This window comes from Mustela putorius, unplaced genomic scaffold (assembly GCF_011764305.1).
Source record: "Mustela putorius furo isolate JIRA1106 unplaced genomic scaffold, ASM1176430v1.1 tig00003846_pilon_pilon_pilon, whole genome shotgun sequence".
Taxonomy (NCBI): domain Eukaryota; kingdom Metazoa; phylum Chordata; class Mammalia; order Carnivora; family Mustelidae; genus Mustela; species Mustela putorius.
Window position 1 is genome coordinate 18,471,527 of NW_025421999.1, and position 72,089 is coordinate 18,543,615.

At 40.8% G+C, this 72,089-nt stretch overlaps 1 protein-coding gene and 1 pseudogene across 8 annotated transcripts; one reads left to right on the forward strand and one right to left on the reverse strand.

Annotated features, from left to right (window-relative positions):
• Positions 1–1,616: 1,616 nt before the first annotated feature.
• CUNH8orf89 (chromosome unknown C8orf89 homolog) lies at positions 1,617–23,973 on the forward strand. 8 transcript variants are annotated; one of them, XM_004762359.3, is made up of 7 exons: positions 1,877–2,171; positions 13,870–14,036; positions 15,639–15,786; positions 17,952–18,047; positions 19,010–19,065; positions 21,441–21,476; positions 23,672–23,973. In XM_004762359.3, the coding sequence occupies exons 2-7, from the start codon at positions 13,910–13,912 to the stop codon at positions 23,818–23,820; spliced, it is 612 nt and encodes a 203-aa protein (XP_004762416.1). In that variant the 5' UTR covers positions 1,877–2,171; positions 13,870–13,909; the 3' UTR covers positions 23,821–23,973. The 8 variants fall into 8 exon arrangements, 7 of the variants coding, with proteins under 7 accessions (XP_044919132.1, XP_044919129.1, XP_004762416.1 ...); XM_004762358.3 differs by having other exon boundaries at positions 1,878–2,171; positions 13,873–14,036; XM_013061379.2 differs by having other exon boundaries at positions 2,036–2,154; positions 13,873–14,036.
• LOC123387199 lies at positions 10,194–10,370 on the reverse strand (annotated as a pseudogene).
• Positions 23,974–72,089: the final 48,116 nt, after the last annotated feature.

Sequence of the window (72,089 nt, forward strand, 5' to 3'; positions counted from 1 at the left end):
GTTGCTTTCATACAGATGTCTCCCTTGCTTGGTTAAAACTTTTTAAGGCCAGCTTTTTAATCCTTTCAACTTAGTACTTGATACACAGTAATAGGCACTAAGGACTTGTTTCCTGTTGCTGTTGTAACAAATTACAAACTTGAGGGACTTAAAGCAGAATAGGGAGTGCCTGGTGCTTTGCAGTCCTTTTGCTTTATTGACTGAATTCAACCTCTTGAAAGCAATAGGAATTTAAAGTTTTAATTTTTCCAGTTGCAGGCACATTGTCCTTGGTGAATGGTCAGAGGAGTTGGGGGCTGCACTGTGGGTTCATGGAGATTAAATACATGTATGTATGTATGTATACACGCACATATGTTACTGTAAAGGACTCAAAGAGGAGTTTTATTATGTAGGGATCAGTTATGTGAAAATAGAACAGCATGTTAGGGGAGTACAGGAAATTGTTCATGCTGGTGCAGATTGGGAAATTTCACAAAAGGAGGTAGAATTTGGACAACTGGTGATAGAACAGCAGGAGTCAAGAGTTGGGAGGCAGTGTCAGTGGCAGATGTGACAGCCAAGAGGATATGACAGCAGACCATTTAATAATAAACAATCATGTATTGACTGCTAGTGTACACTTTATATAATTCTTGGTCCCTTTTCCACTTTGAGGGCAATCCTAGAACCGATTAGTTGGGGGGATGGGTCCCAGGCCTTTCTCTTTAAATTCTTTGCGTCATTTTAATGTGCAGCCTATTCCATTAGGTAAGTATACCACTATCCCCATTTTTTAGGTGAGGGGTTAACTTTCCTTCCCCCAGGATCACACAAGTAAGTGGTGGGATAAGTTTTTTTTTTTTTTAATTTACAGACAGAGATCACAAGTAGGCAGAGAGGCAGGCAGAGATAGAGGAGGAAGCAGGCTCCCTGCGGAGCAGAGAGCCTGATGTGGGGCTCCATCCCAGGACTCTGGGGTCATGACCTGAACCGAAGGCAGAGGCTTTAACCCACTGAGCCACCCAGGTGCCCCAGTGGTGGGATAAGTATTGGGTTCCAGATCGGATTAGAGTTTTCTTAACCAGAGGAACTAGGAAATGTGAGTGTGGAACTTAATGAACACAGAAAAGTGGTGTGTTTGAAAGCAGCTTCAGTTTTGAAAAATCTGAAACCATCTATTACTAGGGCTGAACTTGCAGCCCTATTTGGGGTCATGAAATGGAGCTAGAGGGTTTAATTCAGCAAAAGTATATGCTAAGGTCCTATCACGCAAGTCAGGGTGCTAGGCTTCCTTACTGGGGAGGGGACGGACACGCACCTAAGCTTTCACCAAAGAACCTAGACAAAGGACACATAGAACATGGAATTTCGGGCGGGCATATTGAGGGAACTCTGGGATGACTAGGTCACTTAACCTGAGATTGAGATAGCAGGTATTGCTGGGCTGTTTGAAAGTTCCACAGTACTCTGGAGAGCCTGGTTAGTTTGAATCTTAAAAATGCAACCTGGAGAACTGAACGTAACTTTGCCTAACTGCCCACTACCCACTGTACAGGCGCCTGGCGCAAATTTTGTGCCTCTCTGAACTTGGGCCGTGTCTGACTCCTATCTGTACACCCAGCCTCAATCAGCTCCTTCCCAACCTGCACTCCGCCCTCCTCCACCACCTGCCGTAGCAGTGCCCTTGCAGGTGCCCCTACTATAGTGGTGGCACCTATAGTAGTTGCTGAGTGTGTCCTAAGCAGCCTTCTAGCCGCCCAGGGGCCTTCCTGGCTGGGCACCCTAATCGTCAGTCCCTGCTGGGAGAAGACCGCAGCTGGTGACCGAGAGCGTAAGGCGGCCCGGAAGCTCCTGGCGCCTGGCAACCGGCGCGCGTCGGGCGGGCGGGGCTGCGGCAACCGGTGCGGCTCGCCGGACCGGGCGGGGCTGAGTGGCGGGCGAGCCGCGCTCCGTAAGCGGAGCGTCGCCGGGCTGCGGAGAGCCGAGCATGTTCGCTCCGAGAGCGGAGTCCGCACGAGCGCTGGGCCGCCCTCCCTGCCCCGCTGCCGCGGCCAGGCCAAGCGGGGCGGAGGTCTCCCGCGTTGTCCCCTGCCCCCGTTGACCCCGCTGCGGGAGCCTCAGAGGGCACCACCGCCACGGCCCAAGCATTCGAAGAAGCCCCTCTCCTCCAAGGTGGAGCTGCGGGGACAGTGAGTGCGGGTAGTCTCCGGAGGACCCCCGGTTTAGCAGGAGCGGAGGGGAGGGATGGAGTGGGGTGGGGATCTTGCAGGGCAGGGCTGAAGGGAAGGTGGGGACCAGAAGTCAGCTGGTCAGGCCCCCTTCCGGGCAGGGGAAGCTAGCCCAGGGAGGCACATGAATCACTCCAAGGTTTCTCTCGATACACTTTAAGGGGAGTTGGCGGGCAAGGAGTGGCTGAGGACGGGGCCAAAGCTACTCGGCGGGGTAGGGTGAAGCAGAGAGATGGAACTGAAAACGGGACATGAGGACTTCCTGCCAGAGTATGTTTCAGCACTCCTCAAGCTCTGTACAGGCTAGTTCGAGCATCCCTGCGTCAGGTGGACACGCCCTTATAGGCTATCCCTCCAGCCTGCCCAGGGTTCAAACTAAAGGGCGGTGTGGGGAAGGGATTGTTTCTCTTCTTCCTTTGGCTGCTGCTGTACCTCACTCTTGAACCCAGCCATGTGGGGCAGGACTTGGGACACTGACTGTGTTAATTAGCTCTGGCTCCGTTTTCATGCCAATTTTGCTTTGTGCCATTTCTGATTTACCTATAGTTTGTGTGTTTATTACTTTTTTCATGAGGGATTACACATACTAGAACAGATTTGTGTCTGTTCTATTGTATGGGTCATTCTACGTTTACAACCTTTGGGGGGCCATAGACGTAAAAACTGGAGCCTCTGTCTAGAGAAATGCAACTTTGCAACCATTTTCAAGGTATTGTACTCTCTGAAGCACAAAAATCCCCGCTTGTCCATCTTCATTGACTTTTTATCTACATTGTTAATGGTGGGCATAAATCCTCTGTTACAGTGGCATCTCTTCAAAAATACTAATGACATTTCTTACATTTTTAAAATTACATTATTAACACATTTAGTAGTTCTCATTCATACAGAAGAATACACAGAAGTAAAGGCCCTCTCTTTACCTTTTTCTCCTTTCTTTCTAACACTTCTTAGAGTTAACTTAGTGTTTATCCTTCTACTCTTTTTTCATTTTTTTGTTTGTTTGTTGGTTGGTTTGGATCATCATAAGAATCATATCTGGATTCTTTCTAGAAATTGTCTTTTTCACTTAAAAAGATATGACAAATAACTTCATAGCGGTTTACTTAGGTCTGCATTGATAGGGTAGTTGCATCATATGAATGTGTGATCATATGGTACAGACATATTGTAATTTATGTAACCATTCCTCGTTAAGATCGGTTCCAGTTTTTCCTTATTGCAAACAATGCAACGATGAACATTCTTACACATGGAGAGTAGTTCTGTAAAATGATTTCCCTGAAGTAGAATTGCTGGGTCACATGTATGTATGTTAAAAAGTTTTGGTGGAATCTTGCTTTCTGAAACATCTTTATTGATTGACATTTCCATCAACAGACTGTGTTATAAAAAATTTGTGTTTATTATTATTTAAAAACAGCTAAAACAATAGCTTCCACTCATTGAGTGTTTATTACATGTCCAGCACCATGCTGAACATTCTACGTGTATTGAAATTTAATCCTCACTAACCCTCTGAGAAGGGGGCGCTATTATTTTCTTCATGACCCTGTGGTTATGCAGCTATTGCAGGGCAGAATCAATGTTAGAATCCGGGCTCCTTTTACTCGGATGAATAAAATGTGTTCTTTGTTGGGTGGAAATTTCTGGTCAGGAATTGACTGAGAATTGTGTTTTATCGGGTTCTTTGAGAATTAAATGAGATTGCACTTTTAGTGTTGCTGTGTTGTTAATTGTTCCTTCCATTTCGAGCTTCTGTAGAATTGGACATGGTCCAGTACTTCCTATGATTCTGGTTCCTCTGTATTCTCTGCCTCTCCAGTCACCTCCCAGCCTCTTCTTTCTCTTCCTGCTTTGTGGACCTTTTAGGGAAATCTGGCTTTCTTCTGCCTCTCAAGTCTTCTTTGGCAACTTTAATCCAGTCTCAATTCTCACTAGTGAATAGGTGACTCTTAAAATTTCTTCTCCCAACTGAAGCTACAGTCCCCAACTCCTACAGCCTAGACCCAGATTCTATAGCTCCACCTGGATGTCTGCCACTCATTTTACTTAAAACCAAGCTCTTGCTCTCCCTCAGCAGACTAGCAATTTCTCTTTGAATGTAATTCATCATTCTCTTAGTCACCCTAGTTCACAGTCTCAGTCATCTTTGACTCTTTTTTTTTTCTTTGCTGAACCTCCTGTTGTATTCCCACTGTTGCTACTCTAATTTAAGCATTCTGGACTATTATTATTATAGTGGACTCTTAACTGGTTCCAGTCTCTGCCAGATTAATCTTAAAGCATACCTGAATGTGCCACACCTCTCTTCAGAATCCGTCAGTGCCTTCCCATTGCTCACAGAAGTGCAAAGCACTTGGGCTAGCATTCAGATTTGTCTGTGATCTCATCTCCAACTGTCGTTTCCTTCTCTTTCACAGAGCCCTTATCTGAATCCTGCTCCATTCTCCGAGGCATCTTTCACATCTGTATTTTCCTGGAATGCCTATACCTGCATTTTCTAGCCTCTTCCAAGTCTTTTTTGAACTTCCATTTGAAAATGACATCTGCCTTTTTTAAACTGTCCTGATGGGAGACATCGCTCCCTCCTCGGGCTGTAATGTCATACGTTGCCTTATATTACAGTTGTGTGAGAGGCTGCTGTTTTTCCTTTTGCACTGGAAATTCTGTAAAGCCAGAATCTCTATTCTTCTTCATAGCTGTCATGCACATGGCATATTGCTTTGCACACAGTACATGCTTTAGTGAATGTATTTGAATAAGTGAGCTAATAGCACACTTGGGAATAAAAAGTTGCATGTATTACTCTGTTGCTAGCTGTAATGACAAATGGACCTCAACATCTTAGTGACTTAACGGATAAGTTTCTTTCTTGCTCACATAACAATTCCAAAGCAGATAGTCCTGGTCAGCAGGAAGCTTTCTTCCAATTGGTTGTAAGACCATGCTCTGCCATTCATTAGCACTTCCCTATTATCTCACCTGTGGCAAGGAGAAGGTGCAGAGAAAGCAGACCTGCTTTTTAAAGGCTTCTTGCAGAATGTGTTACACATTCCGCTCACTCATGTTCCAGTCACAGGGAGGTAGGCACTTCTTAGGAACAATTCTATTCTCTGGAGGAGCAAGAGTGTAAGTAAGCATTCAGGCTATTGACCAGCGCAGTCAATTTCTACTTCTGAAAACCTGTGGGACTTAGCTTGAACATCCCTTGCTAAAAAACAAAAGCAAAACTCCTACTTCTCCCATCTGGCTAGGTTTGCAAACGCTCTGTTGTACCACAGAATTGAAACGTACCTTTACCACTAATATTTATTGTAATGAACTATAATTGTTTGCTTACTTTAACATACTATATACTTTTGCATCTTCATCATTTTTGTATTTCAGCTCCTAGCACAATGACTGGCATTTTGGGTAAATAAATAGCTTTCTCAATGAATCTGCAACTTGTCTTTATGTTCACTTGAAAACTATTTTGCTTTAAACAAAGCTAAAAATAAAGATAATCTTACCAGTGCTCTTTGATGTTTGGGTTATTTTCAGCCTTTTTTTTCTTTTCTATTATAAAAAATACAGGATTTGACTTCCTTGTTTTTGTATGTATCCATGGTCATTCCTTTAGGATAAATCCCTGGCTCAAAAGTATATAAAATTACTAATCTTATATTATATTATATCATATATAACATTATATAAATTATTTTATTATTTTTTGGCTCAAAAGCATATAAAATTATTAGGACATATATACTGCTAGATTGCTTTCTGCACATAATATACTGATACGTAAGCTGAAAACTTATGAGAGTGCCTCTTTTCCTTGAACCTCATCTTGTGTTGTCTAGTATTAAAGAAAGACCCTTGCCATTTTGATTGGCAAAAGTCATAGCTCATTATATTATTTTGCTTTTATTTGAAAACTAGTAAGGATGAACTTCTATTGATCATTTGTATTTTTTTCTGGAAGGAACTATCCTGTAACAAATTCATTTTCTATAGGGTTTATTATCTTTCTTATTTTTAAGTATCTTTATATATAAAAGGAATTAAGAGCATCAGTCTTTTATGTCCTTATTTGAAAAGTTATGGGAACTTCTGGGTCATGTGGCAGAAGGACCTGACACAGATGGGACCTTATTCTAATTTGGAATATTTCAAATGCTGGGTAAAATATAATAAGATAATTTATGGAAATGTAGCTGAGCTAGGGACCAAGAGAAGGAAATCCCCAGGTGCCAGCAATGAAGGAACACTCACATAGGAAGCCACTGTTGAGCATCTGCCGAAAGCTGGAAATCACAAAGGAGTACTGTTCCAGTTACTATGACTGCATTACAAATTTCTCCAAAACTTAGTCGTGGAAAACAACCATTTATTGTACTCTATGGGTCAGGAATTCGGACAGTGCACAGCAGGGACAGCTTGGCTCTGCTTCACGATGTCTGGGTTCTCAGATGGAAGAATCAAAAGCTTGGGGCTAGAATCACCTGCAGGCTCATTCATCCCCATGTCTGGTGGTTGATGCTCACTGTGGGCTGAGTCCTTAGCTGTGAATGTCAACTGGAACCTTTATATGATGTCTTCCTCACAAAATGGTGGCTGGATTTCAAAGGTGAGATCCCAAGAGGGAGCCAGTGGAAATTGTTTTACACTCTAGCCTTGGAAATCACACAGTATCACTTCTATGGTACTATATTTATGCAGGAAGTTAGTTTCAGGGAGAGGGAATACAGACTTCATCTCTTGAAGGAGGAGTATCAACATCACATTGAAGGAAGAACGTGTAGGAATGAGTATGTATTAGTGTATCCTTCTTTGAAAAATACAACCTGCTACAGACACTAAGGTGATAATAGAAAAATATGCCCCCATTGACCCGAGGAGGCTGCAGGGAAGCCTACCATCCATTTGGACTATGGCAGGAAAAGAGTTAGCTATTAACACACAGACTGTGCAAAGCTTCATACCCATACAGCTCAAGTCTGGGGTCTGAATTCACATGACTACATTCTTCGCTACATACCACCACCCAAGAACTGACATATTCACTACTCTGGCACCTCTGAAACCCAGGACCAAAATGTCTATACTACCCAACCCATATAATGGAAAAGTCTGTACGCAACGTTTCCAGAGCTCAGGGAGTGCTGGACTCCCATAGGTAGCAATCTCTCTAAAGATGAGCTCACAGTCAAAGTTTACAAACTACATAAGGAAATGAAACAAGGAAGGAGACTTGGCAGATGCAGCCAGTGGGAGATGTATACCGCAAAACTGAATAGAACATCATGGGAAAATATTTACATTTGTACTGTGCAAGGAGATGAAGGACATGGAAAGCATAAGGCAAGAAGAGGTCAGTATGAAGAAAAACAGAAGAGTTCTAGGGGTGCACCTTTACCCTGAAGGGAAAAGAGGAAGAGGCATTGAGTCAAGCTGCATCTCTCTCATACCCAGCCATTAGCTGATTCTTGGCCTAGGGTGGTAATCATGATAATTATGATAATAATAGCAGCCATCATTTGTCTCTGTGTATAAAGCTACCTTACTGCTGTCTGAACTAAAGATTCTGGTTTGAGAATTAAAGCAACATATTAGGCATTTAGCTAGATGCTTGTCTTAAATCACCTTCAGACTTCCTAATAACTCTGTAAGGCAGAACTTATTAGCTCCCTACATGGAGAGACTTGAGACACTGAAAGGTTAACAAGAAAATAAATATTTTGACCCATCCAGGAATGGGTGAACAGGAATGGGGAAGTAACAAAGGGATCTGGGATATATAGGTGGATGCGATATATCATAGGTGCCATTGCTCCTATATTTCTTCATTTTTCAACTCATAGCCTGGGGGTTCTTAATATAGGGACTGCTTCCATGTAATTCTTCCTGTGAATTGCATATTTAAACACAAACTGGAAAATTAACTGCTTATGAATTTTAGGAAGTGGGAAGTCCCCTATGTCCAAATGGAAACTTTGCCTACAGTTTTTTAAAAATTGTTTTTCTTAGTATTTTACATGCTTAGTCTTAATTTTGTTAGAGGTCAATTTTAATATTTCTTTAATCACTTTCCTTTGTCCATTTCTCCTTTCCACTAAAAGAAGAGAATTTGATAAAATTAATACTCTTGTTGTTGTTGTTCCTTGTTGTATAATGTTAGACGCAAACCATTTAATAACCCTTCCAGACCTCAGTTGTTTTAAAAATTCAGAGATCAGTTCTCTTACAGGCCTGCAAACCAGCAATTTCTGTTGTGCTCAGGCATGAAAACAACATTGATCTCCTTGTCCATCTCCATCAGAGCTCATGGGTAACCAGGTGCATTGTCAATGAGGGGTCATATTTTGAAAGGAATCTTTTCCCTGAGTAGGTCTCAACAGTGGGCTTAAAATATTCAGTAAACCATGTTATAAACAGACATCTGTCATCCAGACTTTGTTGTTTCACTTACAGAGCACAGGCAGAATAGATTTAACATAAATCTGAAGGGCTTTAGGATTTGCGGGATGGTCAATGAGCATTGGCTTCCAATGAAAGTCGCCAGCTGCATTAGGCCCTGACAAGAGTCAGCCTGTCCTTTGAAGCTTTGAAGCCAAGCATTGACTTCTCCTCTCTAGCTATGACAATCTTAGATCCATCTTCTTCCAACAGAAGACCATTTCATTTCCATTGAAAATATGTTGTTTATTTATTTTTATTTTTTTGTAAATGAAACATATTTTTTTCCCCAAGATTTTATTTATTCATTTGGCAAAGAGAGACAGCACAAGCAGGGGGAGTGGCAGACAGAGGGAGAGAAAGATGCAGGGCTTGATCCCAGAATCCTGAGATCATGACCTGAGCTGAAGGCAGACACTTAACCAACTGAGCCACCCAGGTGTCCCAAAATCTGTTGTTTAGTGTAGCCACCCTCATTAATTATCTTAGCTGGATCTTCTGGAGAACTTGCTGCTTCACCTTGCACTTTGATGTTACGGTTTTGGCTTTTTTTCCTTAGTGCTCATGATCCAGCCTCTGTGAGCTTTAAGCTTTTTCTTCTGCAATTTCCTCATGTCCCTCAGCCTTCATAGAATTGATGAGAATCAAAGCCATGCCCTATATTTGGCTTAAGGGACTGTTGTGGCTGGTTTGATCTTCTATCCAGACCACTCAGACTTTCTCCATGTCAGCAGTAAGACTGTTTCACTTTCTTACCATTTGTGTGTTCACTGGAGTAGCACTTTTAATTTTCTTCAAGAACTTTCCCTTGCATTTAAACTTGGCTAACTGTTTGACACACAAGGACTAGCTTTCAACCTGTCTCAGCGTTTGCCTTCCTTAATAAACTGTGATCATTTCTAGTGAGAGACATGTGACTCTTTTTTTTCACTTGAACAATTAGAGGCCATTGTAGGGTTATTAATTGGCCTAATTTCAGTATTGTTGTGTCTCAGGGAATAAAGAGGCCCGGGGAGAGGGAGCGAGATGGAGGAACAGCTGGTCAGTGGAGCAGTGAGAACACACACAACACTTACTGATTAAGTTCGCTGTCTTATATGGGCACGCTTCGTTGCACTTCAAAATAGTTGGAATAGTAACATCACAGATTACTGATCACAGATCACCATGACAAATATAATGACAATGAAAAAGTTTGAAATACTGCAAGAATTAGCAAAACGTGACAGATGTGAAATGGGAAAATATTGTCAGAAAAATGGCACCGAGAGACTTGCTTCATGAAGGGTTGGAGCAACCTTCAAATTTGACAAAACAAAACAAAATAAAAGGAAAACCCAATGACAACAAAACAATTTTCTGTGAAGTGCAATGAAGTGAAGCACAATAAAACAAGGTATGCCTGTATATGTGTATATTATACATATTTAATATATTTCAATTCACTGCAGTTAATATTTTTATTAATGTTTATAACTCTCATTATTGGTCAGTTTGGAGCCTTTTTAAGTTGATGACTACCATGGCTATAGTCTTCACTGACAGATTACAATGACAAAATGTTCTAGGCTGATTTTGTACATTTCCTTCCACAGACCTGGAATCAGCTATTTTTGGTTGGTTTTTGTGTTTTGCTTTTTTCTTTTCTTTTTCAATTAGCAATAATTGCACCTCAGAGAAACCTCATTGGCTACAATACTGCCACTGTGCAAAGCTTCTTTTTCTTTTTTATTTTAAATCACACCTTATTTATTAGGTTTAGTAAAGAGATCTAGAAAATGCTTTTTTTTGGTGTCTTTTTTTAGATGAAAGTCTTATACTTCCAATTTGTACTTAGGACTTCAAGGTCTTTGCTTTGTTTACTCTTTATTGATGTGAAATCTGTATCTTTCTATCTATATATCTATATATATAAAATCCAAAATACCTTCTCCCATTCCATAAGCTGCCTTTTAGTTTTGTTGACTGTTCCCTTCACTGAATAAAAGATTTTTTTATCTTGATGTGGTCCCAATAGTCATTTTTGCTTTTATTTTCCTTGTCTCTGGTGATGTGTCTAGTAAGCTAGAAGTAGAATTACTAGTCTTGTAAGAAGTTGAAGAAGAGCTAATACCTATTCTTCTCAAACTATTCCAAAAAAAAAAACAGAAATGGAAGGAAAACTCCTTCTGCAAAGTCAGCACTTACTTTGATTCCAAAACCAGACAAAAACCCCACTAAAAAGGAGAACCACAGACCAATATTCCTGATGAACATGGATGCAAAAATTAAAGATACGAGCAAATTGGATCCAATAATACATTAAAAGAATTATTCACCACAATCAAGTGAGATTATTCCTGGACTGCAGGGGTGGTTCAATATTCACAAATCAGTCAACATGATAACCACATTAATAAAAGAAAAGATAAGAACCACATGATCCTCTTAACAGATGCAGAAAAAGCATATGAAAAATATAGCATCCATTCTTGATAAAAGCCCTCAACAAAGTGTAAAGATAGATGGAACATCTGTACCTCAACAATGAAGCAGCAGAAAAAGAAATCAAGGAATTGAGCCCATTTGTAATTGCACCCAAAACAATAAGATACCTAGGAATAAACCTAATCAAAGAGGTAAAAGATCTGTCCTCTGAAAAAGAGAACACTGATGAAAGAAAATGAAGAGGACATAAAGATATGGAAAAACATTCCATGTTCATGGATTGGAAGAACAAACATTGTCAAAATGTTTATACTACCCAAAAGAATCTACACATTTAATGCACTCCTTGTCAAATACCACCAGCATTTTTTGCAGAACTGGAAAAAACAATCCTAAAATTTGTGTGGAGCCACAAAGATTCCAAATACAATCTTGAAAAGAAAAGAAAAGAAAAAAGAAAAGCTGGAGGCATCATGATTCCAGATTTCAAGCCATATTACAAAACTGTAGTCATCAAGACAGTATGGTACTGGCACAAATACAGATGCATAAATCAATGGAACAGAATAGAAAACCCAGTAATAGATCCACAACTCTATGGTCAACCAATCTTCAATAAAGCAGGAAAGAATATCTGGTGGAAAAAAGTCTCTTCAACAAACGGTGTTGGGAAAACTGGAGAGCAACATGCCGTTGAAACTGGACCACTTCCTTACAGCATACACAGAAATAAATTCAAAATAGATGAAAGACCTAAGTGTGAGACAGGAAACCTCAAAATCCTAGAGGAGAACACAGGCAGTAACTTCTTTGGCCTTGGCCAGAGCATCTTTTCATATACATATTGGCCATTTGTATGTCTCTGGAGAAATGTCTACTCAAGTCCTTAAACCTATTTCTAAACCATATTATTAGGGTTTTTTGTTTTGTTCTGTTCTGTTGTTTTGTTTTTTTGCTTTGGGATTATATATTTTGGATATTAACCCCTTATCAGATATATGATTTGCAAATATTTTTCCCAGACTAGAGGTTTCCTTTTCACTCTACTGATAGTTTTCTTTGCTGTGCAGAAGCTTTTTAGTTTGATGCAGGTCCTACTTGTTATTTTTGCTTTTGTTTCCTGTGCTTTTGGCATCATATCCATAAAATAATTGCAAGACCAATGTCATGAACCCTATGTTTTCTTATAGGAGTTTTACAGTTTTAAGTCTTAGGTTTAAGTCTTTAATCCATTTTGAGTTGATTTTTGTGTATGGTGTAAGATAGGGCTCAGTTTCATTCTTTCACATGTGGATATCTAGTTTTTCCAATGCTGTTTGTTAAAAGAGACTATCCTTCCCCTCTTGTGTACTCCTTGGCATCCTTGTCAAAGACCGGTTGACTGTGTATATGTTGATTTATTTCTGGATTCTATTCTTCCAGTGGCTTATAGTCTGTTTTTATACTATTATCATATTGTTTTGGTTACCTTAGCTTAGTGATATATTTTGAAATTAGCAAGTTTGATGCCTCCAGCTTTGATATTCTTTTTCAAGATTGTTTTGGCTATCTGGGGTCCTTTGTGAGTCCATATGAATTTTTTAATGTTTTTAACTGTTTCTGTATAAAGATGCCATTGGGATTTCAATTGTATTGATCTGCAGTTCATTTTTGGTAGTATGGTTATCTTAACAAAATTAAGTTTTCTGATTTGTTGAACATAGAATGTCTTTCCACTGTGTCTTCTTTAATTTTTCATCAGTGTTTTTCAGTGTATAATTTGTTCATTTTTTAGCTAAGTTTATTCCTAAGTATTTTCTTCTTTTTGATACTATTGTAATTGGACTGTTTTCCTAATTTCCTTTTCAGATAGTTTATTGAGTGTATAAAAGTACAAGTGATTTTTTTGGTGGAGTCTGTAGGATTTTCTACATATTTAAGATTATGACATCTGTGAACAGGGACAGTTTTACTGTTGCTTTTCCAGTCCGAATTCCATTTCTTTCCTCATTGCTCTGGCTAGGACTTAGAGTTGAATAGAAGTGGTGAGAGTGGTCATCCTTGCCTTATTCCTTATCTTAGAGGAAAACATTTTGATTCTTCACCATTGATTATGAAGTTAACTGTGGACTTTACATGCCTTTATTATGTTGAGATAATTTCTCTCTATTCCTAGTTTGTTGAGAGGTTTTAATCTCTTTGTCTTTGTCTTTTATCTCTTTGTCTTTATCTCTTTGTCTTTGTTGAGACTGTTGAATTTTATCAAATGCCTTTTCTGTATCCATTGAGATGATCATGTGACTTTTTAATCCTTTATTCTTTTAAAGTGGTATATCACATTAATTTTTCTGTGTTGAACCATCCTTGCCTCCCAGAGATAAGTCCCACTTGGTCATTGTATATAACGGTAATATATTCGAGAGAATCCTAAACATTTTATTGTCTTGTGCCCCATAACTTGCTGTTGAACTTCAAAATTTTTTATATTGCTAAATATCTGTGCCCTGGGACTTGAAAGAACTTATTAAAATATTTAAAAGAAAAAACTTTTACTACCAATTTTAGCCATATTATTAAAGGCCACTTACTTTAAAAATCACAGGATTATATATTTACATGTTATAAGTGAACTTTCCATGTAAGTCTATGTTAATATTTAATCTGCATGATGGAAAACAAATCAGAAAAAATACTTATCTCTAAAATATGTTTTTTTGTGGGGTTTTTTTTTTGGTTGTGTTTTTTTGTTTTGTTTTTTTTGTTTGTTTGTTTGTTTGTTTTTTTTGTATTTTGTGTCCTGAATTTGAAGCAGAATCTCACTTTCATCAGCACTGTTGGAAGAAGAAAAAATGCCAGTCCTGTCTCCGGAAATCAAATTTGATACTTCCAATGTTACCAGAAATTCCTTTGACAGTTGTTTTCTTTTTGAGAGTAGTTGGAGGAAAGCAGTTTTAGAAACACAAAAGATGAAGAAAGGTAAGTTTATTTTTACAATTATTTTACTGAAGAAAGTATAGAAATAGTGGCTTAAACTAACACATATATTTTTTTAAGCAGTCAGGAGACATCTTATAATTTTTGTAACATTTATGGAAGGATAATATCCTAAGTTTATGGAAAATAAAAATGGAAGCAAATTAAAATTAATTTATTTAATATAATTCTGTAACTCATGATGGAAACAAATTTTAAGGAACTACTTCTCTTGGCATCAGTGCAGTACTACCTCTGCTGGGTCATATTACTTTTCACAAATTTTGTTTGTTTTTAAGCATCTTGAGTTGATTTTTATGTTTTAAGAAACCCAAATCTTTAACAGCATCTTTTTGTATTCATAATTTTAACCAGAACTTTATTTTTTGTGTGAGTTATGTGGAAAGTATTTTATATTCTACCCTTGCTCAGTAAAGACTAATTTGAGGAATTTTGACATGTGTATGAATATAATAATAGTTTAATTTCAGTTTATACTTCAAATTTCAAATTCTAATTGTATTTCTTGTTTATCCCAAATTCTGCCTTCAGCTTTATAAATAAAGATGTAATTCTTGAGAAGAGTAAAATCCAAACTCCCCAACCCATGTCATCACTCCTGGTTTTGAGTGTGTTGCTCTATTTTTCCAACTTTTCCACTGTATTCCCATTAAAGATACTCAGAAAACATAAGTTTATCTGTCCTTTTACCCCTAAATTTAATGGCTGTAAAGAGAATTTGTATGTTTTTTGATCAGGAGAAACTTTTTTTCCAGAAGAAGAAAAATCAAAGGTAGCAAAATAGCATTTGGAGGATTTAATATAACTCCAGTCCCATTAAATACTATTCTTATTACTATGCTAGACTTCATTTTGTTTTGTTTTTAAAATATTTGACAATCTCTTTTATGTGACGTCAGTAGAAGAAGAAACCTTGATGCTTCAATGTTAGTGTTTTGCAGAGAGAAAATTACCATTTTTTAAAGATTTCATTTATTTACTTATTTCACACAGAGAGAGAACAAGCGGGGGGAGCAACAGAGGGAGAAGGAGAGAGGGAGAGGCAGACTCTCCATTGAGCAGGGAGCCCGATGTGGGGCTCTATCCCAGGACCTTGGGATCATGACCTTGAGCTGACAGCAGACACTTAACCACTGAGCCATGCAGGCGCCCCTGAAAAAATTAAAATCAATGCCTGAAAAAAAATTCTTTTATGTCTCATTGTTAACTAAATAATCATGTATTTATACCTCTTATTTACATAAAAGCAAGAAGGTAGAAAGGTTTAAAGTAGCAGATAATATTGTACTCTTAAAAATGCTTTTAAACTCTATTTCAATGTGAATATCTCTAATATTCTGGAAATTCTAATTATATAAAATAATGAGGGCAGAAGACAGGGACAACTGTAGGAGCTCTGTGAACCTGCCCTTTTTCCTTATTCTACTTCTTGGGAAAGATACTAGATAAAGGACAGTAGCTTTATTTTCTCTCCTTAATGACTGATTGAGTATATTGCAGTATGCATTTTAGTATGTAGTAAAAGAAGTTATATACATTTCATCAAGAAATAATACCATTAATTATGATACCATTTTTAATTAGAATACACCTTTGGTCTAGAAGAGTTCAAAGAATGTGTCAAGATGCCGTATTTACCAGGACTGCAGAGTTGCCCAAAAAGTGTAAGTTCAACTCCACTGGAAGTTCGTCAGAGACTGCGGCAGGCTGACCCCGAGATGTGTCCAGTCAGGTAGACCATTGCTATTCAGTTCTCTTGCGTTCCGCTTGCATCTGTAATAATAACTGCTAAATGGAGAGGTTTTCCTGCCTAGTGAGTGGAAGTCTTTCTTGCCCACTGATATTTGTTTCATAAAGGATCTCTTGTTTTAGTCTAGGTAGCAATTTTAGTCAGTTTGACAAGTAAGCCATTTTCTCAGTTTTCAAGGGACATTGCCCGAAAGGACTTAAGGACTTCCTTTTAAAAATATCTGTTGCTCTAGTGTAGATTTCCCATGAGAATATCGGAATTTTTAGTAATAAAATTAAATGAAGTCTCTGCAATGTTAACAGGTTTCTTTGATGAATATAGTACCTCGGGTTTCGTCTCTAGTTTGAGTGACGTCATGCGAGGGCAGGTTCTAAATGAGATGACAGCCTGAAGAAGACCAGCGCTGACGAGTGGACAAGGGGGCGTCAGCCAGAAAAGTCCCACTCACTTTGAATATTGGCATTTAAAGCCACTATCATAATTATCTTCGTTTTTATAAGTTAGGCTGGCTGGCATACCATTAAAAGAAATCCCCTTTCTCCAAAGGGATCTAGAAATTAGTAAGACAGTCTCATATTCGATTTGGTGGCTGCTTTGGTTTATTTATTTATTCATCAGGTATCTATTGAATATCTAGGACTTACTCAGTTTGGCAGCCTAAAAAAAAAAAAAAAAAAGATGCTGTGTTTATAGTAGTCTGAGTTGCTACTTTCCTTAGGGGAAATTTTGTATTTTCATATTTCCTGAGCTTTAAAGTCAGCCAGTTACACACAGCACACAAATATAGGAGTTTTAGAATATATTTTTCCATGGTGTTGTTCTTGTTAATTAATTAAAATAAGTTTTGATCATATGAAATGACACTAAAAATGAAAAGTTATGCATAATTTACTAAATTATGAAAATGCATAAGAACTTTGCAGAAAATTTGGAACAAAAAAAGATAAACAGTATTTTGATAATTTATCCATTGTAACATAACGACTTTTCTTGTTAGGTGTTTGCTCTCTTCTTTTCTTCTTCATTTTTGTGGACTTTTGTTTTCTCTATGATCTTAGTGTACTTATGATTTTTTATTTTGCCTTTTTAACTTATTATTACACATACTCATTTTTTCATGTCACTGCATGATCTTCAAAGAGTCTTTACTGGCTACATTGTATCTCATTAATGGATCCATAGTTTGTTTAATCATTCCCTATCATTTTTTAAAAATTTTATTTATTTCTTTGAGAGGGAGAGAGATCACAAGTAGGTAGAGAGGCAGGCAGAGAGAGAGGGGGAAGCAGGCTCTTGGCCAAGCAGAGAGCCCGACGCAGGCCTCGATTCCAGGACCCTGAGATCATGACCCAAGCCAACGGCAGAGGCCCAAACCACTGAGCCACCCAGGTGCCCCCAAACTATTCCCTATCATTTTAAATATTATCTGAGGACAGATTTCCAAGCTGTAAAAATATGAAAAGCAAAATTACTCTTTCTTCCACAAGATTATAATGAAATAAGGCAGAATCAGCAATGGTGGAAGAGAGCAAGTGAGTTGCTAGTGGAATAAATGGTAACCGGTAAATAGGAGGGATGGATGTCAGGGATGTAGAAAGAACAGAGACAGCTGGAAACACAGTATAAAACCTACTTAAGAACAGAGACTTTCCATCCTTACTGAGACCCCCATGTCCCCAACCCTTACCTGACCCTTGTCATTCTCATTGGGAGTCTCAGGACCCTTTGAGGAGGGTGTAGGGCTAAGTCTGGCAGTACACGTGTCTCAGTATAGAGCAGTCTTGTTACACTTCTTTCGGTGCACATGCTCATCTGTAAGAAATTGGAAACCCAGAAAGCTCCCTCTGAATTAGCCCAACTACCAAAGTCTTCCTTTGGCTTCCTACTGTTTTCATTCTGTTTCATTTTTCTTTCATTTGCAATTTGGCTGTTTGTGAAATGATTCCTCGCCATTTTACACTGACTTGAGTGTGAATTTGCCTAACCAAGGAAGGATAATTTGAATACATTAAATTCATGTTATGACAAGTGCTGTTCGTATACAAAGTGGAAGAGTGGTGGCTATGTGCCATAATGTTTATGAAGTGCTTGGCCAACATAAATGTTAGTTCTTTTCTCTGTCTTTGAAACAAGTGTCTTTATTTTAGCCAGTCTAGTGAGAACATGTCGAGTTGCATGCAAGTGCTTTCTTCTCCTCTGCATATTGCACAGTGCCCCGTGAACGAAAAACCGTGGCATAGCAGGGAAGTAACACATTTTTGTTTGTCTTGTGTACAACCCTTTCCCACCTTTTTTCCTTCCATATGTGAACATTTGTTTTTAAAATGCTGATTTTTTTTTAATTTTTAAAGATTTTGTATCTATTTATTTGACAGAGAGAGAGCACAAGCATGGGGAGTGGCAGGGAAAGGGAGAGGGAGAAACAGGCTCCCCACAAAGCAGAGGGAATTCAATGTGGGGCTGGATTCCAGGAACCTGGGATCATGACCTGAGCTGAAAATAGACACTGAACCAACTGAGCCACCCAGGCACCCCTCAAATTTCTTTAATTATAATCATACACTTTAAATGACTCTCAAGGCACACTCTGGTAATGTAACTGATAGTAGTAATCCTAGAGGTGAAGGGCATTTAAAAGTTTTGGCTGACTTCTAAAGTTTAATATAGTTACAGGAAATTTGCAGTTCTTATGGATTATCTCACCTACGGCAGGTTCGGTGGTGACATACTTCCTCTAATAACCCACTTGTTATGTAGGTCTCTTCCCAGTAGGAACAAAAGTTAATTAAGATAAAATACAGATTGTGGTGATTAACAAATAAAAGGTACACAAATAAGCAATAGTTAGTATCAGCCTGTCTACATCCCTTTTTAATTTAATCTTGATTCCCTTCCTCTTAGCATTCCCTGAATTATACCTGGAGAAAGTTAAGATAAAGATAAATATGGGGGAAATTAGGCATTACACTTATCTCCAGGTAAAATTTATTAGCAAAACCTAAGATGTTGAGTTGTTCCTATCTGCTTCTGATTGGATCAGTCATGGTGGAATGAGTTCACTTTCTTTAATGTTTATTTACTTTCCATGTGATGTCCTTCGCGAAGTGAGTTTTGCTGAAGGCAGCTTCTTGTCTCTTATTGTATTTTATAATTAATCTCTCCTGGATTTACATAAAGGTGATTTTATGATAATATGTAATTTTAGGATAAGGAAGATTAAGGAGGCCCGCACTGTGGTACCACTTCAGGAGAAAACAAAGGGTAAGTTGGCACATTTTCTTCTCCTGCCACATGTCTTATTAGGTTGTCTCATACTTACTCTTTTTAACTTCCTTTCTTTCCCCTGGTTTAATTGCTTTGTTCTTTTTAATGCTTCTTTAAGCTTTGTTTATCTTATAAACATAGTGGATGTTTATATACATATCTTTATTATCTCAGGACCTTGGGATAGGCCCTCATCATCTCTCATGTGGGCCATTGCCTGGTCTGCATGCTAGTCTTGCTTTGAGTTTCTGACCTTTGAAATTTTTCAAAGCTGTGGCAGCTTGATGCTGAGATGCTGAGTATAGCTTAGGACGGAGCTTGATGGTGCCACTCTCACTGGTCAGGACACATGCTACCTCTATAATGGCTCACTGAAAAACAAACACTGAACACTATTTTCAGCTTTTACCTTTCTAAAATCAAAGTGAAAAAACTCTATTGGATCTCTTGGCAGTTAGCAAAGACAGGTGCTATTGTAGATCTTTCATAGAAGCAAAATGGCTTAACATGAACTTTTGAAAAGCTGGGATACCTGTATTATATAGCAGTAAAAAAGGAAATCTGCTGTCTGTGACAATATGGTTAAACCCACAGCCCATTATGCTTAGTGAAATAAGCCAGACAGAGAAAGACAAAAGCTTCATGGAACTTTGTTCCTAATGGACTCAATCACTTATATGCAAAATCTTAAAAAAATAAAAATAAAAAATAAAAATAAAGTCAAACATACAGAATAGAATGGTGGTTACCACAGTTTTAAGTGGGGCAAATGGGGAGATGATGGTACAAAATTACAGTTCTAAGATAAATAAGTTCTGGGGATCCAATGTACAGCATGGTGACTATAGTTAATAATAGTAAATTATATACTGAAATCTGCTAAGAGAGCAAGTGTCACTTACTTATCCCAAGACAAGTGTCTTGTCTTCCCAGATGAGAACCAGTTACTTTCCCAGAAAAAGTAACTATGTGAGGTGATAGATGTGTTAATTAACTTAATTGCAGTATATATGTATATCAGGTCATCTTGTTGTAAACCATAAATATACACAATTTTTATTTGTGAAATTTACTGCAATAAAGTTGGGGAGAAATGGAAAGCAACAGATGAAAGGATTTGTAAAATGAAAGATCATTAGAAAATACCCAATTAAAGTGGAGGAAGAAAAAAGATAATATATATAGAAGACAGTGTGCAAGTCATTATGTGACAAGATAAACCTTCTTTACACATGCATAATTCTAATTCCAGAATGAAAAGGTTAGGACAGAAACAATATTTACATACTGACTGATAAGTTCCCAATTTTGATGAAAAATAAAAAACCAAGGATTCAAGAAGTTCTGTGAGTCCTCAGCAGGATAGAAACAAAGAAAACCACAGCTAGGCACATCATAATAAAAAGACTAAGTTAAAAACAAAACAAAACAAAACAAAACACAAAACAAGAAAACAGAGAAGATATGTTACCTTCAAAGGTGCTCTGGTAAGATATACAACTGACTTTTTAAATGTAGACAATGGAAGCAAGAAGACAGTAGAATAGCATTTTCAAGGGTTAAAAGAGATAACTGCCAACTTGAATTGGATACCCAGTGAAAATACCCTTAAAATTAAAGGTGAAACAAATACATTTTCATTCAAATAGAAGTTGAGAGAATTTATTGTCTGCAGAACTTCACTAAAAAATATTAAGGAAGAAGTGATACGAAAAGGAAGTACAACTGCTAAAGAATGAGAAGCAGTCGCAGTAGTATTATGAAGTATAAAATCTATGTAGAGATAAAATACTTGACAATAATAGCACAGAGGTAGGATGGGGCCTATGTGGAGTTAAAATGTTGTAAGATACTCCCATTATCTGAAAAATGGTAGAATAACTAATTTAAAGTAGATTGTAATGTGTCAAAGAGACACATGATAATCTGTATGATAACCAGTAAAAGAATAATAAAATAATACAAGTAACAAGCTAATATAGAGGGGAAATATAAAATGAGAAAATACTTGATCATTTCAAAAGAGGACAAGAAAGGAGGAAAAAAGAAACATAAAGCGTATAGGACAGATAGAAAATAATTAGCAAGATTAAAGATTCAAAATTAAACAAAACAACAATTACATTATATGTAAACAGACTAAATATTTCAATGAAAAAAACAAAGTATCAGACTGAGAAAAATATATGTTGCTTGCAAGAGGCATACCTTAAATTTAAGGGCAAGAAAGATCAAAAGTGTGAAGTGGGAAAAATACTAATCATGCAAACATTATTTTAAAAAAAGATTGTGTAGGTACACTAACATCAAACAAAATAGACAACAAAGCAAGAATTATTACTTTAATATTGATTCAACCATTTTAATTTTAGGATTTTTAAGGCATTCTAATTCTTCAATCAACTTTGGTAAGTTATATTTTCTAAAATTTTTTGCATTTTGTCTAAGTTTTCAGATATATTGGCATAAAGTTGAGTTTTTGTTTAATCTGTACTTCTATCCCTCTTCCTTCTTTTTGAAGTTTTTTATTTCCATGTAATTCCATGTAATCAGTCTTTTCACTTATTTTTTAAAGGTTTTGTTTATTTGTCAGAGAAACAGAGAGAGACAGCATAAGCAAGGGTAGGGGCAGAGGGAAAGGGAGAAGCAGACTCCCTGCTGAGCAGGGAACCTGACATGGGATTCAGTCCCAGGACCCTGAGACCATGACCTGAGCCGAAGGAAGATGCTCAACCAATTGAGCTACCCAGCCATCCCCCACCCCCGTTTTTTTTTTTTTAAGATTTTATTTTTAAGTAATCTCTACACCCAGTTACCCAATGTGGGGCTTGTACTCACAACCCTGAGATCAAGAGTCACACACTCTACGTGTCCCTCTTCTTTTAATGTTATTTATTTGTGCTTTCTGTGTTTTATTCTTGATTAATCTCACCAGAGACTGTTGTTTATCATTCTCTTCAATGAAGAACTCATCTTCTAAAAAATATTTCTTAATGTAAATTTGTTTTCTATTTCACTGATTTCTTCTCTTTCCTATATTATTTTTCTTCTCCTATGTATTTTGGTTGTATTATTTTCCTAAAGTGTATCTTATACCTGAAATTTTAATTTTCAAAGCTTCTTTTCTAACATAGAAATTTGAGGTATAAACCTGTCTATGTATAACTTCTGCTGTATCACACAAGTTTTGTAATATTTTCTTTATAATTTAGTTATGAATATTTTAATGCTTATTTTGATTTCTTTTTTGACTGATGAGTAATCTAGAATGTGTTGTTTAAATTTGAGAGTTTTAAATTTATCTTATTGTTAACAACTTCCAACTTAATTGCATTGGTTTGTATGAAATTTTGAAAAATTTTGAAGTTTTTTGACATTTGCTTAATACCTAGAATCCAGTTTATTTGTAGCCAGAGAGTTTTTCTGTCAGGTTCATTATACCACTAACAACAGGTATCCCAATCATATTCTTCCCCTCCAACCTCCCTCTTTCTCTGAACTTCCTACTTATGTTATATACTCAAGTAACAAAACAAACGAAAAATAACCACAGTAGAGAATTTTAGATAGATTTTTTGACACTTCACCATTTGAAATTAAATAATATTTTAAACAGTTTGAATCAGTATATTATTTTCAAAGTTTTATATGTTTTGAAATAGAAGTATTTATTCGTCTTTACATATTTAGGGCAATATGTAGTGATTGCATGGTAAGTTTGAATTTGATGAATCTGAATTCAAATCCTTTGCCCTTGGGCAAGTTTTTTAATGCCATTAAATCTTCTTTTTATATCGTGACCCAAGATAGTATTAGTTGCCTACTTCATAGTGTTGTGTAGCTGGAATAAATGTAAGTACTTGACACAAAGAGATCATTTGATATATCTCTTCTTATTATTACTACCACTCCATAATAGAAACTTGAGTAATGCTGTTCAGTTAATGAATGATTCATTTTCCTTTACAATTTTACTATTTTACTAAACTTAGCATTTATGAGAAATGGTATATTTGGAGAAAATAACTTGATGAGCATGCAAGGTATAAAACAAGTTAATTATTTATGGAGACTGTATCTTTTGCTTTGGAATAAATTTCACAGCCATCCCATGTTTTAAAAAGTATGTTATAGACTCAGATTGAATTTTATATAATTAAATACAAACAGCATAGTTTTTTAGCTACATTTAAAAAAATATTTATTTATTTGAGGGAGATCATGACAGGGGGGAGAACCAGAGAGGGAGAGGGAGAGAGAATCTCAAGCAGACCCACTCCCACACCCTGCTGAGTAGAGCCCTATGCAGGGGTCAATCCCTTGACCCTGAGATCATGATCTGAACCAAATCAATAGTCAGACGCCCAACTGACTGAGCCACCCAGGCATCCCTAGTTAAATAGTTTTGAGATGACTTGATATCACGTTACTTTAGAAAGTAAATACTTTCTATTTTTACTTCAACGAATGTGATATATCAAGAACTAGCAGTGTTTAATGGTCATTTGAGGAAGAGAGATTTTGTTTGCCCTCTATTTTAGAGAATATCGTTTAGAAAATATTATGTGCTTAACTTTAATAGATGATTTATTTTTCTTCACAGGTTCTGGCTTCAGTGATCCTATTGCTGGAGCATCATCTCAATACTTACAGAGACTTTCCAAAATGGCCATATTGGAGTATGATACCATTCGTCAAGAAACTACTAGAAAATCCAAAAAGAGCAAGAAACGAGACCTGCGAGACTGCTGATAAGTATCACATCACATGCAATGCTTTCTTCACTGATGTCTAAGGTTTATATATATTTTCCTTTCTTTTTCTTTTTTTGATATGTGGTATGATGTGCAATGATTTACATAAAAATGGAAATGTAAATAAGAAATAAATATTTTATGTAATATACAGAATCATTTGCTTTTCATTAACAGCCACAAAAAGACATTTAAGTTATGGTTTGGGGGGACATGACATGAAAGAAATTACATTCCATGAATTTTATATACATTGACTATATCCTTTGATTCAATTTGATACATGTGTTTTGAGTGCCTGTCTGTACAGTGAATGACATTGCTAGCTGCTGCAGAAGATTCAAGACAGAGTGAATCATTATTGGGATTAAGGATGCCCAATACGAATCCCTCCTTTTCCCTGCTTGAGTTTGAAAACAGTTGTAAGAGAAGGATTCAAGCAGATGAAAATATTAGCTTTGTTTGCTGCTAAAACCTGGAAGGAAAATCCCGTCTTAGATATGTGGCAACAGTGGGGCTCCTAATCCTGAACTTCAGAATTGGACAAATGTACACATTCAAGCATTATTGACAAGCTCACCCACCACATCAGGGCTTTTTCTGCCAAGTAGGGCAAGGCATTTCCACTGTGTGGACAGGCTGAACCCTGAGGGGAGAGATGGAGACTTGCTCCATCTCTAGGGAGGAGGAAGGAAGGTCTAGGTCAAGAGAAAAACCCTACCTTCAGAAAGCCTTGAGGAGTGGGGGATACACATCCATTATACATGTCCCTCAGATATGGGAAGAAATCAAGGATACCAATGACTGATCCAGTGAAGAGTCAGATACAGGCCATAAGAGAAAAGAACTACAAAATGTTACAGAGCTTCAAAATCAGGGCAGTAACATCCAGTGGGGTGGTCAGAGAAAGCTTCACAGAAGGTAACAGTGTTTGAAATGAACTTTAAAGACAGGCAAGATGGAGGGAGAGAGCATTTCTAGAAAGATGGAATAACATAAGCAAAGATATGCTTTGCATTTGGGAATGATACATTTGATGGGGACACTAGGTAGTATAGGGGAAGTGTCATCAATTCACATGGTTATAGGCACCCAGCCAGGACCAGATCGAGAGGTAGAGCACCAATCAGATAGAGGCTGTGGTGAACCAGGGCTTGTTTCTCCATTTAAGAGGCCACTCCCGCCTAGCTTTGTGCCATGTGGCAATGTGTAAATGTGAGCCACTAAGTGAAATAAGCAACTAATTCCATATGTATAAAAGTATCTGTAGGTCGAAGAAAATTACACGGGCAAACTAGATCTGCCTTTGTGGGGCCATTCATTTATGCATTCTCAGGGTCAAAAGAATTGAGGGTGATACAGCTCAAAAGATAACCTGGTGACACCTAGTAGGAAACCTCAGATGCCAAGCCTGAGTTTGTATTTGCTCTGTTTCACAATGGCAGATTTTGAGAATGAAAGCAAATTATTGCATTTGTGATTTAGGAAGGTTCATGCACGTTATAACCTGAAGGCCAGGTTAGAATGGAAGAGGGCTGGAGGTAGGGAAAGCATTTAGGATGTTGGTTAAAACTTGAGGTGAGACTTTGTCAGTAGAAAGGTAGAAACGGGAATGGGAAGGAGAGACTAGATAATTAAGATGTTGTGGCAAAGGACTTCAAATTAACCGGTTAGCATAGGGTATCAGGAGAGAAAGAGCCAAAACCAGTTCATTTCTAATTTTAGACATAAGATTCTCTGAAGGAGTTGCTATTTGGAAGGAATAAAATGATGAATGCAACTTTGGGTATAGTCCATTTAGGGTGCCATCAGGACGGAGATGCCAAATAAGTAGTTGGAAGCAGTCTGCAGCTCTGGAAAAAGATACTGATGGGAACTAGATCTTGGAGAAACATTTGCCTAGCAAAGCCCATGGTTCTCCTAATTAAAAAAAAAAAAAAAAAACATAAGAGAAGAGAGCCCAGATTTTCCTAAGGGATGGAAGGAAATAGGAAGAAGACAAAAACAGATGTGGGAGAACGAACATGTTCCATGTTCTTGAATGCTTTATATTAATGTGTAAAATACATTATGAATATGTATGTGTTTGTATACATTATTACAGTGCATTCATTCCTGGAAGATAGCCAAGTAAACGTAAGTGGATGTTTGTGCTTATCTCTGAATTTCAATTGAAAATGGCTTAGATATTATTACCTGTACTACTTCTGTCTGCTGATCAACTACTCAAAGTGTGGTCAGTAATTTGAGAAATGGGAAACAGGAGAAAAGCTACTCTCAAACAAAAATTTGATGAACCCTTCTAAACATCTTTGATTATCAAATGGATTTCATTTATTCAGCTCCTAGTATGTACTCTTAACATTTTATATTACTTTGTAAGCATTAGGAAAACCCTAAAGAGTAGGTATGTGACATTTTTGCTGTTTTATAAATGAAGTAAATAAAGGGTTTTTATTTTGCACTGGGTCTGTAGCTAGAAAACAGGAGAGCTAGAGATCTAACCTACTAGGATTCAAAGCTCATATACATAAACTTAATAGAATTATAATTTTTTTAAAAACTTAAATTTATGTGATACATCATGATTTAGTTACTTAAAATTTATGTGATACATCATGATTTAGTTACTTAAAATTTAGAGGAAGACAGTCTTTGCCCAGAGAGGAATATCTCCCGGTCTTCAGTTGAGTTTCTAAATTATGACACTAAAACATCCTGTAGCATTTATACTAGTGGAGTGAAAATCTCTGCCTCCTTCTCCCCCACGAAAAAGTTCAACCCAAGTCAATGCAAGAAACGAGTGGAATGTTTATTTCTTTCTAATAAAGCAAGATATGAGATCTACTGACAATAATTAATCACTTTTTAAGCCTTGGATTAAATTTAATTTAACTTATGTTTTTCATTAAATTTTCAAAAAGTTAAAAGTTCCCCCAGGCTCTACTTCCTTATATTGCACATACTCTTTTTGTTCCTCATGAACAGGATTTATTCAGTACTGAGAAGGCTCAACCACCCCCCTAATGAGAAAAACCCAAGGTTGCAGAGATAAGTATGAGATGCCAACTTCTGATATCGTAGCTACCATGGATGTTAAATTTATGTTTGAGTTGAAGACAATCTTGCAAGAAATGACCTTTTTGCATTTGTGATTTGGAAAGTCCTCCAGTGAAAGAGATATTAATCATAGTCTTGGAAAACTGTATCTTCTAGTAAATATTTAAGATAGGAAGATGGAGTCTTGATTTTAGGGTGAGAAAACAGTTCTTTACAAAGAATAATTGCTTCAGCGAAGGACAAATCATTAGCCAATGACAATTTCAAAGAAATTCCCTAAAAAAACCCAGACCTACTGTCTTTTCTCTAATTCTATGCTTTTCTATTAAGCAACCCTCTAATAGGTAGTTTAAAATCCTGAGTAAATATAGTCCCCCAAAAGTTGGTGCCTTCTTTGGATGATATATCTTAAATCTAGGATTGTGTATGTTAATTAACGTACTGTAATTCTGATTCCTCTGTGAATCTGGTTGGTGTGAGCTGGTATACAGATCCTGATTATTCTGGTCAAATTAGTGAATTGAGGATTTGCGTTTTTCTGTTTGTTCTGTTTTGGTTTTTTACTAGAAAAATCACTTCAGTATTTTTGGAAGAATAATTTTCATTTTCAGGAATTTCAACAGTGCAGAAGAAGAAAATTCAAAAAGTACCTCAAATCTCACCAGTCATAAATAAAATCAGGTGTATGTCTTTCTCTGTATATTTGCAGATGATATAGAACTACTTTTATTGTAATGGGAGCATTCTATGCATGCTATATCAAAGTTAGTCAACTTAATTTTACTCCAGTATAAGAAATAAACAAATGCAAGTGAAGACATGCATAAAATCCAATTATTATTAATTTTAAAATATTTTATTAATCTATATTTAGATCTACCTTTAGATTTATCTCTGAATCTAGATCTAAACCTTTTTTCCCCTGTGCCCAGCACATAGTGTGAACTGAGAACCATCTTAATCATTTTATGAGAAAGAACATCAGCACTAGAGGTCAGTTGGTGATGAGATGGTTCAAACGAAAGACACTAGACTCTCTAGTCACAGAGGGAGAGAGGACCAACTAATTGAATTTCTGAGGAGTGGGGAGCAAGTAGGAGATCCAGACAGGTGAGTGGCAAACTGTGTTTAGGACTTGACAGAAGGAAATTTGGTCTAGTCTGGCCGGGACTGTTGTCAAAGACTAGCAGCATGGAGCCACTATTTGTTGGTCTTTAGTCAGGAACTCATTGTCTCAGGACAGGTTCTTAGGAAACAGATACCGTGATGGAGATAATGTGCCCAAGAAGTTCACTGGGGAGTGCTGTCAGGAACAGCAGGTGGAATAAAGGGCAGAGGAGTTAAATAGCAATGCAGTGTCATTGAAATCTTTAGCCAATCTCGCATGGAGCGCTGGAGCTGGAAAGGCCCTTCAGTGTTGTACAACCCTGGCAAGGAGATTTCACTTTATAAACCTCATCCCTTTCCTCACTGATCAGTCATTGGCTCACTGGAGGTGGACCATGTTTGACGAAGGGTTTGACCCTGGGCAAGGTGGCTCTCTTCTGCTGAGGAAAATTCCTGAAGAGGCACAAAAGCCATGAGCACTGTCAGCTATGAACACCACCAACACCACCCCCCCAACAGGAGAGTGAGTACCACAGTCCTAAAAGAGAGATCTCATTGGCAGAGTCCAATATCCCTTTCCCCAGAGACAACCAAAATATCAGGTGGGGGATGAAGATGAACACCTAAGGAGAAGGGAGAAGATGACTTTACCACACACTGGTAAGGATTCTACTAGGAGAATCTACTAGGAGAATGTTCAAATGACTAGACTCCCTGGTCAATGTCAAGGAAGTAGATAAGATCACGAAGTACCCACAGATAACCAACAGTGGAAGGCTGTTGCCACCCTTATGGCTGAAGAGCTAAGGGAGGAAAATAGTATACCTGGGCCCAGTGGGAACTGAGCTGTAGAAGAACAACAGTCTGGCAGGAACCATAGTCATGAGGGATGCCAGAAGGTGTACCAAGGGAGCAGGTAAGTCCCTGACCTCTTTTTACTACCACTTTCCACCTTCTGCCAGTGCCTCCCATCAGTCAAACCCAGCTGAAAGTCATTTGGCAATGGAGCCTACGTGAGGCATTCCACAGGAGTCAGGGTGACAGAGAGCAGATTTGGGGTAAGATCAGGGTGACAGCAGATTTGGAGTAAGCAAATGGGGAACAACCAGCAAAGACCACAAGTTACAAATAGTCCATGGATTACAACCAGGAATGAATGTTGAGATGCTGCTCCACTCTGCCTTCCAAACTTTCCTATTGGACAAGACTGAGGCTGACCTAGAGTCTGGGAGTGAGACTGGGTTTTGGCTGGGTTCTTGATGTGAGGACTGGATCTAAAGCATGGGAACAGGGTTGAACAAAGGATGGTGAAAGGATAGTGGGGCTGAGGGAAGGATATGGAGAGTAACGTGAAGCCCAAGAAATCAACAAACTCCACAGAATTCAGAGGCCATTTGACCTTGTCTCCACTCCCACCAAGCCCTCTTGTTTTTGTTTGGTCTCCAACTAAAGTCTCCAAAACAGGAATCAGATGGAGGACCTTCCAGGTGCATTTGAAAAGTGACCTTGGGGAGGGAAGCTTGAATATACCATGTACCCTGAAAAATCTAAGATGTAGGAAGGGGAAGAGGAGACTGAAAAGCTTTTTAAGTGTAGGAGTTGGACTGGATTGGGAGGGGGCTCAGGTGTGCAGCTGTAGTCCATCTTTATTAAAATACTTACCAGCATCTCATAAAGAATGCATAAGAAGTCCAAATAATGCCAGCAAGTATTTGTTCCTTTTCCTGCACAGCAGCTTGAATCAGGCATCTGGGAATCTCTCCCTCCTTGGTCTTCTCCTCTTTGTTTTTAATCCTTCCACCCCCCCACCCCCATCTTGGCTCCCTCTTTAGTGGGAGGTCAAGGCTCTGGAGATGACTTTTCCTGAGAAGATGAGAAGATGGTGGCTTATAAACAGTCTTCTTTAGAGGTAGACTTGGTCTTTTAGATTTGTCATGGCGGAACACCTATAAGACAAACACACACCCCTCCTGGTAAATATGGTCACTCCCATAACACTGCTTTGATGTGTTATTCAGGTTAGTGTCTCTTCCCACCAGGAGTGAGACTAGGAAAGAAGGAAGGACGGGTGAGGGTGATGAAAGCCCTGTTCTTCCACGCTCAGAATAGTAATAATAACTATTATTCTAGCAGCTAATTATTGAGCAGAGGCTTATATATTGTGTGGTTGCTCTATACTGGGTACATATTAGATGCTGTGGTGGATTAAATGGTGTCTGCCCCCTCCCTCCTAAAGGTAGTCCGCGTTCTCATCCCTGGAAGCTGTGAATAGGAACTTATTTGGGAAAAGCGTCTTTGCCATTCAGTCAAGGATTTTGAGATGAGATTATCCTAGATTATCCAGGTGGACCCTAAAAGAGAGACATAGGAAAAGAGGGTGAGACCATGTGAAAATAGTAGCATAGACTGGAATTTTCTGCCCACAAGGTGAGAATGGCCTGGAACTCCTGGAAACTAGAAGAAGCAAGGAGGGGATTCTCTCCTAGGGCCTTTGGAAGGAGAGTGGCCCTCCAACACCTTGATTTTAATTTTCTGGCCTCTGAACTCTAAAAGGATAAATTCTTGCTGTTTTTTTTATTTTAAAAATTTTTTCATTTATTTATTTGACAGAAAGAGAGAGACCACGAGAGAGGGAACACAAGCACAGGGAGTTGCAAGAGGGAGAAGCAGGCTTCCTGCAGAGCAGGGAGCCTGATGTGGGGCTTGATCCCAGGACTCTGGGATCATGACCTGAGCTGAAGGCAGACACTTAATGACTGAGCCACCCAGGCGTCCCAAATTTTCGTTGTTTTAAGTCACCCAGTTTGTGGAAATTTGTTTCAGTGGCCCTAGAAGTCTGAATAAATGCTTTACATGCATCATTTCTATCCCCACTATCACTGCCAAAGTGAAAGTATTGTTTTCTCATTTTATAGATGAAGAAATAGTGAGTTAGTAACATATCCACATTCTCACTGCTCATAAATTGCAGACCTAGGGTTTGAACCTAGGCTCACCTGTCCCAAGTCCCTGCACTCTCCATCGTATTACATCCTCTTTGAATATTATCGTTAATGTCCTACCAGTTTAAAAAGTGCTCTTCTATATTCCTGACTTATGGGCAGGTCCTTGCTTCCTCCACTCAGGCTCACTCATGAACAACATGTAATTGATGGGCCATTTGTGTTGATCACGGATACAAATTTGATTATCACTAATTCCCCTTCCTTACCCCATTTAGGGCCTGAAGCTTCAAGGGAGGGAAATATAGTTTCCCCATCTTGGAAAATAAATAGATATATTGTAGAATCTGAAGTAATAATTTAAAATTTTAGTAATAACTGGCTTCTGTACAGTGACTTATGGATTACAAAGCCCTTTCACTCATACAATTCTATTAGAGCTTTGGAAGATAATGGTTATAGTGGGACATTACATATGGATGAATTCATGGATGAGGACAACGGAGGGTTTCCCAAGCCAATGCCTCCCTGACTGCCACACGGTTACTGAGAGGCAGCTCCCAATAGTATGCAGTCTTCAGGAACACTTTATAAATCTCCTCTAGGCCCATCATAGATTCATATAATGAGTTGTCTAATCTTAAGTCCTTAACATTTATTTAGTTTTTCTATCTGTATTTTTCTCTTTTAAATATAAAAAGGGAGGTGTTGCCCGGCTGGCTCAGTCAGTAGAGCATGTGACTCTCAATATCAGGGTTTTAAGTTTAAGCTCCATGTGGCGTGTAGAGATTACTTAAAAATGAAATCTTACTACACTGTGGGAGGAGGGGAACTAAGAGGACAGCATCGTTGGAGGACCCTAGGCTCATCTAGTCCCACAAAGACAACTAGATAACTATCAGAACATTATAAACACACCAGAAATCAACCTGAAGACCGATGGAACAAACTTCACAACTAAAGCGAGACAAGAGGCCCCATTGAAGAAGGTAGAAAGTGCAGAGATGTGGTTTGGGGAAGAAGTGTATCATGGGTGCTGTGGTGGGGAGGGAGCCCTGGTCATGGAGAAAGACAAGAGAGAGGAATGCACAGGAATATGTACAAGAAGAACACTTCCCCAAAGCCATTGGCTAGGAAAATGAGAGGTACTGATTTTCATGAGTTCTTGTAGCCAGCAGGGTTTAAAGATTGGAGATTTAAAGGTCAGAGGGCTTGGCGGGGATAGAGACCTGGGGCCACTGCCCTAATCCTGGAGAGAAGTTAGGCAGGCAAGCAACCCTGGGATAGATGGTGCAGAGACAGTGGCCTGAAGAATGCTTGGGGCACACAGTGGGGAGATTATTCTCACTTCTTGGAGCATGTCCCTGAGAGGTAGTGTTTGCAGAGACACCTCTCCAGGGACGAAGGAGCCAGCAGATGTAATTTCTCTCCCCTGCCCCTCAGCGTAAACATAGAGCCACCTGTGGGAAGCAGCACAGCACTGACATTGGCTGCCTAAACTGCTCACGCCACGTACCACAGCCCTGTGCTCTGATGGGACAGCACTTCTCAGTCAAGTTTGCCTCAGTCCCAGCAGGTCAGGCCTCTTTCCCAGAAGACCAGCAGAAACCCCTTTCTGGTTTCCTGACCAGAAAGGTCTCAGTTCTGGTAGTAGTATCAGATCCCATTTAACAAGCAGACCAGAGCACCTCTAATTAAAACTTGCCACCTTCTTGCCAGGACCAAACACTGCCCACTGCCGGCAAGGAGAGCCTCTGCAGATGACTGGCCTGAAGGACAGAACAGTCAAAACACAGTAGCAGAGTGCATGCTACACACCAGAGAGGGCCAGGCTCTGGACACATGACCTCCTTCATAAAGCCATGACTTTCAGGAGCAGGAAGCATAATGGACTTTTCTAACACAGAGAAGAAGGCAGAGACTTAGACATAATGCTGAGTTGGAGGAATTCAGCAGAAATGAAAGAACAAAATAAGGTCACAGACAGAGATCTAAGTGAAACAGATACAAGTAATGTGCCTGATGGAGAATTTAAAGCAATGATCATAAGGATACTCACTGGGCTTGAGAAAAAAATGGAAGACTTCAGGGAAGCCCTTACTGCAGAGATAAAGGATTTAAAAAACAATCAGAAATGAAAAATATAGTAACTGAGATTCAAAACAGGCTTGATGTAATGAACACAAGAATGGAAGAAGCAGAGGAACAAACAAGTGATATAGAAGATAAAATAATGGAAAAGAATGAAACTGAACAAAAGAGAAAAAAGAATTACACAACATGAGAATAGACTTAGGGAGCTCACTGACTTTATCAAACATAATAACATTTGTATTATAGGAGTCCTAGAAGAAGAGAGAGAAAAGGGGGCAAAAAATTTATTTGAGGAAATTATAAGGGAAAATTTCCCTAATCTGGGGAAAAAAGCAGACATCCAGATCTAGGAGGCACAGAGAGCTCCCATCAAAATCAGCAAAAGCAGGCCAACACCAAAACATATTGTAACTTAATTTTTGAAATATAGCAAGAAAAAAAAATCTTAGAAGCAGCAAGGCAAAAGGAGTCCCTAACTGAAAAGGAAAGACCCTTAAGTTTAGCAGCAGATCTCTCCATAGAAACTTGGCAAGCCAGAAGAGAATGACATGATATATTCAACTTGCTGAACAGGAAAAATCTGTAGCCAAGAATACTTTATCCAGCAATGCTATCACTCAGACTAGAAGTAGAGAGGAGAAGCAGAAAGAGAGATAAAGATTTTCCCAGACAAACAAAAACCTGAAGGAGTTCGTGACCACTAAGCCAGCCCAGCAAGAAATAATAAAGGGGACCCTGAGTGGAAAGGAAAGACCAAAAGTGACAAAGACTAGAAAGGAACAGAGAAAATCTCCAGAAACAATGACAAATCAAGTAGTAAAATGGCACTAAATACATACTTATCAATAATTACTCTGAAGGTAAAGGGGCTAAACACTTCACTCAAAAGACAGATGTGTCAGAACATATATATATATTTTAAAAGGCCCGTCTATATCTTGCCAGCAAGAGACTAATTTTAGACCTAAAGACACCTGCAGATTGAAAATGAGGGAATGGAGCATCATTTATCATGGAAATTAATGACAAAAGAAAGCTGGAGTAGCAAGACTTATATTGGACAAACTAGACTTTAAGCCAAAGACTGTAACAGGAGATGAAGCAGGGCACTATATCATAATAAAGGGGATAATCCAACAAGAAGATCTAACAATTGTAAATATTCAGGCCCCCAACATAGGAGAACACAAATAAAACAATAATAAACATAAAGGAAATCATTGATAATAATACAGGAAGAGTAGGAGAATTTAATACCGCATTTCCATCAACGGACAGATCATCTAAGCAGAAAATCAACAATGAAACAATGGCTTTGAATGGCACACTGGACCAGACCGGCTTCACAGATATATTCAGAATATTATCCTAGGCCACCTTGGTAGCTCAGTCAGTTAAGCATCTGCCTTTGGCTCAGGTCATGATCCCAGGGTCCTCCCACAACCTTCTTCTCCCTCTCCCTCTGCTGCTTCCCCTGCTTGTGCTCTCTTTTTCTCTCTCAAATAAGTAAATAAAATCTTTAAAAAAAAAAAAAGGAACATTCTCCTAAAGTACCAGAATGTACATTCTTTTCAAGTGCACATGGGACATTTTCCAGAATACATCACAACTAGGTCACAAATCAGGCCCCAACGAGTACAAAAGAATTGAGATCATACCATGCATATTTGCTGACCACAACACTATGCAGCTTGAAGTTAACCACAAGAAAAAATTTGGAAAGATCACAAATACATGGAGGTTAAACAACATCCTACTAAACAATGAATGGGTCAACTAGGAAATCAGAGAAGAGATTAAAAAAAAAATACATGCAAACAAAAGAAAATGAAAACAATGGTCTGAAACCTTTGGGATGCAGCTAAAGTGGTCTTAAGACAGAAGGATATAGCAATACCTGCCTACCTCAAGAAGCAAGAAAAATATCAAATAAACAACCTAACTTTACACCTAAAGGGGTTCGAAAAAGAAAAACATGAAACCTAAAGCCTACAGAAGGGAAATAATAAAGTTTAGAGCAGAAATAAATGATATAGAAAGTAAAAAAAATAAATAGTCAATGAAACCAGGAGCTGGTTCTTCGAAAACAATTAATAAAATGGATAAATCTCTTGCCAGACTAATCCAAAAGAAACAAGAAAGGACCCAAATAAATAACATCACAAATGAGAGAGGTAAAATAACAACCAGCACCACAAATTATAAGGGAATATTATGAAAAACTATATGCCAACAAATTGGACAATCTAGAAGAAATGGATAAATACAAATATATAAGCTACCAAAACAAATAGGAAAAAATGGAAAACTTGAACAGACAGATAGCCAGCAAAGAAATTACTGAGTAAATAAAAATCTCCCAAAAAACAAAAGTCCAGAGCCAGAGGGCTTCACATGTGAATTCTGCCAAACATCTAAAGAAGAGTTAATACCTATTCTTTTCAAACTATTCCAAAAAATAGAAATGAAAGGAAAACTTCCAAATTCATTCTATGGGGCCAACATTACCTTGATACCAAAACCAGATAATGACTCCAACAAAAAAGAGAACTATGGACCAATATCCCTGATGAACATGGATACAAAAATTCTCAATAACATAACTAGCAAACTGAATCCAACAGCACATTAAAAGAATCACTCACCATGAACAAGTCAGATTTCTTCCTGGGCTGTAAGAGTGGTTCAGTATTGCAACCAACATGATACAACACACTAATAACAGAAAGAATAAGAACCATATGATCCTTTCAATAGATGCGGAAAAAGCATTTGACAAAACACAACATCCATTCATGATAAAAATCCTCAACAAAGCAGAACTAGAGGGAACATACCTCAACATCATCAAGGCCTTATGTGACAAGCCCACAGTTAATATCATCCTCAAGGGGGGAAAACCGAGAGCTTTTCCTCTACAGTGAGGAACAAAACAAGGATGACCACTCTCACTACTGTTACTTAACATAGTACTAGACGTCCTAGTCGTAGCAATCAGACAACAAAAGGAAAAAAGAGGTATCCAAATCAGCAAGGAAGAAATAAAACTTTCACTATTTGCAGATGACATAATACCTGGAAGATTCTACCAAAATATTGGTAGCATTGTTAAATAATTTCAGTGAAAGTTGCAGAATACAAAATCAACATACAGAAATCTGTTGCATTTCTATACACCAATAATGAAGCAGCAGAAGGAGAAATCAAGGAATTGATCCCATTTACAATCGTACCCAAAGCCATAAGATAGATAATTGGGAATAAACTTGACCAAAGTGGTAAAAGACCCATACTCTGAAAAGTATAAAACACTGTGAAAGAAGTTGAAGATGACACAAATAAATGGAAAAAACATTCCATGCTCATGGATTGGAAGAACAAACACTGTCAAAATGTTTATACTACCCAAAGCAATCTGCATATTTAATGCAATCCCTATCAAAATACCACTGGCATTTTTCATAGAGCTAGAACAAACAATCCTAAAATTTGTACAGAACCACAAAAGACCTTGAATAGCCAAAGCATTCTTGAAAAAGAAATGCAAAAGCTGGAGACAGAACAGTTCTGGACTTCAGGTTATATTACAAAGTTGTAGTGATCAATGGAACAGAATAGAAAACCCAGAAATGATTCCATAACTATATGGTCAATTAACCTTCCACAAAGCAAGAAGGACTATCCATTGGAAAAAAGACAGTCTCTTCAACAAATGGTGTTGGATAAACTGGAGAGCAACATAGGCAGAAGAATGAAACTGGACCACTTTGTTACACCATACAGAAAAATAAATTCAAAATGGATGAAAGACCTAAATGTGAGACAGTAAATCATTAAAATCCTAGAGAAGAACATGGGCAGTAACCTCTTTGACATCAGTCATAGCTTCTTCTTACTAGATATATTGCCTGAGGCAAGGGAAACAAAAACAAAAATGAACTATTGGGACTTCATCAAAATAAAAACTTCTGCTCAGCAAAGGAAACAATCAACAAAACTCAAAGGCAACCTATGGAGAAGATATTTCCAAATGACATATCTGATAAAGGGTTAGTATGCAAAATATTTAAAAACTTCTAAAACTCAATACCCAAACCCCAAATAATCTAGTTTAAAAATGGACAAAAGACATGAATAGAGGAAGACATACAGATGGTCAACAGATACATGAAAAGATGCTCGATGTCACTCATCATCAGGAAAATACAAATCAAAACCACAATGAGATACCACCTCACACTGGTTAGAGGGCTGAAATTAACAACACAAGCAACAACAGGTGTTGGTGAGGATGTGGAGAAGGGAACTCTGTTTCAAAGTTGCTGGGAATACAAACTGGTGCAGCCCCTCTGGAAAACAGGATGGAGGTCCCCAAAAAAGTTAAAAATAGAACCATCCCCTAACCCAACAATTGTGCTACTAGGCATTTACCCAAAGGAAACAAAAATACAAATTCGAAGGGACACATGCACTCTGATGTTTACAGCAGCACTATCAACAATTGCCAATGGAAAGAGCCCTGATGTCCATCATCTGATGATTGGATAGAGAAGATGTGGTATATACATATATAGATACACACATAATGGGATATTAGTCAGCCATAAAAAAGAATGAAATCTTGCCATTTGCAATGATATGGATAGAGCTAGAGAGAGATATGCTAAGTGAAATAAGTCAGTCAGAAAAAGACAAATGCCATATGATTTCACTCACGTGGAATTTAAGAAACAAAACAGATGAACAAAGAGGAAGGGGAGGAAAAATACAATAAGACAACAAGGGAGAAGGAGGCAAATCATAAGAGACTCAACTATAGGAACAAACTCAAGGCGACTGGGGGGAAGGTGGGTGGGGGATGGGGTAACTGGGTGACAGGTGTTAAGGAGGGTGCATGAGCTTCAGGTGATACATGAAAGTGTTGAGTCACTATGTGACTACCCCTTCCCCTACTCCATGTTTTGTTTGTACAATCCTTTGTGTGTTTGGTGAAATACACATAACAGAACATTTACCACCTTAATCATTTTTATGTGTACAGTTCGGTGGCATTAAGTACCTTCTCACTGACAGTCTTGTTTTGCTCAGGACTAACATTCTTCCCTGCTACTTTACTTTTCTCTTCTTGGCTTCACTTCTGCCATCCCAACCCATGGGCAATGTCACTGAAACAGACATTACACTGTATATTAACTAACTGGAATTTAAATAAAAACTAAAACTAAACTAAACTAAAATTAAAAAAAAAAATTTAAGAGAGGACTGCCCACTGGGATTAGGAGGAGCTGGTTCCCATTTGAATGGGCTTGAGATGTTGAATAAATGGTTGATGTCAACAGACAGCCTGAGTCAGAAGAAAGCTAAACCAAGACCTGCTTTAGAATAAATATTTGTGATTCCTTGAGCAGTTCTTTCCTCTTAATGTATGCCATTTTCAATGTGCTTGCAGTCTGTACCTTGACTGATGCTTGTGTTTAAAGAAGTATGGAAATTGCCGTTGGTACCTGGTGATCTAACCAAGGAATTCTGCTCAACACAGAAAGTGTATGCGTGCCCCGTGGAGGGCACAATTCCTTTCCTGGGAATGCCAGTTGATATCTACACAAAACAGACAGTAAGGAGAGACATTAAGAGTGTGTTGTGGGTGCCATGCTTCCAGCTGAAACTAAAGAGATAGCAGTGTGTGGTTTTTCAACAATGCTATAAGCCTGGGTGTAATCTGAGACCTTGTGTACAATGAACAGACATCAAAAACCTGTCTTCCAAAAGCTGGGTCTGGTGAAATCATGCCTCTGGGGACCTCATCCTAAAAGTGATGATGTCTGAGGTAGGTGACAGACTTAAAGTCTATGCTCATGGGGTGTTGTTTTGACACCAACAAAAAAGAAGATAAGGCAAGAAACCTCTGGCTTATGACAAGTCAGTTTCACTTAATGTCAATGTACTTTAGCAGATTAAATAGATTCACAAATTGATTTACACATGACAAGTTTTGCCACACACGCTTGGAACAATTTCTGACAACTACCTCCTTCCCCCACTACACGTTTTGTTTGTACAATCCTTTGTGTGCTTGGTGAAATACACATAACAGAACATTTACCACCTTAATCATTCTTATGTGTACAGTTCTGTGGCATTAAGTACCTCCTCACTGACAGTCTTGTTTTGCTCAGGACTAACTTCCTTTCTTCCCTGCTATTCTACTTTTTCTCTTCTTGGCTTCACTTCTGCCCTCCCAACCCACAGGCAAAAAATTCTGAAGCTTTTGTACGAAAGGGGAAAAAGAATGATCCACATGGCACCCCATGGTGGGATAGCAAGCAAAACCACAAGTCATGGAGTGAGCTGTGGAGGCCTTACTTGTGTATTATTTTCCACTGCCATGGTAAGAGGCCCCCCTCTTCTGGCCTGGGGGACAGTGATGGGCTGGCCAGCAGTGTGGAGGAGGGAAGGTAGTAACTTCTCAGGACAGAATGGAAGAGATTTCGGTTTCTAAAGTCAGGTCTTCCTTAATCCTAGGGAGGCCAACTAAACTTTTTATGTCTCAGGATCCTTCTGTTGCCCAACTCTGCCTAATAGGCTGTCTGGTTCTATGGTGGCAGAAGAGGAATGAGCTCTTTTGTGTTGTGGAGGACTCTGATCCGGACAGGTGGGAAGGAATTTTAAAAAGTTCTCTGTGTCTTGAGGATCAGATGCTAACATGATGCATGAGCGTCCACATAGGTCCCAAGACATTTGGGGCGGGTGGACACATGTGTTGTTACCCAGAAAGAGTGGTTTCCAGAAGACCCATCTATGTTGACTCCTCAGTTGTGCAAAGAGTGGAATTATCATGACGTCGACAATGGAAATTGGTCTTGGAGAGAGAGTTGCAAGCTCTCAAGGAAATCTAAGGACTCTGGTATTACTTGTATAGACCAGATAAGGCTAAGGACAAATAGAGTCCCAGTCATATACTGAGATGAAAATTCAACACATAGTGGGAAGGTGTGGCAAGCCTATGCTTTGGCCAGGGGCCTCCTAAGCAGGGAACAAAATATATTCCTGTTACAATGTAGTTGAACCCTTCCTGTGAAAACGATAATAGCTCAAGGAGTCTTTCTTATAATTTGGCAAACTTAGTTCCTGAATTCTTTTTTTTTTTTTTTTGAAAGATTTTATTTATTTATTTGAGAGAGAGCAAGAGCAAGACAGATCACAGAGGGAGGGATGCAGGACTTGCTGATGAGCAGAGGGCCCGATGCAGGACTCAATCCCAGGACCCTGAGATCATGACCTGAGCTGAAGGCAGATGCTTAACCCACTGAGTGTCCCAGGCGCCCCTCCTGAATTCATTAGTAGAAGCTGTAGATGGCCTTGGGTGAGTATCTCCATCTAAGTGTATAGTTTCTGCTTATAGAGAGTTTAAATCAACACAACAACAAGTGAGTTGACCCCGTGCAAGGCATTGCAGCGGGCGTTTAAGGGTACGTAGGATACAGTTCTTGCCTGTGGGCAAGCTGCCTAGGGTCAAATCCCCACTCTGAAACTCGCTAGCTGTTGAACTGTGGCCTGCTGGCTTTGCCTCCCCAAGGAGCATCTAGAAACTGGAGTTGTAAAAACACCAAAGTAATAACAACACCTACCCCTTTGGGGGTGTGAGGAGAGTTAAGTGAAATAACGTATGTAAAGTTTTTAACACAGTGGCCACCACATGGTGTTTGATGGTGGTATTTTAATCCTTCAGGACAGTTCCCACCTCTCAGGGCTTGAGCAACCCCCTCGGAGTGTCAGGTGTCGGGTGTTGTGGGAAATGGAAGCTCGGTTCGGACAGCGTGGGAACAGAGAAGGACGAGTCAGCCACTTCCCCCTTCTAGACCCTCGTCCTGGAAGGGCTTGACTGGGATACAATTACCAATTTCTGGTTTTCTTTTTTATCTTAGCAGAAAGGGTGTAATTTTAATAAGATGAAAGAAGGCTTGCAGGCTCCTGACAACAAAGAAAATCACCAGCCGCCGCTGTGTGCCTGCACTTTCTCTTCATCTTCCGGGGCAGATTAAGGCATCTGAGGTGAAGGGATGACATGGATGCCCTCCACTGAGACTCGGTCTTTCCCGCCCGGGGCATGGGATGGGCAGGAACCGAGCTCAACAGCTCTTTCCAGAGCTGTTGTTGTTAGGGTGGAGTGTGTTTAGGGACACGTGTGTTTAGCGACCTTTTCTGAGCATTCCTGAACTCTGTCCCACCAGGGCTCTGATTCTTTCAACTACCTGGTGACAGTTTACAATTCTGACTTAGGGAAAAATGAGTACATTTTTGGGTTTTTTTTGTTGTTGTTTTTAAAAAAATTTTTTTTCAGTGTTCCAAAATTCATTGTTTAGCACCATACCCAGTGCTCCATGCAATACGGGCCCTCCATAATACCCACCACCAGACTCACCCAACCCCCTACCCCTTCCCCTCCAAAACCCTCAGTTTGTCTCTCAGAGTCCGCAGCCTCTAGTGGTTTGTCTCCCCCTCCGATTTCCCCCAACTCACTTCTCTCTCCATCTCCCAATGTCCTCTGTATTATTCCTTATGCTCCACAAGTAAGTGAAACCATATGATAATTGACTCTCTCTGTTTGACTTATTTCACTCAGCATAATCTCTTCCAATCCTGTCCATGTTGATACAAAAGTTGGGTATTCATCCTTTCTGAAGGACACATAATACTCCATTGTATATATGGACCATGATTTCTTTATCCATTCGTCTGTTGAAGAACATCTTGGCTCTTTCCAGTTTGGTGACTATGGCCACTGCTACTATGAACATTAGTGTACAGATGGTCCTTCTGATCACATCTGTATCTTTGGGGTAAATACCCAGTAGTGCAATTGCAGGGTCATAGGGTAGCTCTATTTTTAATTTCTTAAGGGATCTCCACACTATTTTCCAAAGTGGCATCAACTTGCATTCCCACCAACAGTGTAAGAGGGTTCCCCTTTCTCCCCATCCTCTCCAACACTTGCTGTTTACTGTCTGGTTGATTTTGGCCATTCTGTCTGGTGTAAGGTGGAATCTCAATATGGTTTTGAGTTGAATCTCCTGGATGGCTAGTGATGATGAACATTTTTTCATGTGTCTGTTGGCCATTTATTTGTCTTCTTTGGAGAAATGTCTGTTCATTTCTTCTGCCCCCAAAATTAGTATGTTTTTGAAAGATAAGAAGTACATGCTCATATCAGAGTTTAAATATTGATGCATAGTCTCTTGAATGAAACTTTACCCTGGCCCCTTGTTTTCCCCCTTGTAGTTTTCAAGTGAAGGACACTTAATATCCAACATTTGATTCAAGAAAAGAGCACACAGTCTAGGATTCCCTTCCACATACATGCCCCTGCCAGCCCCGTAGTGGTTTTCTCCTCCCCCCCCAGTGGTTTTGTCATTATTCACAGCCCTATTGTCCAGTGCTCAACACTGGCACAGGAAAAGACATATGAATCATGCCATAGACGTCATCTGTGAGGGAGTGACTTACTGGATCATGCCTCTGTCTTGAAAACAGCAACTTTCACTGTCCCCTCCCTACCTCTGCCTCTGGTTCTCAAGGAAGTAGTACCCAAAGTCAGAACACTAAACTGTAAGGGTTGTTAGGTTGCTAAGAGGGAGTATGACATCTCCACGGAGACCCGTGGGAGGAGGATAGACCCAAGCAGGGAATATTTAGAGGACGCGCAGACTAGTACCAATCACTGTCGTCCACCCAGGCTAAGTCAGGTACTGTACCAAGTAACTAGCAAGCATTATTTGATTTCACTGATTCTTCATAATGACCCGAGGATCCAGGTATTTTTATTATTGTTCTATCTATGTTTTGGTGAAGCTCAGGAGGTTAGGTAAATTTCTCGAAGTCCCATAACTAATGGCAGTTCATGGCAAAACTGAGATTTGAGCCCATGTCTGTCCTGTGCCAAAGCCCATGCTCTCAGCCACTCTGCTGCACTCCAGGGCATGGGACCCTCTGCGAGACGATAGAAAAGAAAAGCTGCTCTTCCCAAGCAGTGTATGGTCTAGAATGAGCTGGAACATGTGTAATTATATCTTGAGGCAGTACCTGAACTTAACTTCACTATTTGTTTATCAAAAAGACAAAATGGAGGATTGCCAGGTGACTCAGTGGGTTAAGCGTCTGCCTTCAGCTCAGGTCATGATCCCAGGTGCTGGGACTGAGTCCCGTATTGGACTCCTTGCTCATTGGGGAGCCTGCTTCTCCCTTTGCCTGCTGCTCCCCCTGTTTCCCTCCTGTGTTCCCCTCCACCTCTCTGACAAGTAAATAAAATCTTAAAAAAACAAAAAAAAGAACAAATGGAACATCTGATTTTGCCAGGTGAGGGAAGAGACACAGTGACAGATTCGCATCCCAGTGTGTGGTTTAGACTCCCTTTCCCCAGCATCAATCGTGTAGAGATGTGAATATTTACACTGGAGCCACAAGCGGCAAATTCAGTGCAGTCCCACTAGGTGAGGAGGAGGCCTGGGGACTGGAGCGGGCTGAGTATGACGGAATGATTTGGCAATGATTATGAAGTGTTGCAGACAAATCCCAGTGGTTTTGTTGAATGAAAATTACAGTCTTCTCCAGGAGTGTCAAAGTTTGGGCCCATAGCATGACAGAAAGATGGGTTCCTCTAATTATAGCCGCTTTCCTTCCGTCAGGGAGTGATTTAGCCCTAGCTATGTTGTGGAAGAGAAAAGGATAGGCACTGGCATAGGAATTAGGAATACAAAGATAATTTGTCCCTTTGGTTCTTCGCTGAGGGAAATACAGACCCATAAGCCACCAATTCTAACACTGAGGTTCAAGTGCAGAAATGGAAGCGTGTACGGTTCTGTGTGAGCACAGAAGTTAGAGGGTCTAATTCTGCTTGTGACCCTCAACAGGGAGGAGGATTTGTGAGGCAGAGAAGAGAAAAGAAGGTCAAGGAGATGGTCTATTCAATGGCGTGGAGGTGTGAGCACGTACGTTGTTATTATGGGGGTATAAGGAATTTGTGACGAAGGCTGGGATGCATGTGGGGAGGTGAGGAAGATAGGACCCCCATAAATAGGGTTGATGACGGGGGCGCCTGGGTGGCTCAGTGGGTTAAGCCGCTGCCTTCAGCTCAGGTCATGATCAGGGTCCTGGGATCGAGCCCCGCATTGGGCTCCTTGCTCAGCGGGGAGCCTGCTTCTCTCTCTGCCTCTGCCTGCCTTTCTGCCTACTTGTGATCTCTGTCTCTCTCTCTCTGTCAAATAAATAAATAAAACCTTTAAAAAATAAATAGGGTTTATGACAAAGATATGCGGCAAATCTCTTCCTGTTATATTTTAGGGCCAGCTTCTTATCTATAAAAGGGGAAAAGAAGCTTTGTAATATAATTTTTGTGACCACTCTTTTTAGAAATAGATCCACATTTTCACATATTCAACAGCATAATAATCCTTTTGGGTCCTGGTCAATTTTTGGACACTGAGTTTCCCATTCCAATCGAACTCTGGAAGTTACAGCTACTCTTCTTTCAGTTACAGAGGACAAGACAGGATGACTTATTATGCCTTAAGAGATGTCTCTGGAAGATTGGGGTGGGGCTTTCAAATATTTTCTTGATCTTGCAAGGAAAGAAATGAAAAAAAAAAAACTTCAAGACAAAATAAGAGTAAACGCACAGGAGTTTTCTTCTTTACTCTTATCATCCAAGTGTAAATCAATGCTGTGCAAAGAATCCACTGGAGAATTATCTGTAGCCATTTACAAGATTGCTCTATTTCATAGTTTTAAGCTTTTACATGCACATTGGTAATGAACTCCAAATATCAAATAAAAGAATTTGATGCATGTCATGATTTGCAGGGCTTGCAGGCCATTCCAGTCTATCTACTACACAATTCATAGTGACACTTAAGCCAGTTAGAAACTGAAGTGAAAGGGATTTACTTTAAGAATGCACTTTGAGATAATGCGGAGGCAATCAAGACTCCCCAGGTGGAATTCCTGAAAGCCCCCAGAACACCCCTCCCAGAGTATGAGTGATCTGGTGCTTTAATTTCAGGTTTGGTTCTCTGAGCCTGTCCCAGAGGATGAAGTCCCCCCAGTCCTGGCTCCCGACTCACTCAGAAAAGTGCTCAGCGAGAGAAGTTTCTGAAACGTGAGAAAGACTATTGCTATTCAACCTTTCTTCTTCAGTTATCCAAAGAGAGGTAGAACACAGTAACCACAACAGTTTCCGATGATAAACTTTAAATTATTAAAGGAGAGAGTGAACAATAAGTATAAAAACAAAATTCAAATTCCACGGAAGGAAGACCACGACTAGCAATTTCCCACTTCCACCCTTTGTGTGACGAAGCCTCCACGGGCTGGCATCACAGGGCTGCCCATTATTGTAGAAAAGGAATTTGTTATTAGCATATCGATGAGTCTTCCCAAGCATTTTGTGGATTTGATTTTTCAATGCCCCTCTTTCACGTTCCTGAGTGTTTCTGGGACAAGATCGCTCCATCCAGCAGGATTACACATGGCCAAATTCATTTTATATTGGATGACAAATTGCATTTGAATTTGTAGGGTTGAAGGTCAGGGCTGTTCTCTATGAGTCAGCCAGGCGCCCTCAAAGTGTCTCAGTCATGAGAATGTGTTGGAATTCCCTTTCTGCTGCAGCCTGCTCAAATGCTCATGAATCCCGAATTCTGCCCTGACTTGGATGCCTAATAACCGAGTGCTTCCCGAGGAGGAGATCACGCCAGGGGACTGACGCAATGAACAGCGTCTCGCCCGTCACCAGATTCTTCCTCCCGGGGCAGTCCTAGTTAACGGGAACCCAGAATTTTGAAAAAGACCCGTTTCCTGAGCCCTCAAGAACAGATGTATTTTGAGGGCTCGGCCTCAACCTGTCAACCCGAGAAACGCTCTGTGCCAGGGGTATGTCCAGAATTATCAGGAGGGGGAACAAAAACATCGCTCCACACTCCTAAAACGCTAACTAACACAGAGTTGAGAAGCTGCCAGTCCTAAAATGAATGAAGGACGTTTTGAATCTGAGCAGCCCACCGGCCCACCAGGTAAACTCTTGTGCTGAGTTTACACTAATTTGATTTAAAGTGACTGACCCCAAATGTCTGGCTCTCCTGTGAGCACGCTTGTTCACATCTCTGTGTGTGCTCCCAATAAATGTCAGGCTGCACACCTCCACACACACGTAAGGAGGAAACCCCCATTAGTTCGGACTGCTCATTTTCAATTTCGTGACATCCACACAGATACTAGCTAGAATTTAATGTGGTAGTCTCTGTAATAAAATGACTTTTCATAGACCTTTAGTAGTGTATACTTACGTATACATGAAAGATTATTATTTTGCTCAGGAAAATAATTTTTCCAGGTACTTATATGCTCTAGCTGACATACAAACAGCTGAAAGGCTAATTCAAGTCATTTTTACATAGTCATTAAAGGACTTCCTTTCAAGACTTTTACTAGGTATATTAAGACCTATTTCTCCAACTAAATAATTATTCTCCTCTCCTTTCTTCAGCCCAGGGCCCTGAGTGCCTTGAACTGAATAAGTTTTCAGAAATGTCTTTTGAGGGGTGCCTGGGTGGCTTAGTTGGTTGAACGTCCGACTCTTGATTTCAGCTCAGGTCATGATTTTGGGGTTGTGGGATCGTGCCCTGTGTCAGGCTCCATGCTCAGCGGGGGTTTCTCTCTTCTCCCTCTGCCCCTTCCCCTGCTTGCTCTCTCTCAAATAAATAAATCTTTTTTTTAAAAGTCTGTAGATAATTATGTCCAAAATTATGATAATTAGATACTGCGCATAATTTAGTTACTTGTTTTTTTTTTTTAGATTATTTATTTATTTATTTATTAGAGCAAGAGCAAGCACGAACAGTGGGGAGGGGCCAGGGAAGAGGGAGAAGCAGATTCCCCACTGACCCAGGAGCCTGATGTGGGGCTCCATCCCAGGACCCTGAGATCATGACCTGAGCCAAAGGCAGACACTTAACCGACTGTGCCACCCAGACACCCCATTACTAAATACGTATTAAAGCAATAAATTTGTAATAAAAATTCCATAACTCAAGCTTTTCCCTTCATGAAGTATTTAATAATAGTTATCATTTATTAAACCCTTATTTTATCCGGATGCTAAATGCTTTATATTATTACCTTATTTAATATTTTTGCAGTCCTATGAAGTAAGTATAAATATGGTATTTACATTGCAAATGAGATTCAGAGAGGTTAAGTAACTTGCCCCAGCTCACACAGCAGGTGAGTGGCAGAACTGGATTCAAATTCAAGTCCTTCTGATTTTAAACCCCAAATATTTAGCCACTATGATGTACTATATTCATGACATGGTTAAACCTATTCCCCATGTGTCTGAATTGGGTGGGATTTTTACTGGCCATCTCAATGGCGAGGCCTGGCCTTCATGTAGTCATTGAGCGAGCATTTGTCCTGCCTTTGTGGACATGTTAGAATGAATGAAGAGTCAAGGTTAAAGACCAAACAATAGGTAATATCTACGACAGGAAAGACTTTTAGCAAAATTATGAATTTTCATATTCTTGTATAAAACAAAACTCCAGAGCCTGCTAATTTTTTTGGAAACATGAATAGCCATTGTTATTCATACTTTTGTAGAAAGCAAACACTTTAATTAAATGGTCACTGGTGATAAAATAGAAGTGCATACATCTCATTTATTCATTTTTTAAATGTATACTTGAGTTCTTTCTAAGTGAAAGAACCTAAATCTTCCCTAAAAATCTTCAAGTGACAGAAGCTAACAAATGCATTTTTATTGATTATAATTGGTTCATTAGTATTTAGACCCATTCCCTATTTAAAGATATTAGAAATATGGTTCAATTCTCCATGTATTTATCGATAGGCTCCATATGGCATTCTCCGAGATGGATGTTGAAAACACTTTTCTTTACGGACATAGATTGCAAGTCATATATGCCAAAAGTATGGAACTGAAGTTTTAAAATGATGGTTAGGAATATTACAAATCGTATAAATATACTGGCCCAAGCATATCTCACCGATATTTAGCATAAGCAATAAGTGAGTAATGATAAAATCATGATAAATTTGGAGGTAGACACACACACCCAGAGAACACGTTGTTTTATGTTGTTTATGCCACCTATTATGGTCCCTAGCATGTGGTCCCTTGTTACGGGGGTGAATGTGTAAGGGTGAAGGCAGAGATCAGGTTGAGGTTTCTATAAGCCTAGGGCTGCAGAGATCGCCAGCAAACCAGAAGCTCAGAGAGAGACATGGAGCAGATTCTCTCTTACAACCCTCAGAAATAACCAACCCTGCTGACCCCTTGACCTTGGACTTCAAGCCTTCAAACTGTGAGACAATAGGTTTCTGTTGTTTATGCCACCTAGTATGGTCCCTAGTATGTGGTCCCTTGTTAGGGGAGTCCTGGCAAACTAGTCTGCTATATAATTCTGAGCTAACTCCTTAATTTCAACAAATTTTGGCTCATTCATCTATAAAAGAATGATATTATTACCCACCCTGTTGGGTTATGGTGAATTTGAGAGTGCGTATCACATTGTGTTAGAATGACTTCTGTGTCCACTTACTTGTTCACTTCAAACTCCTTGAGGGCAGGGATCGAGGTTGTTGTCCTTTGTTCTGTCACCAGTGGCTGCACAGTAGATGTGCAATATTTATTAATGATGAAGTGAGGCTTTAAGTGAGGAAACGTATGCAAAGTGCGAAGCACACGATAATGATAGCACATGCTTATTTGGTACTAGCCTTGCGATCTTTTCTTCCCTGTCCACACCATGTTTCGATTTAGTCCCCCAGCATCTCTGTGAAAGTTAGGTGCTCTTTAACCTCTTTCATTTTACTTAAAAGAAAGGGAGGCAAAGAGAGATTAAGAAAGTTGCCAAGAATAATATTATCCACAAGCTGAGCTTTGAACCCAGGCAACCTGGTTTCAAGTGCTGGTATTTTAACAACTACACTGTGCTGCCTTCTGGTGGTTGCTGTGGTGCGGCTGTAAATACTAGTTTCTTCCATAATGCTGTCTTAGTCACTGGGATGGCTCTGTGGTGTGTGAGACTGGCCGGGGTAAACTATAGTCTTTTCCAGAATTCCTTCCCTAGTATGCTTCTAGTAGAGTAGGTTACGAGAGAGATTCTCTCACGAGAGCTGAAAATAGAAGGGAAACTTCCGTAACACACACACACACACACACACACACACACACACACACTTTTCCCAGTTATTCAACCAAACCTAATTGAGATGCCACTGTGAAGAGGTTTCAAAGATGTAATTAAAGTACCTAATCTTTCAAGTTAAAGTATCCTGGGTGGGTCTGACCTAATCAGTTGGAGGGCTTTTAAAGAGAGACCGGAGAGAGAGAGACCAGAGAAAGCAAGAGAAACCAGAGAGAGGGAGCAGAGAGGGAGAGAGAGAGAGAGATCACAGAGAGAGGGAGAGAGGGAGAGGGGGAGAGAGACAGGAGTCTGGTGATTCTCTTTGAGATGATCTCTGGCATCACGTGTTGCTCAGGTGTGACCCATGACTTCTTTCAAGGATGACTATGTGTTTTCTGTTTGGTTTCCTAACGTTCACCTCAGTTTAACTCAATACCATTTATGAAGTGCTTGTTATAAGTCTGTACTGAGAAGGGCCTGAGATTGGATACAAATCCTCAAGAAGATAAATATGTAAAATCAGAAGAAATTTTAGCCAGCACCTTGCCTGATCCTTTTGTTCTGTATACTGGTGAGTGATTTTCTCAAGGTCAGACAGCTTGTTAATTTTGGAGCCAAATCTAAAACCCAAGTCATCTGATTCCTAATGTTGTTACCAAACTACCTCTCAGTTGTCATTAATTTTTAAAGTTAGTGTCTTAGACATTACTAACTTCATCAGATATGATGAGGTCTTTCTTTTCAGATCATCTCATCCTTCATACTTATTTAGAGTTGCAAATCCTAGTTAGAAATTACATCAATTCACTGTGGCCCATTGTCTTGTCGGCACGCACATCCGGAGGTAAAATTCAGATGAGTTCGGTCTGTATTTTATGAAAAGGCAGCAGCACACTTAGCACCGAATTATTGAGGCATTAGGATTAAATTTAGCTGTGAATCGAAGACCAAGAGGAAAGTAAGGTGACTCTTGCTCTCACCGGACAGGGCTTCCTCCCTTGGGTTGAGTTTTCTCTGAGATCACAGGGAACACAGGAACAAAGCTTCTCATGTACCACTCTGATAAGGACTTCTGGTCATCTTATGAGCTACTGGCTGGGTTCTCAGAAGCCCTGATTGAATTTCTCTTTCTTCATCTCTGTAGGTGCTCAACCTCTTGTCCCTTATACCCCTTTGCAAATGGCTAACCTGGAGTCAGTCCCACCTTCTCTCTTCATAGTCTTTGGGAAATGTGGGGTGTACAATGTGATGTTTGATGGGTGTACAAATGTCATGGAGTATATCACTACATCAAGACATACGATTTTGCCATTGCCACAAGATGTTCCCTTGGGACACTTTGTCAACCCCCTCTTCCCAATCTCACCCTTGCAACCATTGTTGTTTTTTCTTTTAATATTTAATTAATTTATTTATTTGAAAGAGAGAGAGAGAGAGCACAAGCAAGGGAGGGGACACTAAGAGAGAGGGAGAAGCAGGCTCTCCACTGAGCAGAGAGCCCAATGCAGGGTTCAATCCCAGGACCCTGAGATCACGACCTGAGTCAAAGGCAGCTGCTTAACCAACTGAGCCACCCAGGTGCCCCTGTGACTCTTTACCTAGTTCAGGGTTGTAGAGATTTTCCGCTATGTTTTCTTCTAGCTCTATTACAGTCTTGGGTTTTATATTTTGATCCACAATCCACATTTTGAGTTAATTTTTGTATATGATATGAGGTGTGAATCTAAGTTCATTTTGCATATGGATATCCATTTGTTGAAAAAACTGCCTTTTCCCACTGAATTGCCTTTGCATATGTCTATTCAACTGATTTTTGCAAAGGTGCAAAGGCATGCCTATAATAGGCCTTGTCTTCAGTTTCATCACTCTATTTGTCTGTGTTGACACTGATAGCACATTGTCTTGATTACTGTAGCTTTGTAAGTCTTGAGGTCAGTTAGTGCTAGTCCTCCAACTTTGTTCTTTTTCAAAGTTGTTTTTGGCTATTCTAAATACTTCAAATCTCCCTATAGATTTTAGAATCAGCCTGTAAATTCTACAAAAGAAGTGTGCTGGGGTTTTGATTGTGTCAAATCTATAGATACATTGAGATGAATTGACATCAGTTTTTTAAAAATCCATAGACCTGTATCTCTCCATTGGTTTATATATTTTAAAATTTCTCTCAGCGATACCTTGTAATTTTGAGTCTACAGGTTTTACAGCCTAAATATTTCATTTTGGGGGATGCAATTGTGAATGATTTTGTTCTTTATAATTCCAGTTTCTGATAATTCTTTGCTAAGATATAGAAATACAATTGACTTTTGCATATTGACCTTGCAGGTGCAACATTGCTAAACTCACTTATTCTAATGACATTTTTTGCAAAAGGACTTTTATTCCTTCTTTTCCAATCTTTTATATTTTGTCTTGCTTTATTGAACTGGCTACAGTGTAATGGAGAGAGAAGACATTCTTGCCCTGTTCCTCATCTTATGGAAACAGCATGCAGTCTTTCATCATCAATTTTGGTGTTAGTTGTAGGTCTTTCACTGATACCCTTTATCCGAACATGGAATTTCCCTTCTATTCCTGGGTTGTTGAGGTCTTTTCTCAGGAATGAGCATTGGATTTTGTAAAGTGCTCTTTCCCTTTTAGGGGTGCATCTATTTAGATAATCATAGATTTGTTTTATTTCAGTTTTCTTTTTAATATTGCATTGATTAAGTTGATTGACTGTTTTTATTATTGGATGACCCTGTTGCCTAGGGAATAAATCTTCGTCGATCATGATATATTATTTCTTTTATATATTTTTGGATTTGATTTGCTAAAATTTTGAATTGGTCTTCATGAGGGATACTGGCCTATAGCTTTCTTCTCTTGTAGTGTCTTTGTCTAGGTTAGTATTAGGGTAATTCTGGGCTCATAAAATAGATTGGGAAATATTCCTTCCACTTCCTTTTTTAAAAAGATTTTGTTTACTTACTTGAGAGAGAGAGAGGGAGCAAGGGGAGAGGAAGAAGCAGACTCCCTGCTGAGCAGTGAGCCCAATGCAGGACTCGATCGCAGGACCCAGGGATCATGACCTGAGCCGAAGGCAGACACTTAACTGACTGAGTTACCCAGGCACCCCTCCACTTTCCACTTTCTCTGGAAGAGTTGTGTATAGTTGGTTATTATTTCTTTCTTTATTGTTTAGTGGAATTTACTAATAAAGCATCTGGGCCTGGAGTTTCCTTTGTGAGCAGGTTTTTAACCACACATTCCAACTTTTTCATAGATACAGGACTACTCTAGCCATTTATTTCTTCTTGAATGAGATTCGTAGTTTGTGATTTCAAGGGATTTAAATTTTTTTTTAAGATTTTATTTATTTATTTATTTGTCCCACAAGCAGGGGGAGCAGGAGGCAGAGGGAGAGATAAGCTTCCTGTTGAGCAAGGAGCTTAGTGTGGGTCTTGATCCCAAGACCTTGGGATCATGACCTGAGCCAAAGGCAGACAGTTAACCAACTGAGCCACTCAAGGACTTTATTTATCAGAATTTTTGATATATAGTTCACAACATTTTATTATCTTTTTAAATCTTTTTGATATATGTAAGATTTATAGTGAGCTCTCCTTCCTTCCTGATATTAGCAGTTTGTGTCTTCAAAATTTCTCTCTTTTTTCTTAATTGGACTGGTTCCAAGTCTATCAGTTTTATTGCTCTTCTTAAATAGCCAGCTGTAGGTTTCATTGATGATTTTTATTGATTTTCCTTTTACTTGATATATGCTCTTCTTCTTGTTGTTTCCTTTCCTCTGCTTGCTTGAGCTCGATCTGCTCTCCTTTCTTTAGTTTCTCAAGGGCAAAGCTTACATTATTGATTTGAGATCTTTTTTCTTTTCTTTTTTTTTTAACTTTTTTTTTTTTTTTAAAGAGAGAGTGTGTACACATGTTGGGAGGGGTAGGAAGGAGGGCCGAGAGAGGGAGAGAGAGAATCTTGAGGAGGGTCCATACTCTGTGGACCTGACACAGGGCTCGACCTGACAATCCTGAGATCATGACTTAAGCCAAAATCAAAAGTCGGATACTTAACAGACTGAACCACCCAGGCACCGTTCTTTTTTACTTCCTAATGTAAACATTTGATGTTATAAATTCCCCTCTAATAACGACTTTAACTGCATCCCTTAAATTTTGCTATGTTTTCTTTTTAATCATATTAAAGTATTTTCTAACATTTCTGGTTAATGCCTCTTTTAACTAAGGATTATTTAGCAGGATATTGTTTAATAGAATGTGTTTTGTGATTTTTTTTCTAGATATGTTTCTGTTATTGATTTCTACTTTTAATTCACTGTGGTCAGAGAACAGACAGTTATATGATTTTAATTTTTAAAAAATTGTTGAGGTTTTTCTATGACTTAGGATATGGTCTGCCTTGGTGAAATTTTCCTAAGCACATCAAGTGAATATGTATTAAAGAGTTCTCTAAATGTAATTAGACCAATGTTTTTAATAGCATGGGTCATTATAGCCTTATGATTTTCTGTCTACTTTTTCTATCACTTACTAAGAGAGGAATGTCAAAATCTCCAATTATAATTGTATATTTATCTAGTTTTTCTTTTTGTTCAATCGGCTTACATATTTTGAAGCTCTGTTAGGTACATGCACATTTGGGTTTGTTATACCTTTTTTTAATTTCTTTTTAAGATTTTATTTATTTATTTGACACACAGAGAGAGAGTTATTGCGCACGCACAATAACAAGTAGGCGTAGCAGCGGAGAGAGGGAGAGGGAGAAGCAGGCTCCCCACTGAGCAGGGAGCCTGATGCAGGGCTCAATCCCAGGTCCTTGGGATCACGACCTGAGCTGAAGGCAGACCCTTAACTGACTGAGCCACCCAGGCCCCCTTCTTTTGGATGAACTGACTACTTTGTCATTATGCAATGTGTTTCCTTATTTCTAAGTTTCTTTTGTTTCTGAAATACTGATATTCTAATAGTAATGTAACCAATGCTGACAATGTTGAGTAGTAATTTTGTGGTATATCTTTTTTTCCATCCTTTCACTTTTAATCAGTTTGTATTTCCCTGTTTTTAAAGTGGGTTTCTTATAGACAGCAAATAGTTGTGTCTCATTTTTAAATCCAATCTGACAATCTTATCCTTTTGGTTGGGACTTCAGCTCTACTCATACCCCAAAGAGGATCTGTTTCTGGTCCCTTGTTCTTTCCCCAGTTCTCCTCATGAGCCTTGTGTGGAAACCACGGTAAAGAGCTTGTGGGTGAGTGCCGATTTTCCTTGTGTCTGGTGATCCTACTTATTCCAAACTGACATGCTAGCCTGCACTGACTTTTAAGAATATGTCACAATTTTAGATCTTTTTTTTTTTTTTTTGCACCCACTTCTAAGGTAGCCCCCTCCTCTATTTTTGGTCTGTCAGAGGTAAACAATATTTGTGTCCCATCTTCCCTCACAGGGCTTGTCCCTCTTTAGGGTTTCATTTATTTGATTGCCTTGTGACCGGAGCTTCTTGATGGGTTCGAGAAAATTATGATTGTGTAGATTATCTGCCGTGTGTGCATTGTTAGGGGAGCTCTGTTTTCCTGTGGCTTTCTACATCTTCGGATGGGAACACAGGTTCCCTGGAGGGTTGCAAACAACAGAGTGTTATTATCTGATTTACAGCTTAAAAACTCCCTCCAACTGCTTGGTGGAGAATGCATTTAAGGGGGATAAGAGTGCATTGGTGGAGAATGCCTTAAGGGGGATAACCCCTGAGGAGGCTGCAAGGCAGTTCAGTTAGGAAAGCATGCTGGCCTGGACTCAGGTGGCACTGGAAGGAAAGGAGGGATTTGGGACACATTTTAGAAGTGAACCGAGAGGATCTGACAATGGACTAGACGAAGAGAGGCAGGGAAACGGAGGACTCTCGGATGCCTCCTAGGCTTGGTTTGAGCAAAGGAATGAACGCTGATGCCACTTCCCGATAGGAAAACAGATCTGGAGGGAAAGTCAAGAATTTTTCTGTGATGGACATGTGAAGTTCTAAATCAAGCGGAGGTATCAAGCCAGAAGCTGGATACTCACATCCAGAGTCCGAGGAGAATCCTGGGCACCCATTTAACATAAGATCAGGGAGGAGGGAGCAGAAAGGAGACAGAGAGAAGCAGTGGCCAGGAACACAGAGGAAAGACTTTATGATCCCTTGGAGGAAGATTTTAATCTAGATTTGGTAAGGATCCCTAAGTCACAAAAACACTGTATTTCATTCCACAGAAACTTGAGATACTAAAACTGTATTAACTCTTTTGATTACTAGGTGAATGCCTGCCAGTTGCTTCTGGATTCTTGGGCCTGGGATTTTCCGTGATAACAAGCAGAAGTCTGCCATCACTGAGGGGAGGGCCAGAGCCTCTCTCCTTCCAAGACGAACTGTAGACAACGTCAAATTGGTTCTTGAAAGAAACCCTGTTCCACCTCCTACAGGATCAGAATGGGCCCTTCATTTGGTACAAGGTCGCCTGTAAGGGTACCTTGTGGAAACTTTATGAAGCTTGGCAGGTCTGCGCACATGTCAGAGGGCTGAAGCTCCTTTTAGACATTTGTGTCTCTTTCTTCTCCCTCTGAGGCGGAGGCTCCCCAGGCCGACGGGTCCTGGCTGCCTCACAGAGAGTCCTCCGGTCTTTGCATGTGTTATTGTGAAATCCGGTTCTTCAGAGGAGACATGCTCTATTGAGTAAGAGAAATGTGGCTAAAGGAACATACTAATGAGACTGATTAGATGCTTTTATTGGTTGTGACCTTTCTACTTAACCCTGAGAATGTGCTGTTTTGGGTTTTAAAAATAAATCATAAAGCTCACATTTCTTTCATTTGGCCTCTGAGTCACATACAGACTTACTCTGTGTAACAAGGTTTAGAGATTTAAAAAAAAAATAATAATAATTAGTGTGAATTTGGATTTAAATTCAGGCAGTTAAGAACAATGTCATGCCCCTCTCAAACTTCCAGATGAAGAGAATGATGTGAGGAGCTCTGCGGAGGGGGGCGCGTTTTCGTCTGAGAGCACCAAACACCATCATTTCTCCTTCGGTTTCCTAGCAACTAGAAAAGGCCACTTTCAGCGGCAGGCACCTAGCATACTGCAAACTGGTCCAAGCACCTGTCAAGAAACACTTCAGAAATAAATTCTGTTGGACTAAAGAGCACTGGTTGGTCCTCAGGTGAATGTTTCTTCCCCTCTTAAGGCACATACATGTGAAGTTCATCCTGATCCATATCCTTCCCCTTGACACCTACAAGGTCATTTTTTCCAGATAATTATTTTTAGTTAGTTGGGTGTCTCTGTCTTCTCATGCCATCTTAAGGACCTTGGTTCTCTCTGCCAACCCCTGGGAGTGGGCCTCCATGCTAGCCCCGTGGGGGGTGGCCCCCAACCAGCAATATCCAAGATGGCTCCTCTTCTCCTTCCACCCTTGCCTGGGCGGGGGGGCCACCGATGCGCCCAGCAGGAACATTCGCAGTGGAGAGCCCAGGACCAGAGTGGGAGGTGTTTTTCATTTTCCTCTTTTTTACAGACTCAAGATGCTTTACTCATTCTTTTTTGCACATTGCCTTTCTTCGTGTTTTATTTTACTTGTTTGATTTATCTGGTGTGTTTCCCCCTTAAATCTCAGAGAGGAGTATGAATAATTAGAAGCAAGCTGGGGCCACTAGCAACATTTTATCATCTAGCTCTGCTTCTTAACATGTTCGCTGAAGATGATTAATAGGAAGGTAGTCTGAATTTAAACGCAATAAATGTTTTGGTTTTTATGAAACGCAGATGTCCAGGTTGGTGGGGGGTGGGGGTGGAGGCGGAGGGAGGGGCAATTTCCTTGCCGCATCTTTTAAGAGCTCCTTGAGTTTGGCTGAACACTGTGAACCTATTGCTCTCCCTGAAGGTACGTGAGTTCCTGGGGAGGCAACAGAAAGGCTCTTTCTCATGGAATCTGGCTTCACATTCTTGCTTTTTCCTGGATGGGTTCAGGCTGAGGGTCGTCTTGCCATCGTCAGGTGTTGTTTTTGTTCTGTGCTATGACAACTCAGACACGGAACTTAGCTCGTTCCTTTGGGTCACACACACGTGCACACATGCACGCACACACATAAATACACACAGAATCACTTGAACAAGGCATGCAGGTGGGCTGCAGACGGAATGTGTTTGAGAAAATGGAGCAGAGATAGACTTTGCGGAAGCACAACATTTAATATTATACATCTGGTTGTATTAGGGTTCTGCAGAGAAACAAAACTAATAAGATCAATCTATCTATCAAGAGAAATTTATTTTAAGGAATTGGCTCATACGCTTACAGAGATTGGCAAGTCCGAGATCTGCAGTTGAAGTCTAAAGCTATCAGATTTGAGATTAAGGAAGGAAGGCCACCTGCTGGAGAATTCCTTCTGGCTGAGGTGGGGGAGGGGCAGTCTTTTGTTCTATTCAGCTCTTCAACTGCTAAAAAGAGAGCCACCCTCACAAGGGTGGGCCCCGTACTTTACTCAAAACCCATTGATTTTAAAGATTTTATTTATTAATTTGAGAGAGAGTGCTTGTGTAAGAGAGAGCATGAGAAAGGAGAGGATCAGAGGGAAAAGCAGACTCCCCACTGAGCAGGGAGCCTGATGTGGGACTCGATCCTGGGACTCCAGATTCGTGACCCAAGCTGAAGGCAGCCACCCAACAGCCCCAAGCCCATTGATTTTAATGTTAATCTATCCAAAACACCATCACAGAAACATCCAGAGTAATGTTTGACCACCTATCTGGGAACCCAACTGCCCGGGAAAGTGGACACATAAACTTAACCTTCACCCCTACTATTCTTCCCACGCTGAGTTGCTCAACAATCCCAGGGTCTTTGCTCTTCACAGGGCTCAATCTCGACACCCTGAGATCATGACCTGAGCCAAAATCAAGAGTCGGACACTATGCCTGCTTATTGTCAACACTGTGACATCTGGCTGCTGCTTTTGGTTTAATCTTCTGAGTCTTATTCTGTATCCCGAAGTGGCTTATCAATCAATGTGTTCTCCTGAGCAAAAATGTTCCCTCCCTATGAGTCCTGGGTTCGGATGCGAAGATGATCATCTTCCCCACTCAGTTACAAATATAAAAATGCTATCGACGTAGTGGCGATTAAAAAAAGTAATCTTTCAGGAAGCCCTCTTTTAAAGAAACTGAACAATCTCTTGCATTTAATAAACATATTCATAATTTAAATTATAAAAAGACTAATTGGAAAGAGTCCCTTTAAAATGGGAAATTCCCTTGCAAGTTTAATATATGGTTGTGTATAAAACTTGGTTTCCGTGCGATGTCTCAGGATGGGTCATCAATGAGAAAAGGAAGCATAACTCAAGTTTGTGTTTTAGCCAGCAAGAGTCTGTCATGTGCCGCCTAGAAATCTAGCTAGAATGACCTGGGGTACTTTCCTTCTGCCTTGGCTCAGTTCTGCGTCCTGCCTACAGCTGAAAATACCTCGCTCCTGGCCAGTCCTAGAGTGGCCGAGGACAGTAACTGCCTAGAGGCAGAGAACTTCTTTCTGTGATTTTGCTCCCGTCATCATTATCAGCACATGTTTATTTTTTATTTTTATTTTTTTTTTGAAGAATTCTTTTTTTTTTTTTTTTAAGATTTTATTTATTTACCTGACAGAGAGAAATCACAAGTAGATGGAGAGGCAGGCAGAGAGAGAGGGAAGCAGGCTCCCTGCTGAGCAGAGAGCCCGATGCGGGACTCGATCCCAGGACCCTGAGATCATGACCTGAGCTGAAGGCAGCGGCTTAACCCACTGAGCCACCCAGGCGCCCTCAGCACATGTTTATTAAGACGGTGATGGCTACCTGACATTTCTGCGGGTCTGCCGTGTGCCAGTACCCCTATCAATCCCAGTATATGCTTATCTCCCTCAATGTGTACAAATCTCTCTCCCTGGGTACTCTTATCAGCTTCTTTTTGCGGCTGAGGAATTGGAGACTTGAGTGCTCTCCACAAGGTCACACAGCTGTCCGATCCTGGGGCTGTGATTTTCATCCAAGAGGAGCTGACTCCAAACCTAGCCAATGTGCCGGGCTCTCTCTGAGCAGGTACGGGGTTTTGTGGTGCGGGATGCCGTCGACGACAAGCCTCCCGGTTTTGGAAAATCTCAGCTATTCAAATATGTGACGTACTTAGCCACTTAGTAGCACTTTGCAATGAAATCAGGAACCCCCTTTCTTTTTCTCAATTCCTTTTTTGCAAATCAAGTTTTAGTGGGTGCGAGAGGGGCCCTGGCTGGGACGGGGAATGAAGAACTCAGCCTCTTAAGGTTCTGGCCTGCAGTATCTCCAGGCAAAAAGTTCTGACTCATATCGTAGCGGTACGGCCTGGTGCTGGTGTTGGCGTTGACATGCCATAGTTCCATGCCAAAGGCTGAAACATCATCCCGCAAGACCGCCAGCTGCCCTGATGTCCCAGACGGGGTAATCTGTCTTCTCCTCCTCCTCCTCCTCCTCCTTCTTCTTCGATTTTATTTATTTATTTGACAGACAGAGATCACAAGTAGGCAGAGAGGCAGGCAGAGAGATGGGGAAGCAGGCTCCCTGCTGAGCAGAGAGCCTGATGCGGGGCTTGATCCCAGGACCCTGAGATCATGACCTGAGCTGAAGGCAGAGGCTTAACCCACTGAGCCACCCAGGTGCCCCTGTTTTGCTCCGAGTAACTTTTAGAAAAGAGGATTCTTGGACAATTCCCTAAGAAGTTATTCCAAAATCGGAGAGCTATCCAAGTCGGAAAGAAGAGAAAAATGTTAAGACAGAGCAATAAACAAGAGCATTCTGAATTTCACACCAGGAGGGACTAGTGATCCTATCCGCAGCATCGATGGAGAGAAGGAAAATGAGAATTGCCATTTGCTGTCACTCTGGTCACTCCCACAGCCAGGGGCAGGCAGTGATCCCGCTGGCCTGTCACAGCTCCTCCTGAGCTCTTGGAGACCAAGAGGAGGTGTCTGTTTAGTAAGTTGCACAGAAAGTTTCTAGGCTGGAATGAATGATCCCGCTGAAAGGGGTTGGGAGCATTCTTGTACTGCCCTGCGCTGCCCTGGTGCCTGAGCCCCGGCAACCATGGGGGTGGGGACCTAGACCCACAGGACGGAGAAATGCAGCAGCTAGAGCATGGTCCCCTTCTCCACCAAGCAGTGCAGACAGCTGGAGAAGCGCAGGACACATGGAAGGGTGAGAGAACCTTCCACAGTAAGGAACCAAATGAAATTAGAGCCTGAGGACGCCCGCTGCCGTACCCCAGCCTGAAGGTGGAGAGAAGCTGTGAAAGCCCAGCCCAACCCTCCCCCAGTGCAGACGCTATCTGGAGGAAGCTAACCACCATGTGGGTGTGATTAACATTGTTGACATTGCTCTTAATCATTTCTTTCCCTTGCTATGCAGGTAATATATGATGATGGTAAAGGAGAGAAAGGAGAAAGGGAGGCAGGAAAGTGGTGGGCTGGGGGCATCTGGGGGAGGCTACAGAAGGGAAAGGAAAAAGCAAGCAAAGAGAAGGGGGTGCCATTGAGGGAAACCTAGTGAAGGGTACATGGGACATCTCTACCCCATTTTTGCAACTTCCTATATATTTATACTATACATTTATAATCATTTCCAAATACAAGTAAAAGAAAGAAGAAATCCCATAATGCCACCCCACAGAAATCCCACCATTGATAGTGCAACAAGTGCCTTTGGTTCCATGCGTGTGTCTGCGTAATTCATGGAAATTACCGAAGCACGGTAAATTAAATGAGAGCTAGTTATAGAGCAGGACTAAGTCATTCTCATCCAGCATGTTGCATCTTAATAAAGTTCCCACAATTCCTCCACGTAAAGCTGTATATAGTCCTGAACCTCGAAGGCTTTGACTGACATAAGAGTAAGGATCCTGTTGCTTCAATTGGCAAGACTCCTGCACGCAGCTGCCTTGTGGAATTCTGCCTCAAATGTGTGTATTTATCTCAGGTATACGATCTGTCTCAGTCTCCCCTAGAAAACACTCCTGCCCCGAGGGCTCGGAATCCTGCCATTTAGGTAGGAAACAATTCTCGGACATTGGCTAGTATAGCCCAATGAAGAACAGAAAGAGATATAGAAAGAGATTTCAGAGAAATCCGTATCCTGAGCACAGAAGATGGAAAGGAAGGAGATGTGGTGAAGGGTGTGTGTTGTGGGCCTCAAAGTCAGTCCAGTACTATGTGGTGTCTTGACATCTGAAACCAGAAGGGCCTTGAATGGTCTAACCACAAGTTCCCCTCCCCACTCTGTTCCTGTGGATAAGCTGCCTTAGCCAAACAAGCCTGCTTAGCCTTGAGTATCAGGCTTTAAAGTCCTGGCGGGCCCACGGAATTAGGCCAACAAGCCAATCGCATCCTCCCTTGGGAACAAGAGGGCGGCCCAACCTCTTCATAGTACACAACCTGGCCTCTGGGGCTCCGCTGGTTCACGCTGGTTCACCGTGCCCCAGGGCAACCCCTGCGAGGCTCGGTGTGGCAGGTGGATTCCTCCTTCCCTGCGCGGAGAACACGTGACCAACAAGCTGCTGCCAATCTCAGCGGTCCAGGGTCCAGTGTCGCCGGCGAGCCTTTGGCCATCCCCCAACCCAAGCTCTAGGTCCGGACTCGCTCCTTCACCCACAGGGGGAAGAGGAGGCGACCGCGACAGGGTGGGGTGCTGCATCAGCGGTCGGAGTTCTGCCTTTCCTACAGAGTAAACGTCAACAACCCCTTGCCTTGCAGGGGTGGCTCCGCCAGCGTGGGAAGAACTACCCCAGCAGGGTAGGCGGACAGCTGCAGGACTGGGCACCCCCAGGCAGCTGCGGAACAGCTGGGCGGCAGAGCTGGGAGAGAGACACGGGCGCACACCCCACTCGCTCGCAGGAGGAAGGAAGCTCATTCTCGCTGCGCGTTCCTATTTTCTTGTTAGTGAGGTTTTTCCACATTAAATGTGTAAAAGGGCATAATCAGAAGCATGCTTCTGAGTTCTGGGCATATTTGAGTAATTCAGAACAGGCGTCTGCTATCCAAAGGGGCTAATAAACGGAAAGGCTAGGAAAACAATCTCCTGCCATTATCTTTCCTTCAAGAACCAAAGGAATGAGAGTAAATAACTTCATTAAAGAAGAAAGTGTCCTCAGTTGTGTTTTGGGATCATTAGTCATATCTGTCCTTTCGAAGACCTTCATACTTTGGTGGGGGCAGTTCTCCCAAAATGGTTCAGAATAATCCCACGAGGCGCAGGAGGAACTTAATATTTATTGAAGACAGGAGGAGGCGATGTAGACAGTATTCTTCTTGGAGACCAGAGAAGTCTCTTGTTCAGACAGAGCTGATAGCTGCGACCTGCAGAGTCAGCAGACAGCAACGTCAGTGGGAGAAAAGGCTGGCTGGTACTCAGGCCTGGTGGTGCCTTGGGGTTCTGTGCCCCACGAGCTCCAGGTGTGCCTTTCCAGAGCCCGTTGGGACCACTGCCTGTGTGCTCGGCTCTTCCCAGCTGCAAAGGGGCCACCAGAGTGTGGCTCTTTGTTTCCACACCTACAGGTTGACTCCTAGCCCCTGGTACTGGGCTCCATGTTTTCTTGACCCTGCTCGAGGTGCTTCTGTGACACCTTCCATAGACTTGTCACCCCGGATGAGGATGTGTGGACCCTGTCCCGTCTTCCTCCAGACAGGACCAGGAGACTGCACAGTGAGAGATTAAAGGACAGTCACTAAACTGCTCATGGGTCTGACTGCGTCAACAAATCTCAACCTGGGTCTGGATTCCTTGATACCAGTGGGTGTCTACTGTCCTTCTTTAGTGACGAGGAGCAGAGGCACGCTCGCTTGGCTTAACAGGGCACTGTTGTCAGAAAAACCTAGAAACAAGGACAAAGGACTCTCCACCATAGAGGCCAGCCTTAGAGAGAGGGAGCTCACCTAGAATGGAAGTGGTTCAGGAATGGAAAGGTCTAGTGGCCAGGTTATTCTGGGGGTCCCTCAGTAGCATGAGAGCCCTTTAACCATGGCCAGATAGTCTCGGTCTTTGTTTTTAGAACGCTGTTCAACTTCTGCTCCTTTAGCCATTGCTCAATCCTCTTTCTGTGTCTCCTGTTCAAACCCCTCAGAATAGGATTTGATGAATGGACTATGTCATTATTATTATTGACAGGCAGTTTTGCCCCAAACCACACCACATGTGACGCTTTAGGTCCTGGATGGGCTGCCTTAGATCAGATGTCTCCCCACTCTGGTCCAATAAAGTTGTGGCCAGGATGAAGGGGTCCTAGGCAGTAGTAAGTCATCTTACAGGGAAGACCTTTTGGCACCCCTGAGGGTAGGTGGGTCTCAGGAGGGTTTGCTGGCTCAGTCTACCTTGTTTCTTCTTCCTGGAAAGGGTGTCTAATGATGGTCAATATTTATGAAAACTCTTCTAATTGGAGAAACAGGTCATTTCTTTTTTGAAATCACTATGAATTTTATTCCTTCCCCTTTCAATTCAATCCCACACTACTGCAATAGTTGTCTGTAAATAGATCTTAAATCACATCAAGATAAAAATCTTTCGGTGACTTTCCATTACCTTCAGGCTGAAATGCTGACTCCATTCTTAGCACGGCATTCAAGACCCTTATGATCTGGCCGTGAACCTCTCATCTCCTCTTCCATTCCGCAATGCTCCCTTCCCCACACAGTACACACCTTCACACACCTACACACACACACACAATGTGCACACAGACACCCTATGCTCTAATCATGGCCAGACTCTTCAATCTTCTACATTTATCATAGTCTCCCATGTCTGAAGGCCTTTCTAGAACACGGTTCCCTCTCTCTTCCGATTGACTCCTATTCACCCTTTGGGATTCAGAGTCCAGTGTCTTCATAAAACTTCCCCCACCCTAGAGAGCGCACTTGGATGACCTCTGTCTTGAACCCACAGCATATGACCCACCTAGAGCAGCTCACCACACTGCTTTGTAACTGTTGACTTGTTGATTTCTCGACTGGATGACATACTTAACTGTGAGCAGGGGTGATATTTTATGCACTGTGGTATCTTTACATGCTGTGGAAGCTCAAACATTTTCTGAATGAATGAATACACGAATAAATGAACCTCCTCCACCATGGGTTCCTGTTGCAGGAGCAATGAAATGAATCTTTAGAATCTTGAATCCCAGCTCTGCCACTCACTAGCTGAGTGGCCCCGATTTCTCCGGGGTCTGCAGTTCTTGTTGGGTGGGCTGAAGGATTAGGAGTTGGAGGGTCTGCTTTCTTAGCTGTAGGCTCTCAAGGACCTGTGCCCACATAGGGCCATCAGAAGCCCTAAACAGAGCTTTCTGGCCCATGATGGCTAGTCACCAAAGAGATGGGGCAAGTTGTTTCTCCCACCTGTAAACCTTTGCACTATAAACAGGACTGTTCAGTAGCATTTTTGTGCTCCTTTAGCATTTTTACAAAATGGTGCTTTGACTCAGTTTATTTACTCTAATCAATCTTTTAAAAGAACAACACTCTGGGGGCGCCTGGCTGGCTCAGTCAGAAGAACATACGTCGCTTGAACTCAGGGCCGTGAGTTTGAGCCCCGTGTGGGTGTAGAGATTACTTAAATAAATTTTTAAAAACTTTAAAATTAAACAAAATAAATTTAATGGGGATAGTGCTTTGATTCTATAAATTTGGAACTAGCAAAAAGAGAATGTAATTAGGATCTACCTACGTGTCTAGACTTTCTCCCTGCTCCATAACTCCCACTCCATACTCCTTTTTTTTTTTTTAGACCTTTACTTAAAATATTTAAAAATCTTCCCTACTTGAAGCTTTTTGATTTGGTCTTTTTTCTTTTCATCAGAATGAAGTGTCCTGGGACCAAGACTGTCCTAGAGACTTTCTTCTAACAATGGTATAAAATTTTCGAAGGACCATGAAACAAATGGATTACCCAAAGAACTTGCCTGCTGGGAAAGATGCAGCTAAACTCACCCATTGCCAACTTACTGGTTAATATGTCTGTTGCCGGAATGTGCCGAATGTGCCCAAGCAAGTGATTTCAGTTAGTTGTTGATTCCAAACCCATTGTCTTTCAAGTTTAATATTGGTCCGCCTCGTCACTGTGGCCAAGAACTTTGAATGGAAACTAAAGACGAGGTGGATTATTGGCCCCCAAGCACCCCTCAAGGGCAAACCTTGCCTTTGATTGGGTTTTTATGTGGATACTCTCTCCCCATTATGGTGTTCAATACCCCTCGCTCTGCATGCCAGAGCTGAGTTATTGGTGGGGGCGTGTTTACTGGCCTTTGGGGATAAGCTTTTAATCACCTACAAAGAGCAGTTGGCCTCCCCTAAAAACATTTCAATAAAGTGGGATTCAGCCCTCAGTCGGCTCAGCCCTTGTCAGCCCCAGATTTCCTCATGCCAGTAAGCTCTGAAGCCAGAAACGGAGGTCAAAAAGTTACTAAGTGTTGGCCCATCTTGCTGGCTGGCTTGTTTGGTAGATCCTTATTAAAACATAGGTGAATGTTGGTTAGCCTTTTCTTCACTTTTATAAATACTGTCGTGTCCATTTTCATCCCTTTCTTCTCTCCTGCTTTTTGCAAAGATGGCTACTATGGCTGGTGGGCAAGCTGGATTCGTCGGTAAAGCTGTCAGCTTATAGGCGATTCCTGGCGTCCCAGATGATTAGTGCTGATGAAGGACATCAGGGGGTTATGTGATGAGATCACCGGGGAGCTGGCCAGATGGACCAGAACAGTTAGGGCTAAAGCCTTCCCTGGGATCCAGCTAGCTCCTCTTCGAGGGCTTCAAAGGGCGGCTGAGCTCTGTCCACTAGATGGCACAGTGACACTGGGCTCACACATCATGGCGCGCCTCTGGCTCTCGGGAGCTCACTGCTCCTGCTTTGGTCTTCCCTGAGTGAAAGCTGAAGGACAGTAAAGGCAGAGAGCTGGGGATCAACTCCCTGAAGTTCTCTATCTTGGATTTATTTCTCTAAATCTTCATGTACGTGTCGTGAAAATTCTGCGGATTTTGTAAAACTCTGGGTGATAATTAATGACGGGGAGCCATAGATACAAAATTGCTTGATGATGTAGGAGACATGCCTTTTCAAGTGCATCTGATCATCTCTGATGCTTAGATAATGTATCCTGCTCTTTTGAAGAAAATATGTGACTTACTTAGCTCTTATTTTATGCCACATTTATGCATATGCATATGCTTTATATGCATTCATTCATTTAATCTTCATAATAACTTACAAGATAGGTGCTATTAACATAGTAATTTTGAAGACAGGGAAACTGAGGCACAGAAAGGAAAGCTGAAGGTCCCAGAGCTATTTAGTGATGGGGCTGAGACTGAAACTTCCAGAGTTTGGGCTCCAGAGTTCATGCTGTTAGTGACTATACAATCCACAAAAGAAAGCTCTGGGGAACTCTGCAAAATAAGTTTTTAAACATCTTCCTCTTTAATATCCCCCCTTTAACACTACTGTATTGGGACATCATGTATTCGTGTTCTCTTGTTCTAGTTCAACAGCAAATGTCATCGTCCTTACAGAAATAATGCTGGGATTTCAAAATTTTTTGCTCTATTTAGAAGAATGTTGCTGTAAAAATATCAGCCTGCTGTTTGGTAGGGGGGGGGCATTGGACAGCAGCTAGACTAGATGCAAAACCCACTTAGGAGGTTTTGGCAACAGTCGAGATGAGCTGAAACAATTAGGATGGAGCATGCTGAGGGAAATCAGGGGAGGGAGTTTTAGGGACATTTCAAAGACACTTTATTTATATGTGTAGGTATGAATAATTTGTAGCAAGTTTTCTCCTGCCAAGGATTTGAGGTCGCACTGCAGGATTTGATGATCAGACAAGTGCAGGGGCTGAGGGAGAGGAAAGCACCCAACAAGATTCCCAGTCTCTGGACTGGATGATGGGATGAACGGAGAGCAATTCATCCATATGGGAAATGAAGGGACAGGAGCCCATGCTCAGGGGCTTGTCCAATGTTTGACTGCAAACATATGGCATCTGAAATGTTGTGGACCATCAAGTGGCTACTGGGACCGGCACCTTGTGAGCAAAGCTGAGGTCAGAAATGCAGAATTTGGAATTCTCAGCATATTGGTGGAGGGCAGATATCATTACAGACTCTGATCAAAAGACGACCCATGAAGTTGTTTGCAGATGTTTGGCTATGTCATATCTCATAGATCTCTCTGCAGTTTTTCACCTTTCTTCAAAAGTCTAAATGCCATAGAGACAGCTTCAGGTATAATAACAGAACTGAGCGACAAATAGTGTCTCCAGGATTTCCCTCGGTCTGCTTTTTCTTGTGCCCAAAGACCCATGCACGTTTTATACTCAAAGTTCTTCCCAAGATAAATCGAAGATGGGTGCGGAGGGAGGAGCCCTGGAGATTTCACCCAGATCATCTGCAGATTCTAGACAGCACTTCCCCATCAGACCTTGAGTAATACTCTGGCTTTTTGAAGACCTGGAAATAACACGCTTCCACGGCAGGTAAAGAAAGGGGGAGAGTTGGAGCTGGCTTCAAGCTTGTATTTATTGTAAAACCATGTAAACGTTTAAAATATGATATGTAAACTTTCTTCTACAAAGTCGCCTTGATGGTTAGCCATTAGGTTTCTCCAGGGGCGGGGGAAGAAACACTCTGTGTTCTTTTGAGGAAGCAGAAGCAGAAACGTCACTTGCTAGATGGCACGGGGGGCAAGGCAAATGGAGTTGCTATCTGCTCTCAGCTTTGGCAACAAAGAGAAATCTAAGGAAGGTGTGCCATCACTCAGGTGAAATGATGCACCTTGTTCCTCCAGTCTCAGGGCTTCTGCCATGGTAACAGACAACTCCCAAATCCAAGTGGCTTACGCCAGCAGACATTCATTTATTCATAATGCAGCATGAGAGCAGCAGATGGACTGTGGCTATGCTCAAGATTGTGGGCTGACTCTGGGTTGGCATCTCATTTTCTTCTGGGGCTCAGACCACAGAAGCAGTCCTCACCTTCTGTGCTTCTGGCAGAGGGCAGAAGCACAAGGCTGAGCCAAGCCATGCAGTCCCACTTCGGTTGACTGTTCAGAAGTGGCTTGTGTCACGCCCACTTGCACCCGATTGGACAAAAAAAGGTCACATGGCCGAGCCCAAAAGAATGTGTTCTAGGAAAGGAGAAAGTGAATAGTTGAGCATAGTAATACCATGGGATACAGTTATACATTCTTTTGTCCAATATTTATTGAGTGTCAGCATTGTACTGGAAATTGATCTGTAGAATTAGATCTGTTCCCTGCTCCATGGAGTCTATAATCCAGTGTGGGACACAAATGATAAAACCAGCAATGTCAATAAAGCCTGAGCCCAGTCTCAGATTTCAGGGCAGTGGAAGGGTGGTGGAAGCTGCAGAGCATAAAATGATTGCCATGAACTTTTAGGAACGAATGAATTACTACATTAAGGCCTAAACAGTAGTTTTCCATGGATGGGGTGGGAAATGGTGGACTAAGTCTGTTCTCGAAAATTCTACTCAGCTCACTGACCTTCTGGGACTTGTTATAGACTTCTCTGTTGAGAAGGTGTTAGGCCTAACATGTTGCCTGTCTTGACATTTTTTGTCCCACTTGCCACCTGCAAACCCAACCCTGTCTCACTTCCATGTCTGATCATGTCCTGAATCAGTAAGGACTTTAACAGATCGAGCTCTGTATTCGGGGAGCTGAGGATAAAGTCACCCTTGGCTATTTGTCTCTCAATGACCAGCTGTCCGAACTTGGAAAACTGTATTCCTGCATATTTCTAGGCCTTCTCTATTACATTCAATGCTTTTCTATACACTCATGCCCATACTTTGACCCAAACTCCAAGGTTCTCACCCAGTGATTCCTTTATACCTGTTGGACCCCCCGACCCTGTTTCCAGGGTTAAAGAGTCCAACCACTCCCTCCACATCTTCACAGAAAGCTATCTCTCAGAAGACTCTTTCTTTCTCTAGCCCTCTTGAACTCAGGACAAGGAGACTTGGGAATGTTCTCCTTACTCCTCAGTATGGTTTCGTATACCCTGCTGTGACATTCTATGTTCCTTGAAATGGTGAAATTATTGGTTACATATATGTAGACAGCTCCTTTGGGGTTCAGGGGAGGCGCTGGCAGAGGGTGACTGCTAATTTTCTTCATACTCACTGCTTGGTGCAACCAAAATGTTATGCATGTATCAAGGGGTGAGCCCATGCACATGGCAAGCAGGTAATGCCCAGGAAGGGCTTTGAAATATGGCAGACCAAGAGTTTCCTTCAATGACTCATTCAAATTTACCTTTTATATGAGTTCTGGCTTCAAGAACAGTGACCCCAGACATTGGGATATAAATACACCCAGAGGTTCTAGAGAGGTTTACACAGGACTAGTTAAGGCTGAAAGCAAGCCAGCCAAGTGGGGAAATAGCTCAAGTGCCCTGTCTGCAAAGCTTTACTAAGATTTATTTGGAAATTTATGGTCTCTCCCAAAATGAATCCACAGCTTGCCTTGCTCTGATTATAAGAAGAACGTTGAGATCTTTATTAACCGTCATCATTGGATTCCTTCCCTCCTCAAGGAGATTAATTAGGTAAATTTCATTACAGTAACACCAACTTTCTTGGAAAGAAACCATGCAACTTCAGAATGACTTTGAGTTTATATCTGAAAACGAAGCAATGTTAATGTTTACAGTTGAGAATGTGAAACATTGGGTTTTAACAGATGTTGATGTCATTCTTGGCATCCTGCAGTGATATAAACTACCCTGTGAAGAGGTAACACGTTGTTAAATGTAATCACAATGCAAAGAAAGAAGTTGAAATGTACACACACTCACTGTTCGACCCTGCCTCCCACTTACCCACCCGGCATTTGCCATTTGAGCCGAACCAGAGAATGGCACTTGACATGCTCCCATTTATGTCAAATGTCCAGACAGAGAAATGAAGGAATTTCTCCCATTCTAGTTAGTGGCTTGATGCTGTAGTATTTTCAGAGAAGCCCAAAATGGCCAAGGAAAGAGAGGTCAACTTTAGTCCTGGTTTAGCTATTACTTGTTATTTGACCTTGGACCAATCACCCTGTCTGGGCCTCAGTTTCCCCATACCTAGCAGGAGTCTAGACTCACTGGCTTCCAACAATCAGCATAAAACAGTTTAGAGAGTACTTTTCTTGTTATGTGGGTAGATGGTCCAATATGCAGTCATCTGACAACCACCATCCCCTTCAGCCCATGGTGGGGTGTGTCTCGGAACTTAGGGCCAGAAATCTGTCAGGTGGGTTATTGAGGTGCTGAACTGGCCTCATGACAGTTAGGTGCTGGGACAGTTCTGAGACAGCCTCAAACAGGACTCGGTGAAAACTTGCTCTTTAAATCCTCTATCTCCAGCTCCCCGTGTCGTCTTTCTGTTTTTATGGTTTTTAGAGTGATTTATTTCATATGGGATAGTATTTTCACGTTTCTGCAAGGTGGGCAGGACAAGAGTATGACACAGAACTGCTAAATGATGCTCAAAGGCATTAGGTAAATTGACATTTTCAGCCACAGTGTAGAATTCCCCGCATAGTACTAGGGATAGGGACATCTCTTGGTGACTTCTTAGTGCGCCTAAAATCATTCCACATAGCAGCCTTAGATAAGTAGGTTCCTTTGGTAGTACCTTTGGAGGGAATTTGACAAGCCCCAGATTGACCTGTATGCCCAATTTCCCCTCACAGTGAGTTTCGTCCTCTTGAGGGGCTTTAGGACCTGGCCAACATCTCAGTTGTCCTTTAGACCACTGAGGGATCCTAGTAATAAACAGAACTTTCCACATGTGAAGTTCTAGGATAGATCTAACTTTCCTTCCATACCACCTTTCACCTAAAATATTGTGTGGATGAACTTGAGTAACTGAAGTTATGTTTAGGACTACAAGGATCCCAGAATAGATTTGTCGGGGCCTGGAGAATCCAGGGTTTCCATTCATACCCTGGGGGTTTGGGCCTCCCAGTGAAGCAGGAATGCTGGGCTTTTTTGCACTGATTGAACACACCTTCAAAATACTGCGCTCTGTTCTGGCCTCACAACTTCAGAGTGATAGGAAAAAACAACAGGAAAGCACAGAGGTGAGCCATGATGATAAGTGGATTGGAAAATTATTTTATGCATGAAAATGGAAAAACTGGGTGAGTTCACTTTGGGGAGAGAGATAGTCAAAGAAAGGACTAGTAATCATCTTCAAACACACAAAGATTATAGTGCAAAGGCTGAAGTCGTTTACTCTCCACACAGAGTTAACGAGGAAATGCAGACACATAGTCACGTTCAGATGGATTCAGTTAGTGGGAGGAAGGCTGTCCTCCCAGTCAGAGCAAGAAAGCCTAGAAAGATTCTAAGGAAGCTGTCAAATGCCCTCCTCTGGCCCTCTTGTAAGCAGAGGGACCTCTCTTCCAGTGAGATCAGATTTCCCTGATGGTAGCGGAAGGACTGGATCAGACATACACATTAGCACTCACCATGGTGGCTCTAATTTTTTGTGGAAGGACAAATAAAATCCACCTACAGACCTACGGAAAACAGTATTGAGTGAGAGCAAGAACATGAGAGAAAAAGGAAATATTTTAACTGCTGACTACAGGAATTTTAAGCATGAGAGCTGGGATCTAGGGCCACCGCCTCAGGACATGGGAATGCCCAGCTTTGTTTCCCTCAACTATTCCTAAAACTATTTACAAGAGTGAACTAGCTCTTCTTTCAAGCTTCTAGGATTCCAGGATCATACCTGCGTTTTTATTAAAAAGAGGGTTTTGAAGTTGTCTACAAAC

Bases quoted from the DNA above. Each gene is read 5' to 3' on its own strand.
- CUNH8orf89 (XM_004762359.3), top strand. From the start codon at position 13,910: ATGCCAGTCCTGTCTCCGGAAATCAAATTTGATACTTCCAATGTTACC. The intron at 14,037-15,638 runs GTAAGTTTATTT...ATTTTTAATTAG, and splicing joins AACACAAAAGATGAAGAAAG to AATACACCTTTGGTCTAGAA. The intron at 21,477-23,671 runs GTAAGTTATATT...TTTTCTTCACAG, and splicing joins TAATTCTTCAATCAACTTTG to GTTCTGGCTTCAGTGATCCT.